The sequence below is a fragment of the Lissotriton helveticus genome, chromosome 4_1 (genome assembly GCF_964261635.1).
Source record: "Lissotriton helveticus chromosome 4_1, aLisHel1.1, whole genome shotgun sequence".
In the NCBI taxonomy this organism is placed as follows: domain Eukaryota; kingdom Metazoa; phylum Chordata; class Amphibia; order Caudata; family Salamandridae; genus Lissotriton; species Lissotriton helveticus.
Window position 1 is genome coordinate 892,227,243 of NC_136063.1, and position 72,089 is coordinate 892,299,331.

Sequence of the window (72,089 nt, forward strand, 5' to 3'; positions counted from 1 at the left end):
GAACTGGTCCTTTTTGCTGGGTTATCCCCAAACGTTGTGTCTTCCTCCTGTATTTTTTCTGAACGATTTTGTTGGTTTTATGACTGGGCACTGAACTACTGATCAGGGCTAGAGCGCTTGTGCTCTCTTTTGTAAACTCTGCAAAATTGGTCTACATCTGGTTGGAATATTTAATTTACCTGTAAGTCCCTTATGTGGTGGTATTCTCTATACCCAGGGACTGTAAATTGAATGCTACTAGTGGGCCTACAGTGCAGCTTGTACCACCCATTGAAGTAATCTTTCAAACCTGTCTCAGGCCTCTGCCAGTGTAGGGCCTGAATGCACAGTTTACTGCTGCAGTGACATGGCATTTAAAGTGTTTGTCATGTCTGAATCGCTCCTTTTACTACATATAGGTCACTCCTAAGGTAGGCCCTAGTTAGCCCAATGTGCAGGGGGCTGGGGGCTGTGTAGGTGAAAGGTAGGACATGTGCCTTTGTTGTGTGGCATGTTCGGGAAGTGAGAAACACCCTATTTGTTTTCTCCCTGATGTGAGGCTGTTCCTTTCATAGGGTTGCATTGGGAAGTCCCCGATATGTACTTCAGTGGTAATCTCTCATATGAAAGGTGTAGCTTGGCCATTTCTAGTATGTTTGGAATGGTAGTAATACACCCTGTCAGGAGGAACTGCCATTTTACTCTCTTGTCTGTTGTGCTGACCTGTGTCCTGTTGGGCTACAAGAAGGACTGCCTGCTTTCCTAGAAGAACTCTGTGTGCTGGCTTGCTGCACCTATTCCTGCTTGGTGCCCCCAGTGATCTCCCAGGGCTTAGTGGCAGGTTCTGTGTGATTTGGAAACGTGCCGCACGTGAGCGCTTCATTGCTTAATTGTAGGCTCACTTGCTCCTGCCTCGGCTAGCGCTGTTGGGTGCCCCTGTTTTTTGTTGTCAGTATGGAAAGCGCTGTTTACTCTCCCTGCACCTAGCGCACTATGAGCGCTTTATTTCCTGGATGTCCCCAGTGTTTTACGGGAGAGGGGAACTTTTCCAAGGCAGGTGCTGGATTTTTTAACCAGGACCTGAGGCTCTGCTGTGCTGGGCTTTCAACGAGTAAGAAAGAGCAGGGTTTCCCCCTGCCAGGCAACTCTCCTGAGTGCCTGCTCTTCCAGTGAGGGGGTTGCTAATGTGTCACTATAGAAGAGAGAAGTGTTGTCCCATGGCACTCTCCCACGGGTGAGGAATCCACTGGCTGAACATCGAGAGCCACTCAGCGCAGCCCCTCCCATGAGCGTGCTGGTGGAAGGGAAACTGGGAAAATTCTTACACTGGAGGAGCAACCCTACTGAGCCAGTGCTGCCCGAGGATCAGGTCCTGGAGCCCAGCTGGCCAAGCCGCACCTGACCGCCAGGCTGCCCTCTTTTGGAAGGAGCCGACACCTTGCACCCCCTGCTGCAGATAGCCCAAGGTTCAAAGTGATGAGGACAGATACTTCGCCCCGTGTTTGCCTGGTCCTGAGGAGCCTGATCAGAGTCCCACAGGCGGCCGCCTGCCTTCTTTTTCTTTGGTGGCTATCGGAGGAGGGCAGATGTACCCGTGGAGTGAGGCAGCACCACGAGTTAGCAGGCAGCCATAGCTATTGGTTTGCAGGCGGGGACCCAGTGAGGTATCACCGCTGACTGTGGCATTGTGGGATGGAACCTCCAAGAATGCCTCCTCATGCTACTTAAAGAAAGGGCTGTGTTTGCAATGTTTTCAGCAGCTGCTTTGCACAATTGCGGTCAGCCGACTTAGTGGAGAACGGGGTGTTGTTTATTGTAACACATGGGAATGGGGATATGCCGGGAGTAATTCTGCTAAGTTTTGCCTTCCCTAACCGCTTGGTGCCCATGCCCTGATGTGGTGAGGCATGGTGTGTTTCCTCACATTTCCAGGACTGGCATAGTATGCCCGTATGTCATGATTAATGGCTGCATTTTTAGGCCCTGATGTGTTCTAATGTATGTTGTTCTTACCTTGCATTTGTCAGGATAACAAGCATTATTCCACGATTCGCCTGATGTGCAGTGATGATGGTTTTATGAGGTATGTAGCCTATAAGTATTTACTTCATGCACTAATTGGGATGTCCTGACAACTGCCTAGTGGCAAAGTGAATTGATGATCTTCGTGATGTCATGACAATTGCCTAGTTGGCAAAGTGATTTCTGTGATTATGGTCTAAGGTGTTTTTATGTTCAATACAAAGGATGTTTTTCATATAAATTTTAGATACTTGTGTGGAGTCTCTTTTATGGTGTACCTAGTGTGTCACTGGTGTGTGTGTGGGTTGCACAAATGCTTTAAACATTGCCTCTGAGATAAGCTAGACTGCTCTGCCAAGCTACCGATGGCGTGAGCAAGGGTTATCTTGTGTGTGTAACCCCCTTACCCTAACTAGAGTGGTGGTTTCTGCCTGGCTGAGGAGCACACCCTAGCCAACTAGAAACCCTGTTTCTAACAGCGCTGTTTTGATTGATGGTGGGATGATGTTGAGTGTGGATATAAAATTATTGTGGACCATGAGGAAGGTGGTTGTGAATGAATGAATGCATCTGGAGTAGGGCAGGGTCTCCTATGTGTCATAGGTGCTTTCTGCGGAGTGTCTCGGGGTAGAATGGAAAGTTTGCCCCAGGGCATGATGCAGAGGGCACATGTCAGCTGTGTCTGGTAACATGAAGGATATGAATGCCAAAGACTCATGCCAGACACCAAGTCCGTACCTGCCTGATGACAACCCCGAGGCCACAGGCTCAGACACCAACGATGTTCACGGCACACAGGGTTAGCGGCACCACGTGTCGCAGGCTTGCGTTGGACAGGGTTAGTGGCACCACGTGTCGCAGGTTTGTGTTGAACAGGGTTATTGGCACCACGTGTCGCAGGCCTGCAATATGGAATTATGCCTCACTTATTGAAGGGAGTCTGGTGCTGTGGCTGCTGCCACGGACTTGGGGTCACTCCCATTTAGGACTCAGGTCACAGTTCCACATGTGAGACCTACTTGGACGAAGAGTACCCCAGTGGAGTATGTAAATGAGGAAAAAGTAATGTGGGCCAGCGTCGTGGGGGCCACTGATGGTCGGCAGAGGCTACAGAGGTTGCGGGACTGGGGCTTGAAGCTTGCCCCGGGACATGGTGGGCCCTCTGTGATATACAATGGTGTCGGCAGGTGAGCAGTGCGGCCTTGGGGTGCTGGGGTGCGGCCTTGGGGTGCTGGGGTGGGCAGTCCTGTCCTGGGTATCAGCGCCCTGGGGTGCAGCAGGCACACAGGGTCACAGGCCCGCTGTTCACTGCGTCGGCCTCATGGAGGACTGTGAGGTGCCGCCCTGTCAGTGACGTTGGCCTTTCAGGGCGAGAACCATGCTCTGTGCCACTGGGTTTTTGTCCACACCCCTGCGCAGCCCTGGTGTACTCAGGGGGGCCCACCCACCACGCTCACGCGCACAGGGGGGATGCAGCAAGCAACATTTCCACTATCTGAGACACGGCCTGGTGTGACAGTTTTGCGTCTACTGTTCATTACTCTCCAGTACCAGCAGTTGTGGTCTGCATGGACATATCTGTGGTTTGCACACCTATGTCTGTCCTGCACATCCACGCCTCCTTGTTGTTGTATACATTCCCACTCACCGGCCACTTGCATCCTTCGCACATGGCTGCATTCCGCATCTACACACGTTCAGCTGTTGTTAGGCTGTGGTGCCATGATATAGCTCTATTGTGTGCAGGGGTAGCCAGGGATCACCATGGAGTGATGTTGTCTGGTGGGTGGGCATATTGTTTGACATGTTGTATGTGGTTTGGTCAAGTGTGCATTCCCACAGTTGTGCGTTGTGGGATGGTGGCTTTGAGGTGTGTGGTGTGTTGATTTGGCACTTACCAACGAGCAGTCCACTTCCATATGTGCCATCCTTGAAGCGCTGGTTGATGATGGACTGTCGGAAGATGTAGAAATCGTGCACACTGCCGGGGTAGTTTACGACGACATTGGGGAAGAGTCCCCGGTGGTCCTCAATTGCCTGCACATTGATGGAATGCATGTGCTTTCTGTTGCGGTAGTGGTGTGCAGTGTCCGCAAGGGGCACAAGTGGGAAATGTGTGCAGTCTATGGCCCCCAACATGGCCGGGAATCCAGCTATGGCGCTTAAGCCTTGCTTGGTCTCCTGCGGTTCCTGCGCAGTGTGTGGGAAGTGAAGGTATTGGGGTATGAAGCTGAGGATGGCATCCAGGATAGATGTGATGAACTTGGATAGGGCTGGTTGTGAGACCCCTCTGGCTCTGGGAGTTGCTGGCTGGAAGGTACCAGGCCAACAGGTGCAGCACAGCTAGCAGCTTTGTCTGTGGAGGGATGTTGGTTCTCTGCTGTGTTGGTACCATCGATCTGTGGGCGATGTGGGTCATGATACGGATGATGGTTGTCTTTTTGAGCCTGTAGTGGACAATGACTTCCTCGGGCGTTAGGTCTATGAAACTTGTGCATTTTCTGTAGGTTCGCTATCTTACTCTGTGCTGCCTCTGTGGTGGTCCGTGGGGGTGGGTCCGGGTCCTGGGGGGGTGGCGGTCCTGGGGGTGGTTGTGGTGGGTGTTGTGGCCCTGTTGGGGCTCTGAGCTCCATGATGAGTAGCTCCATGGCGTAGTTTGTTCTTCTGGTGTGGCTGTGTACGGGGCTCCGTTGCCAACTGCAGGTATTCGTCCGGCTTTACACCTGCAGGAGGCAGGTGTTAAATACCTGCTGCTACTGCGGCTTATTGCATGGTTTTGACTCGCAATGCAGATCTGGCAGTTCGTTGTGAAACTGCTGTTGTGGTATTTTCTTGTGTTTTTGCAGAGAACGCCTACTCTGCATCTCATTAGGGTTAGTTGGTGCTGTCCACGGTGGAAATACATTTTGGGGCAGTTATCACGGGAGTACAGGCGATGTCTGCAGTTAGCACCAGCTTGTGAATGGGGTTTTAACTCTATCTCTACTTTTGATGCGTTAAGGGGGAGATAAATCTGAGTTAGGTCCTTGTGAATATCCCCCTCAGTGCGGCAGAAGAAATATTATTCAGATCATTCAAAGGGACTGTGAAACTGTCCCATTTTTTAACTATGACCTTACAAGTGTTACCATTTTTTCTAGCAGGGATTAACAATGTATTGTGTCTTTGTATGTGTGAGGGCTATACAAAACAACACCCATAATACAAACGTAATGTATTTGCCCATTCATTCTATCCATTGATAAGCTAACCTGAAAGAGTCAATTACCCGAGGTAATGATATTTGTGCAATTAATAATTGCTCATATCTTTGCAATTTGCTAAGTCCTCCTGAATAGAATTGTCCTTGCTTACAAGCCATCACCCCCACTGAGGGACCTGTTAATAGTTGAAATTGATTACTGCACAATAATTCTCACAAATGGGCTAAATAAAGTTAGGGGGAATGTAGAAGAAAGGAGCAAATAGGGAAAAGGTTGAGCTCTGAATGTCAGTTGTCCATATGGTCCAAGTCAGCCTGACATGTATCAAAGAGAAAAAATGGTAAGCATTCAATATTTTTACATTTTTGCATGTTTTAATTTTGTTAAACATGTGTCTCTAGGATGTGTTTTTTTAAGCAAAACCTTGTCTATGTCTACCATTGTTAACAGATAGGGCTTTGAGTTCAAAAGCCACTGATGGTAGAGTGGCAACACCTATGTATCTCCCTTGAGATGCTCCCTAGAAAAAGAAAAGTAGCAAAAAGCTGCTATTTGCTCTGCTTTAAAGTAAATAGTGTATCAGCACGTTGCACCGTTTGAGTAACTTTAGTGAACTTGCACCAGCACAAAGTGTAAATAATCTGCCCCTTTATATGCACCATGTAGATCTTTTTGCTAGGCCACACAGATGCCATCATTTCTTTTTTTTGTGTTTGAAAGCTTTATTAAATGCAATATAATGATAAACAACAAGAGACATCAGCAGAAGGTAAAAGATACAAGAACAAAATCTAAACCAATGTAAGCGCTAACGTCATAACAGAATGCTAAAGCATTTTATGGGATTTTAAGATTAGAAGGGAGGAGGGGTAAAGAGGGGGGGCAGGGGTGTAATGCTACAATAGAAATTATATTAAAGAAAAATAAATAGAAAAAAGGCGGCAACTTAAATTGTAAAAAGAAACATGTGATCAAATAACAGTATACATATGCAAAAAAGTAATATAAAATAGAAGAATCTCAAAAACATCAAATAGGCAAATAGGGAGAGAATGTAAGTCCTTCAAGGAAGTTTGAAATTCTCTGAGGTGGTATGAATGGATAATGGACGAGCTAGTTGATCTAAATATGTAGTGAGGGGTAACCAATAAAGGTCCACATTACGACGTGGTTTACAAGAAGAAGCAAAAGCCACATCAAGTCTGTGAAAATGACATAAGGAGTTCCACCAGTGTTGTACAGAAATCTTCGAAAGAGATTTCCAATTGGAGGAAATATGTTGGAATGCAAGTGCTAGCATGAGATCATAAAGACCATGTGAATGTGGAGGAAGATCTAAAGACTCTGGGAGACTGACCAGAAAGATATGAATGTTCGAGCAAGGAGTTGAAAGTGAAAAAATGCGAGAAAGACAAGACCATATTTTATTCCAAAAAGAAAAGACAGGGGGACAGAGAAAAAATAGATGGAAAAGATCAGCCTTTAAAGAGCCACAGGTCCAGCACGTAGAGGAAGAAAACCGAGATAAAGATAGAGGAGAAAGATAAAGCCTATGGTATAGAAAAAATAAGGATTAGGTGAGAGAAGCAGAGCGAGAAATCCTTAAAGATCTAGACCAGAGCTTGTCTTAAAGTTGAATAGACCAAATACAATCAAAGTCATGTTCCCAAGAAAGTTCCACTTTAGTTTTGGAACGTTCCGGGTTAGGAGAGGAAAAGAATTTATAAATTAAAGAAGCTTTAGGAAGAGTAGAAAGAATAAGAAGAAGAGGAGACTGAGGAGATAATGAAGTGAAAGAAGGAAGAGAATAATAACGCTCAAGAATTATCTCCATGAGAATAGTAAATTTATGTAAGAAAGATTTAAGGCAACGGAACAAAAGTTGAAATTGGGGAAAAGAGCAAGGTGAAATACCGTCAAAGAGATGATTGACCCACATGATACCTTTTAATCTCCAAGAAGACCAATAAATGGCTCGATTATTAAAAAGAATAACAGAATTCTGCCAAATTGGAGTATTTAGAAAGGATTCCCACGAAATATCATGTGGGAAGAGCAAAGGTTTTAAGAGAGAAGAGGCATGCCCAAATAGAGGAAGTGAAGAATAGGGATTTCTAGTAGAGAATCCCAAAATTTCTTTAAAATAAAAGGGTAGCAGCAAAACACGTTCAATATCTAGCCAAAGAGGAGAAAAGGGAGAAGTATCGGGAGAAAGCCATCTGGAAGCTTGTCGTAGAGAAAAAGATTTATGATAGAGACGAAAGTTTGGAAAATTAACACCACCGTTTGATTTAGATTTACGAAGAATAGACAAAGAAATTCTAGATTTTTTACCTTTCCAGAGAAATTTGGAGAGAGAACAATCAAAGAGCGGCGATGTGAACAGGTAACATGGAAAAAATGTAAATAAGAATAGGAGCAACCATCATTTTGATAGAATCAAGACGACCCCACCAGGAAAGGAAAAGGGGATTCCATGAGGAGAATAATTTCTCAATCCGGAATAAAACTGCAGACATATTTAATGTGATAGAGGAAGAAATGGACTTAGAGAACAAAATGCCAAGATATTTGATCTTTGTTGTGCTCCAAGAAAAGCTAGTTGAAGAGAACATATGTGGAAGACAAGAAATGGTCAAGGGAAGAATTTTGGTTTTGTCAGAATTGATCTCACAGCCCGAGACAGAGGAAAAATTATCAAATTCGGTTAGTAAGGGGGGAAGAGAAGAGTCTGGGTTGGAGATAAACAAAAGGATATCATCTGCATACGCAGAAAGCTTTAAGTGATCATCACCGTAAGGGAAGTCAGAGTTAGATTTGTTATTTCGTATAGAGGTAAGAAACGCTTCAAGGGCCAAAATAAAAAGAAGCAGAGAGAGTGGGCAACCTTGACGAACACCTCTCTGGAGGGTAAAGGAAGAGGAGAGTTGACCATTCACAAGGACTGAGCCTTTGGGGGCAGAATATAACAAAGAAATAAGAGAGATACATTTGGGACCGAAGCCATGCCAGCGTAACGAAGCAAACAAAAAGGACCAATCTACTCTATCAAAGGCCTTCTCAGCGTCAACAGAAATAGCCGCTAGGGGAATGGAAAGGGAAGAAGCTTTATTCAGAACATTAAGAAAGAGCCGGGAATTGTCAGAAGTAAGTCTACCCTTAACAAAACCGCACTGTTCTTTACCAATAAGATGAGGCATAAGGGGGTCTAAACGCAAAGCAAGCAATTTAGAAAAAATGTTATAGTCAACATTAACTAATGAAATTGGACGGTAATTTTTACAATGCTGGTGGTCACGACCATCCTTTGGGTTCAAGCAAATGGTAGCATCCTGAAAAGAACCCTCAGCCCTGCCAGTGGAAAAAAATGATTGGAAGAGAGACAGAAGTTTGGGTAACAAAAGGTCAGAAAAATGTAAATAAAACTCGACAGGAAAATCATCAGGACCCAGTGAAGATGAAGTTGTAGAAATTTCTTGTAATGAGAGATCAGATTCAAGAGCGGGAAAATTAAGATGGGAAGTCGTAGGTTTGGGAAGTTTCTCAAAATAGGAATGAATAAGGGAAGAGGAAGGGGGAGATTCAGGAGTATAGAGCTGTTGATAAAACAGTTGAAATTGATAAAGTATGTATTTATCTTCATGAAGAAGGACATTGTCAGAAGAGTGGATGGAGTCTATAAGAGTACGTTCCTTACGAGATTTAAGATAGTTAGCCAAAAGTTTACCAGATTTATTCCGACCACCATAATAACGAGTGCTACTGCGGAGAAGAATAGAAGAGGAGTTATCAGTCATGAGTTTATTAAATTCAATTTTAGCACGAAGAAGTGTTGGTGACATACATTTGTCTGAAGAGGTGTAAAATTGATGTTCCAATTGTTTTATATGTGCTAAAGAAAGTTTCTGTTTCTGAAGATACTGTTTCTTCTTCCTGGAAACAAAATCAATAATGAAACCTCTAGCAGTAGCTTTATATGAATCCCAGAGAATATAAGGAGATGTATGAGGATCAGAATTAATTTGAAAGAAATCATTAGTGAAGGAGCGAAATGAGGATGAGAAGTTAGGATCAGAAAGGAGAGCACAGCTGAAGCGCCAACAAGAAGATTTGGGATGAGGTGAGAGCAATTCAAGGTCTGTCACAATGGGAGCGTGGTCAGAAATAATCATAGGTTCAATTGATGAAGATAATACGTTCTGAGATAAGGATTGAGAGAGGAAGATATAGTCCAGGCGAGAAAAAGATGAATGAAGGGGAGAAAAGAAAGAGTAGTCCAAAGTGTCTGGATGTAAGAGTCCCCAGGAGTCAATGAGATGAGCTTGTGAGATGGTATCCAGAAATTGTTTATGTGATTTGTGAGGAGTAAATCGAACTGTGGATTTGCGGTCAAGAAATGGATCCATAATTTCATTACAGTCTCCACCTAAGAGGAATAAGTCATTTTTATGTTGAATGCATTTACTCGTAATTAAAGGCCAAAATGTACAATCAAGTTGGGTAGGGCCATAAACATTGAAAACAGTTAGAGAAATTGAGTTAACTAGTAAATGAATAAGTATCCATCTGCCATCATCATCCCTTTCTTCAGACAGGACCTTACATTTCAACTTTTTATGAAGAAGAATGGCAACTCCATTTTTCTTGTTAGTAGAGGAGGAAAAAAGAACCATACCAACCCAACCTCATTTCAATTTAAGGGTTCCAGGTTCATTAAGATGAGTCTCTTGAAGAAGGACGATGTCAGGGGTATAGGAAGCTAAGTGAGAGAGAACTCTCTGCCGTTTGATGGGATTAACAAAACCTTTTACATTCCAAGATATAACTCTAAATGTTAACTAGGGAGAAGTCAAAGAGAACAATAAATGCAATACAATATGTATACATCATAAAATCAAAACATACAAAACATTTATGACAAATGCAGCCGATGAGAAAAGGAAGAAGAAGAATAGTAAAAATGTGAAAAAGAGAAATGCAAGAAACATCTTCAAAAGAAAGATAAGGTTGAAGGAAAGCGGAGAAAAGGAGAAAGAGAAAGGGGAAAAAGATAAAGTAAGAGGAGAGACAGTACAAATCCCGAAGGATGACTGAAGTGAACATACCTGAAGGGAAATACAGATGGGGAAATGGGGTAATGGCGACACTCAACAGGATGAACCGCCCGAAGAACAGGGATCCAACTGCACCAGGACGCAAAGGGAACCAAAGGATAGGAGCCAAATGGGTTAAGGGATCAGGGAAGACAAGTTTGCACCTAAGAACAAATAAAAGAAGAAAACAATGTTCAGGGGAGCTCAACACAATGAAAGTAACAAAGAAACATATACCGTGAAATATGTAAAATTTACCTAATAAATATGAAGAGAAACAGCAAACGTTGTAATAAGAAACAAGAAAACAGATTAATGAGAAAAACAAATGAGGATGCTGAGTCAATTAGCCAGTGGGAGGAGCAGAGGTATCCATGCCGTTGCTAGATTGAATGTGAATGAAGTTCTTAAGTTCGCCAGGATCCAGAAAAGTCCAAGTATGATTCTGATGAGTAACCTTGAAGGTACAAGGGTGGTACAAGCCATATCTAGCACCAATAGATCTCAAAGGAGCGCGAAGACTCAGGAATTCCTTCCTTCTAGTTGCAGTAGCATTGGAGACATCTTGAGATATAAATACTCTCTGACCAAGCCAAGAAACTTGACGCTTGGCTTTTGCTGCAGATAGGATGGAGAGTAGGTCTGTAAATTTCAAGAAGAGAATGATGACTCCACGAGAATTTGATGAAGTAGATGAACGAGGACCAAGTCTGTGAGCTCTCTGAATACTAAGAGAAGTAGTGGGAGGCATATCCAATAATTTTGGAAGATAGGAAGTGAAGAAAGCCACAGGATCATCACTCTCCAAGGATTCCAGCAGACCGTAGATACGAAGGATATTCCTCCTGTTCCTGTTTTCCAAATCCTCCGTATGCTGCTGGAGGTACAAGACAGACTTTTCCAAAGCAGAGATGCGCTGAGAATTAGATTGAATCCCCACAACTTGTTGTTCCACAGCGGTAATTCTATTATCCATAGATCACCATTTTTCCTTCAAAAGCTGCATATCACTGCTTGTCTCCTCTACAAATGGACGTAGCGCGCAGATTTCCTCCAATATTAACTCCATAGAGATAGTAGAGGATGACTTATCAGGAGAAGGAGGGTCATGTTTCAAGCGCTTAGTCGAGGTAGTAGGAGGAGAGGACTTGGTAGACATAGATGAATTTGAGGAAGAGCGATGACGCATTGCACCAGCCATTGAAATTCCTGTGGAAGGAGGATCTGAGATTGAGGAGGGTGACACTGGTACACCGGTGGAAGGCGCAAAATCAAACTTTGGTTTGCGCAATTTACCCATAAACATGTAGCAAACAAAGGGGGTAAAGGCAACCTGCAAACTGAGTAGCAATGTTGAATGGACTAATGCAGCACAGAAAGAGGACCATGCGAGAGGAAGTCACAGTAGATTTCTGATACACAGCGCTAAAAATGAAGAAGACAACTGAGTAGCTTGAAATGTGATTGACACAAGTAATTAATAGGCGACAGATTGTGACATCAGCAGCATGTAGAAGGCAGATGAAAAGCCAAGGAATTAAATGTTCTCTGTAATTTGACAAAAAACTCTTGGAGAGGGTGGCTCATTAATCCAGTGTGCAGCTCAAAGAAGGAGGAAATCCGTTGAAAAATATGTAAAGCGATAAACAGCTGCTAGATGATAAACAAATGATAACCAAATGTAATGAAGAGTAAAAGAACAAGCAGCAAAGTTCCCATCAAAGTCATAGGCATGAGGAGTTGATAGTAGTGACTGGAAAAACAATGAATATGAAGACGCTTAAAATGGCGGCATCTCTGAGGAAAACTTAAAACTGCATTTAAATTGTAGGCAAAGCATCCTGACAGGCAGTACAAAATAAGTCAGTGAAGAAAAGGATGCAGAACAGCAGGAGCAGAGCTGCCAGCAAACTGAAGATACATCCTGAAGCACGTGAATACAGTCATGAGTATTTGCGCTGTGCAAGATGTCAAAATGGCGGGAATAAGCGCTGGAGGAAACGCTGGAGAAGACGCTGACGTATAGATAAGGAGCACTATGCACTGAAAGCTCCAAAACGGACTCACCCCGTACACCAGGTATTTCGATGCATACCGCTGTCCACAGGAACACACAGCATCGAAGAAAAGCGGTGAGAAACGACGGGGGAAGTTGCGCTGTGTAGAATCACAAGATGGCGGCAATGAGTGCTGGGAGAAACGCTGGAGAATTAATAATGAGCGCGACGCTCGAAAACTTCCAAAACAGTCCCAATCCGTGTATCAGGCATTTCAAAACATAACGCTGTCCACAGTATCCCACAGCTATGGGAAACAGCGGTGATAATGCCGGAAGAAGTTGACGGTGCGGTGGAGCTATTCCACTAGGCGCCCTTCCTGTACGGTGCCGAAACAATGCCCCAGTTGACGGTGCGGCGGAGCTATTCCACTAGGCGGCCATCCTGTACGGCACCAAAACCATGCCCCAGATGCCATCATTTCTACCATTTCACATTTCGATTTTACCCACAAGCAGCTTTGATATGTTATCTGTTACAGGGGCGGCTGCTTCGGAAAGGGGGGTAGGGCGAAGGGCGAATTGGCAAAAAACATTTTTAAACTTACCTTCACCCCCGTCCGCCTCCCCTTTGTCTTCACTCTGGAGCACCTGAAGCATCCAGGCTCCCAACCTCTCCCAGCCAATCACGACGCTGCATGCAGTGTCATAATTGGTCTGACCGGCCTGTTTGGCCGCTCAGGCAGTGCCTGGGAGCCTGGGTATGTTCTCCACCGGGCTGTGCAATACAGCAGGTGGAGAATGTGAGGCCTTGGGCCGGCCATAACTGTTTGGCCAGCCCAAGAGGGCCGGCCAAACAATCATGCTCACTTTGGGTATGCAAAACCCACTCCTCACTGTGCTCAGCCATGTCTGACCTGGCTCCAATCCCTCGCAGAGAAATAAAATGATAATAACGAATTATTATCATTTTTTTTTTGCATTGGTTTTTGAGCAGTGAGGCGACGCTTAGCGGATGGGCCGACACTGACAGCTGTTAGCCTGTTATGTGTATTACGCTCATCCTGTACATGTACTTCCAGCATGATCAGGCTAGAAATATTTGGTTTGACTTAAGAATACCTTAAATAGAATCACCTTTCTGTCTCTGCACAGATAACCCTGCAATCACGATCTGTTTGAGACGCACATAATTGTTGCTGTCTTGTGTTGGTATATGACACATTTTAAAAGTTCAGCTCTTGCTGAAGACATTATTTCTCCTCTGTGATCCCCCAGGAGTCCATTATGATTTACACAGGTAATATTACCATAAGCCGTGGGAGACAAGCAGTTCACTTATGGAAGGAGACTACTGGTCAAATTAGAAACAGCAAAATGTAGGTTTCATATATTTTTATCCCATTATATTGAGATTCATCGCCATGTATTATTGTACAAATGGTAATGTTAGGTCAAAATTCCATCATTGTATGTGTGCTCAGGGCGAAACTCCACCATGATTGGCATAATATATCATTTTTTGTTCTTTTCTGTCGCCTGCATATCCTGTCAAGGTGTAAAAAGCTTATTAGGGAAAGAGCTCAAGCTATCTTTAAAAGATGCATTTTTGTAGTTAAGCAAGGCAGGTAAGGCCTGCCTTGAGGGCTGCTGCCAATCTGTCATGTATCTCAGACCACTCTTGATGTCATCATTATTTACATCTTTATAAGACAGCCGCAAGCACGCTCGTCCACAAGAGTAGCTTCAGGTTACAAAACTGTCATATGCAAAAAATATGCAGATCAGCAAGGAGCATCACTTCAGAACGTACGTCACATTTGTATCAGAGCCCGAATGCCCAAGGTGCAATTTTATCTTCAGGTGCACTGCTATCTTCGGGATTCTGCGGTCGCTGGCAAGACATACTTGGGGGCACCCTGTCGCAGAACAACTTTAAATATAAGACCCACAAATTAAGTCCTCATGGTGGCAAACGATATAGAAATATACATTAAGCTTTTACTAATGGGAGCATCAATGCAGCTGAAAACTCAAGCTGCCCACACTGAGATGGGGATTGAGGGCCTTATTGAGGAATTAACGCTGAGCGGCACCGCAAGCCATTTGGCTGCGCTGCACTGAGTTAATTCCAAAAGATATGCGTCAATTCTACAAAGATATGACGGATCCCTTTGCTCTCTCCTGCTCTGATGCACAATTAGCTTTCATGCGCCGACACAGGCACCCTTGCACCATGGTGCAAAGTTCCCTGCTAAAGGGGGGTGATTGTTTTTGTGCAGGAAGGGATACCTTCCTGCACAAAAACAATCATAAGAGATGATTTACTCTTCCTATATGTGCTGCAGAATGTAGCATGCATAGAAAGAGGGAATAAACAAGGTTCCTTGTCGCGCCTCCCTACATCTCCCCAGGGAAGGAGTAGAATTCTGATGCAGTTCCAGGTTTACAATTTCTTGCAAATCTGGCAATGCAGCAGAAGCCATGGGTGTTACGTGGGAACACCCACATCAACAACCATGGCATGCCCCTTTTACGCAAAGTGCTGTGTGTAAAGGGGCCATATTTACAAGGTCCGGGTGACTTTACGTGTCCTTGTAAAATATAGGGCAGCATGTTGTGTGTCTGGTGCCTCACGCACAAGGGGCTTGTAAATTAGCCCCTGAGGGAGGCAAAGAGTGAGTAAGCAGACTCAAAGAGATGCAGGGTAGGTGAGCAGAGGTAAAAAGGGGATACGAGAGAAGAGGTGAGTTAAGGCGAGAGGGGGGGCAGAAGATTACTTTTAATTTAATAGCTACAATTGTCTGAGAGCCTGCGGGTTAAGGATGGGTTGGCCGAGAATACCCAGTTGTCATTTTCTATGGAGACAAAAGAGAACATTGATATCTGCTGCAGCAAAACACCACACTCATGCAATATCCAATGTGATGCTAATTATTACTTGAGCAATTGAACATCACCTAAGTAGTTTATATGGCCCAGCTCTTTGCGTGTTTTTGTTTTGGAGGGGTTAGCAACATTTCTCCTCCATCCCTTGATGCTCCTAATGGGAGACAGATGGAGAAGCCTGATAGCTGTCATACTCTTCACTCCCTTTTTTTTGTTTTGCTTTAAAGTTGCTTTGCAATTAAAGTGGACTGCCAGTCCACGTGATGCAATGTTAGAGGGTGAAACAAAAATGTACTTTTTAGGTGCGTGACCCAAAAAATGCTAAATATACCAGACATCTTCCAATGTAACATTTTCGAAGTTTTAGATTTTGTAATATAATTTTGCCTTTAAATAGCCATAATTAAAGAGGGAAAAGAAACTGGCATTGGGATATTCTTGTCTTTGGTGGCAAGTTTGTTTGTTTTGCCCTAGCAGGGCATCTATAGGGCATGTACACATTAAGACTAATTAATGTATTCATCTACACACACACACACACACACACAGACACACACGGATATCATGTTGTACATATATTATGTATGAGTAACAGATAGGTGGTGTGATAAAAATCAGTGCTCACTTGCATCTGCTTTTGCATCCCTCATCACTTGTTTTAGTATCTCATTTCTCAGGTCAGTTCTTTATGAACAAGAGAACTAAGGGACAACTTGGCAATCATTTTAAGAAGTGTTGTCCTTAGAACCTCAAGAACCAGAAGTACATAAATATAAAAGCAAGCTCACTGAATGCCTCAGGTAGTGATGGCAAGCAGTCAGGAATTTTTCTTGAAGGGTCGATTACGGTGGAAAAATGATCCGCAGAGGTTGTACCTTTGTTAAATCTATATGAACCTCTTTCACAATTCTAGGTTCCATGATCTGATCACAAACCGTCCTTCTTTGTACCATCTGCCTCTACTAAGTATGTAAGGAAACCCTACACACATCCTACACACATTTACACTAGATTCCATTGCAATGTAAAGCAAGAGCAAAGTATGGTCTACAAATGAAATCCAGAAAGTGCTGGATGCATTACAGCATTTCAGCCTTTCTGAGTGGCTGCTGAAAATTTGACCCACTTCCTCTTCTCAGTGGTTGTAGTCAGGACGTGTGGGGAGATTGTGACTGGTGGAACGTTGTTCTCGTTGAGCTGGAAGACCATCTGGCAAGACTCACTATAGAAGTACAGACATCAATATGATATTGCCCAAAATGGGGTACTAAGTATGCACAGACCCTTGAGTGTAATCAAACCTTCACATTTGGAGATTCAACTTTAAGCGAATCATGAAGACCAGAAGTTTAAATGCTTACTTACCTGTAAAACCCCATAATCCATACATTACTACCCCCCACCCTGCCCCTCTCCCTGCCCACGTCACCGCCCTGCAGTAACTGCTACTGCCGACCGCTACTGGTCTTTAGTTTTGAGCCACAAGGATGCAAAACGCTGCAACAACCTGAACCCCACTCCTAGACCCTGCCTGAAGTGAGTCATACCCTCCATGTGGTGCCCACCCAGTCCTGGACCCTTGGAAGTGGTTCTGAAAGTGCTCAAACAGCTAAACACTAAACACTCCCACATGAAAAATGTTCAGCTAAAAAGTGCTCCGCAAACCAATAGGAGACCATAACCTAACTGCTCACCGATCTGCCCAAGGTACATCACCCATCAGCCTGACTGCAAAGGTCTCACTATGCTCTTCTCTGTAGCACCAAATCCTGTTCATCGGTTCCTCCCAGAAGGTTATTTGGCCTTGTGAAGCCCTCATTGGCTACAGCCTGCAGCTTCATCCTGCTGGAGATTTTCGACTTCTAAAAAAAATGACAAAGTCCAAATGTAGGAATTTTCACTGCAACTTCATGCAGCAGCTTCCTAATAATAATGCTTCCTCCTTGGACACTGCTGGAGGCCTTAACATTTTCCTCCAAGTCTGAGGCTAGGCAGAGACTAAGACAAATGCACCTTGTGTATCCAAACCGTGTTCCATAGCGGGCAGCCATATCTTTCAACTTTGCCCTGGTCTCACACGACTAGGTGTCCGTGGGTGGCATTTTGATTGTTATGGGGCTAGTTTTTACTAAAAAACGTTTAAAAAAATCATAACTCCAGTTCTAGTGATTGGATTTTTGTTTTCAAATAATTTATTCATTTTTCTCACTTTTTCTAAATTGTAGTGGGATTTTTATTGTGTTGTGCTTGTCTGCTGCATAAATACTGTAGACATTACCTATAAGTTAAGCCTTACTGCTTCTGGGGCAAGCTACCAGAGGGTCGAGTACAGGTTACTTTAGCAACTTTTTGAGGTTCACCCTGGCAGGTATTACAGTTGATACTTGAGGAGGGTTCACACCCCCCTCAGCCAATAACCCAATTTCTAATATGTTACCAAGGACTTTAACAGATCATTAGAATTATGATATCTCAGCATTTGAGGAACAATGTTGTCATTGAAGAAGCAGAGAAGGGAACAATGTTGCCCTTCTAAACACAGAAGCTTACATCAAAGACGCACCTAAATAACTGAATGGCGCCTCCTAAAAAGTCATATTAACTTTGGAACCCACCAAAAAGCACTACCTACTACGTCCAATAATATTTAGGAATGATGAAACTGGGGTCTGCTCAACAAAGATGAAACATTATACACCAAGAATACTGACCCAACAACAGCCATATTTTTACTGCTGCCAAAAATCTATGACCTTTGGAGACCCTCCAGTGGAAGAAGAATGGAACCTGACATCAGTTCCATCACCACTCACAGCTCTGAGTATGCTGATATATAGTTATAACTATTCATATTGGACCATCTCATTTTGTTAAGCAAAGATACTAAGACATACTTATGACATTCCCTCAAATTAAGAGACAATTGGATGTCTAACTGGTAAACTTTGATGTAGTTAATCCATACACTTGGATGGGGGCGTGGCTTAACATGCAGCAAAGATGCCTGCTTTTCCGTGAGCTCCACAGTTGCTCCGGTGCAGACGCTCTAATAAGAATGTTTGTCAGGTGATTTTTGCTCACCCTGGGACGGTGGAACATGGTAGAAGGTCTCGGGGGCTGTGAATGGTGTTCTTGGAGCCAAGAGCATCCCCTGACAGACAATATTTCATTCATGATATTTCAGCAGCTTGAAATGGCGGCTGTCATATGAACTGTATCACGGTGAGTGGGACTTGAGGCAAGGTCATCAGTGCCTCTAAGACTAATAAATTCAGTGACTGCGAGATTTTTTATAATTTTTGAAAATACGATCCAGGTCTCGGATACGTAAAGTCACCCGGACCTTGTAAATATGGCCCCTTTACACACAGCACTTTGCGTAAAAGGGGCATGCCATGGTTGTTGATGTGGGTGTTCCCACGTAACACCCATGGCTTCTGCTGCATTGCCAGATTTGCAAGAAATTGTAAACCTGGAACTGCATCAGAATGCTACTCCTTCCCTGGGGAAATGTAGGGAGGCGCGACAAGGAACCTTGTTTTTTTCCTCTTTCTATGCATGCTACATTCTGCAGCACATATATTACTGATCGGATGCATTTTATATCCTGCACAGGTCAGTCTTTGACACTTTCTACAGTATAATATATAAAATATGTGATATTCAAGGTTATTTTAAGGGCATATTTCTTTAGGAGTTTCCTACATGATATCAAGAGTTGGGATATTTTTTTGAATTTCACTGATACTATTTCAACCGTTCAGTCTTTGATGATGTTTCTTTTAACATTGTCTAGTACTACATCTTCTTTTGCTAGCTTTCCTAATATAGGCAAGTTTCTACCCTTAATTTGTTTTTATATGTAATTTAATATTCATATTTATATATATTTATTAATTATCTATTGACCACCTATGGAAAATTCTGATAATATACAGGGGGCCTTAAGATGATATGTATCTACTGTGCTCTACTTCTAATGTTGGGGTCGGTATTGACCAATTTCTATTGATATTTGATATATTTACTTCTTTATTCCACCACATTGAAATGTTAGATCATTATGTCGGTACTACTTAAGGACTTATGATACTCGTACATGCATTGTTTTTTGCCATACAGCTAGTTTGCAATGACCCTGAAATATAGCACTAGACCTTATGTTTATAGATCTATGCGGGTAAAGCTAAACTGAAATATATATGTATATGTCACAATTATTATGAATGAGCTTTCTATGTAAGGTCATCTGTTTATATATGTGGTCTTTACCTCATATTTAACTATTTAACAAATTGGTTTTTGATATACCCATGATATATAGCTGATGTGTTTACGTAATTCGCAGGTCATCTACTCAGAATGTATCTTTTCATTCCGCTGTTTACCTTGTTCCTCTGATTCTCCTTGATGGAGTAGCCTGTTCTGATGATAGTAGCTGTTGTCGCTGCTTATCAATGTTCCCCATGCAATATGTCCCTTATAGACATCCCCTGGTGGGACAGGGCTTGAAAGCTACTCCGGATATATTTGGAGTGCGTTTGAACCCTCTTTATGTTCTCCTATTCTTTCTTCTCCCCTTTTCATACTTTCATAATGGGACATCTGCTTCAATGCCTCAATTTGTTATATATTTATTAGCTACTATTGTGTTATTTTCTCAGATCTTACTGCTGTTTGTAAATCATACATATGAATGCCATGTATAAATGTAATTTCCCTTAATTTTTAGGGTTTGAATCACCCAGTTAAGAGAGCCAAGATTCTAGATTATTGTAAGAGTTTGTCTGGCGATGTGGCTCTACTCCAATAGCTAAAATAAGCTTTAAAGAAGCCCTTCTTATAAGGAGAGATTGGGTGTCAGATATGAAATGCTCTGAAGCCTCTGGTAAGAAAAACATAGTTGTTACTCTTATTTTAAAAAAAATGTGGCTTATCTATAATTGCAGCTGAGCATGATGCCTACGGGAGATGGTTAATTACAAGACTGACTAATGGTTACGATGATCTATATATTATGAATTTATATGCTCCAAATATTGCTGATCCAGACTTATGGCATGCTATAACAAAAAATTTGCTGATAAGCCACAACATTCTAAAACAACTGTTGGAGGAGACTTTATTCTTCCTCTCGATCCTATTTTGGATAGACACTCTGCCTTTAAATGTCGACATCCTAGGGCACATTAGCAATTGCTTAATATGTGTTCATCACATCATCTCCTGGACATTTGGAGATTACACAAGCAAACGGGGAGCGATTTAAATTTTTACTCTTCCCCTCTTTCTAGCTTCTCCCATGTCAATTATCTTCTCATTGATGCTTCCCTTTTAAAACATATAACGAATGTCATGATTCATCCAATAGTTGTCTCTGATCATGTGGCAGTCTGGTTATCTTTCCTTAGCCTTAATGATATGAAAGGACCTTGTAATTTGGGCCAAACACAGAAATTGTAGAGGTTGACGCTGAAGTCAAGCAGTGTTTCTTCAAAGATAATGAGTCATCAGTAGATTCTGATACTATTATGGGATGAATTTATATGTACTATAAGAGGTCATATTATTAAGAAAATGTTCTAACGGATTGGCGATATTAGAATATCTCTTCAGTCTCTGGGGGTTGATATTAAACAAAAAGAGGAATTATATGGACATACCAGTGAAAAATCTTTCTTGCCGGACATTAAAATATTTAGAATATTCTTTTTAATTCCATAGTCACCAAAAGAGCTTAACTTGGATTGCATGCTCAGAAGTTTCGTCAATTATTGCTATGGAATAAAGCTGGCAAATTGCTAGCCACTACTCTCAAATTTAAGAATACTAATACTGCACAAATCTCCCATATTCCTTGATAGAATTGGTTTGAAAAAATGTCATACCCAAGAAATTCTTGAGGTCTTTAGAGATTGCTATGAAAAATTATATACCTCTCAAAAGCAGTGCTCTAAGCTTAATTACCAATAATTCCTTAATTCTCTCTCGTTTATGATTATTTCAGACGAGGACAAAGTCAAGTTGGGTAAACCTTTTGAAATTGCCAAGATTATTCAAGCTATTAAGGCTATTCATTCTGGGAAAGCTCCTGACATAGATGGGTATTCCACTGCCTTCTAAAAAACATTTACTTCTTCAATTATTAAACATCTTAAAAAGGGGGGCGTGGCTTGACCGCCGGTGAAGATGGCGGCGTAGACCCGGAGCTCCTCACCGATGCTCGGCATCCTCTTGGTTCCTGCAGCACAGAAGGCCATTCCTGCACGCTGTAAGGCGACTTCGTGGATCGGAATGTGAGGCGCGCTATCTGCCGCCTCCGTTTCCCGGCTCCACACTCATTTCGGCTCCTTTTCTCACGGAAGAGCGGAGGCTCAGAATCGCGGCCGCCATTTTGTGCGCCGGCCGCTTTTTCACACAGCGGCCGGCGGGAAATCTTCTGAAGGCAATATAATCATGCCGCTTTTCATAAGTGCTACCACCTTCCCTCCAGCACAGAGAATGCAGCGTTTTTCAAGGTGAGCCTGCATACTACACTCTGATGTGCCTCAGAGCGCCTGTCTACTCGTACTTGCAGTGTCCTGCCTTTCTCCACCCGCCATTTTGTGCCTCTTCACATCTCTCACAAGACTTTTTCCATTTTTTCATTGGCACTCAACGGCAGGGTTATTTATGACCCTCACCTATTATATCTCTTTATCAGCTGGAATTCCTGATATTTCCTGCAATTGTTCTTGTTGCCATTTCCTTTTCATGCGATTATTCTTCAGTTTGTGGACAATTCCTTCTCTACGCAAGGCATACCTCAGTATCACACCATGTCTTCGCTATTCCCACAGTATCTCAATGCTCAGTCACTGGCATGACTTTCCTTTTGTTACTGGAGAAGCAATTGCATAGCTCTTCTTTGATATGACTTACTCTGCTATGTCCTTCTGGCTATAACAACATCACTTAAAGATTGCCACGTAACACTGCGCCCTTTGTCTTCTCTCGTCCTTCAGGGTGTTTTGCTGAATTTTTCTTCTCTGACATTAACCTGATTGCAATTTATGCCATTTTTCTGCTGTACCTGGCAACCTGCGTTCTCTCACTGGACTCTTTGACTCCTGCCATTTGTTTTGTTGAGCGTTCATGGGGAGATTTCGCAATTTGAAGCTCATATCTACTTCTAAAATTCCGGTTGGTTCGGACTCTGACTCTCCTATTCCAGACATGGAGGACAGCCATTCATCAAAATCAGAGTCACCACACGGAGCCATTCCAAAAGTTTCCAGCAGGGGTAAAACGCCATCCACTTTGGTCTCATCTAAACGTCTCAAAAAGGATCCACCTTCTCCTGGAAGTTCTTCCTCTTCTCCTTCCTCTATGGATCTCATATTAGAGGAACTACGTGCTTTCAAGCCTTTTATGGAAGCCACCACCAAGAATATGCAGGCGATGCAGGAGAAGTGGTCGTCTCTGGATGCACGTGTTCTCACTTTGGAACAGACAACAGATTCATTCCAATCCTCTTGTTCTCGCATCCCATCCTTGGAAGCAGAGATCTTACTACTTAAGCGACAGACGGAAGATTTGGAGAACAGAAATCGCAGGAACAACTTACGCCTTTACGGCCTTCCGGAACTTTCAGAAGGGTCTAATCCTACCACTTTCTTCCAGTCCTTCCTCGCTAAGATCTTGGACGCACCAGCTCTATCGTCCATCAACATTCAACGAGCTCACCGTCTTGGTCCTAGAGTTGCTACCAAACCTAGAGGAGGTATCATGCTTTTCCTTCAATACACTGACCTTCTCCAAGTTCTTTCAGCCGCCAAACTCAAGAAACAGATCATTTGGGAAGGTCATCGTCTCTACATCTCCCAGGATGTCTCTAGGGCCACCGCGGAACGCAGGAAGAAGTTCTTAGACATGAGACCGCAGCTCAGAGCCCTCAATGCCAGATACGGTCTTTTGCATCCTTGTCTCTTCAAAGTTACTTATAAAGACAAAACAAACACTTACGAAGATCCTGCGGTCTTACAAGCTTTTCTTCGACGACATGGTCCTGAAGTCATGGATATATCTAATCCTGGTTGACTGGCTTACTAACTCTCTTTATTGATGCATGCATTTGATTGTAGTCCTGGTTTTTCATTGTTTGCATTGTTGTTCTTATGAAGCATTCATTGCTCTTCTTATATGTTGGACCATATGTGTTCACCTTTTTCCATCCCATTGTGCGCTCAAATATTTATCCTCATGTTTCTCCTTTCTCAACAGGTATTCCCCTTCATCACATCATCTCGTTTCCACCCTACTTCCCCCTTGTGCTGCCTTTTTGGATGTCATAATATTTGAGGTTTTAGTGTTCGCTCTGGATGTCTCGTCGTCACCTCCTGCCACCACCATTCCCCTTTTTTGTTTGGTATTTTCATTTTCGTAAGTATGTCTCTCAGTCGTTCGTTTCGGACATGTACTGTCTCTTTATTCTCTATTGTTGCTGTCCTCTTTTCTACTTTTCATTTCTTGAACTCCTCTCGACTTTACTCCTTTTCCTCTTTTTCTTCTTTCCTTCTCTTCCTCTTCTTTTTAGCAACCGTCACTGTTCTCATCCTTGACTCCCTTTTCTTCTCACTTTTCTCTTCTTTTCTTCTCATTCCTTCTCAATTGTATTTTTATGCATTATTAAGCATGTTGCTTATAGCTGTTTTTCTAAAATCTTTCATTCCGTGTAACCACATGGAACGTTAAAGGTTTAAATAACCCCATCAAAAGGCAGAGGGTTCTCTCGCATTTAGCAAGACTTAAAACTGATGTTGCCCTCCTTCAAGAAACCCATTTAACTGAATCAGAGGCTTTGAAGCTTAAGCTTTGTTGGGTGGGTCATGTTTTTTGTTCCCCTACGACTTCTAGAAAGAATGGAGTTGCACTCTTGTTACATAAAAAGTTAAATGTTTCCTCGATTACTCATGAATGTGATGTTGATGGCCGTTGGCTCATTGTTAATTTACTCATCGATGATATCCCACTCACCCTTTTCAATGTGTACGCCCCTACGGCAATTGATAGGTCTTTCTGGCCTGCTATCTCTACCAAATTGTCTTCTCTTACTGGTGAGTACATACTCCTTGCTGGAGATTGTAATCAGATTGTAGATCCCTTCCTTGATCGACACTCAAAAGTCAAATTTACCCCCTCTAGAATGCATACGCAATTTCTTAATTCCCTTAAAAATAATGCCCTTGTAGATATTTGGAGACTATGTAATCCTGACCTTCGTGAATATAGTTTCTTCTCCCCTCCTCATCAATCCCAATCCCGTATCGATCATATTTTTCTCAGTCAACCCTTATCCCAACACGTTATTCGCTCAGAGATTGGCTCCATTTTACTCTCAGATCATGCCCCAGTTATCGTAGACCTAGACTTACTCCCATTCTCCCCACATTCTGGCAGATGGCGTTTAAACAATGCTTTACTTTCAGACCCCACTTTTGGTGCTGAATTTACTACTTTTGCCAAGGAATTTTTTCTTTTAAATCAAACTCCAGATTCTCCCTTTGTCATGGTTTGGGACTCATTTAAAGCAGCCTCTAGGGGTTTTATTATTAACTTTGTGTCGCAGCGGAAAAAACTACATGCGGCCAAATCGGAGAAAATTTTAGCAGATATCAAAGCTTTAGAACACACTTACTTTACCACTAAATCTGATTCCTCTCTTAAAGCTCTTATTGATGCAAAAATCTCTTTTAATAAATTTATAACAGATGCCTCTTCTAATATCCTCCTCAAATGTAATTCTAGATATTATGGTGGGAAGAATAAAATGGGGAAGCTCTTGGCTAACTACTTGAAGATTCGTAAAGAACGCACGAAAATCCAATCTATTAAAACCTCTTCTGGTGAATCCACATTTAAAGATAAAGAAATTCTTACAGAATTTGCTAAATTCTATGATACGCTTTATACCCCAGAGTGAACTCCTACTGCGGATGATCTTCTTGCTTATTTTCAATCTCTCCCTTCTCCTCCAACTTCTCATGTTGATTTTACCACTCTGGAACGTGATATTTCTCTTTCCGAAATATCCCATGCTGTTTCTAAGCTCTATCATGGTAAATCTCCAGGCCCTGACGGCTTTACAATCGAATTTTACAGTCACTTTGCTTCTGTTCTTCTTCCCAAACTTTTAATTTTATTTCAATCCTTTTCCGACGCAGGCTCCTCTAGCGGTTCCTTTCAACAAGCCTTAATTTGCTTAATCCCAAAGGAGGATAAAGATCACTCTTTATGTAAAAACTATAGACCGATATCTTTAGTTAACACTGATTATAAAATTCTAGCGAAAATATTGGCCTTACGTATGGATCCTCTTCTACCGGATATCATTGGACCAGAACAATCTGGTTTTATCAAAGGGCGTCTCTCCTCAGATAATTCTCGAGTTTTTCTTAACATACTTGGTAAATCTTCTTCACTCACTCTTCCTTTTGCAGCTATTTCCTTAGATGCGGAGAAGGCTTTCGATCGCATTGGGTGGGATTTCATGTTTCAGGCTTTGCGTTGGATTGGTATTCCCTCTAAATTCATTTCTGTTATCTCTTTACTTTATTCTAATCCCCAAGCCTCTATTTTTGTTAATGGGATGTCTTCGGATTACTTCTCTCTACACAGAGGAGTTAGACAAGGATGCCCACTATCTCCCTTACTTTTTATTTTGGCTTTAGAACCCTTCCTTACTAAAATTCGTTTAGATGACACTATTTCTGGTTTTCCTTTTGGTTCCCAACAAGTCAAGCTCTCGGTTTATGCCGATGATATTCTTTTCTATTGCTATGACCCAGCTATTTCCATTCCCTCTTTTCTTCAACAGGTTTCTTCTTTTTCGGCAGTCTCCGGATATCGCTTGAACGCCGATAAATGTGAGATCCTACCTTTAAATCCTCTTTGTCAGAAACATCTTTTTTCTTGTACAGGGTTTGCATGGCAACCATCCAAAATTAAATACCTCGGGGTATGGTTTGCCCCTTTGATTTCGGACACTCTCAAGCTAAATTTTGACTATGTATATAAGAAAATGGAAACAGCTATCACTCGCTGGCATCCGCTCTTTCTGTCCTGGTGGGGTCGACTCAACTCCATAAAGATGATGTTATCTCCCCTACTTCTTTACACTATTTCCATGCTTCCTCTACACATTCCCCTCTCTTTCTTTAAGAAAATTGATTCTCTATTACTGAAATTCCTTGGGAATGGCAAACGGTCCCGAATAGCCCTTGCTTCTTTACGTAAAGATAAAGCTCAATCTGGAGTGCGCTTTCCCGATTTCAAACAATATCATCGCGCCTTTTCCCTGAAACAATCGACTCGCTGGTTATCATCTAATTTGCCACATCATCCCCCTGTTTGGTTAAGCATGGAATCTTCTTTTCTTTCCCCTTTCACCTTCCGGGAATTCTTGTCTTTTACATCTTCCTTAACTCGCCTTCGATCACCTATTCTTTCATACTCTCGTAACCTACTTTCCCCCTACATCTCTTCCTCTTACTCATCTCTTCTCTCTCTTCACGAACAACCGATTTGGAATAACACTCTTCTCAAAATCCGCAACCGTACCATATATTGGAAAACTTGGCACTCTCGAGGTCTTTCCTGGATATCTCAATTATTATTTCAAGGTAAACCTCTCTCATTTCAGCATCTTCAGTCTCTTTTCTCTTTACCCGTTTCTGCCTGAACGCAATATAACACCCTCTATCCAGTCTTGCTTTCATATCTTCAAGCTCTTCCATCCTCTAACGAAATCCCGGTACATCGCAAACCCACTTCCCTTTTGCTGGAAGCGTCTCCTTCTGCTTCCGCTTTATATAATTCTTTTTGTCTTATCAATGATAGATTAAAATCTCGTACTGAGCTTGCTTGGGAGCTGGACTTTTCTCTGACATGGCCGGTCCTTTTTTGGGACAAAATTTGGACTAAAATACATAAGACCTCCAGGGCTGCCAATACTTCCCAGACCTTATTTTTCATTTACCATAGAATTTTATTTACCCCACTCGCTCTATCCCGTTTCTCAACAGACACTCCCTCTTCCTGTTGGTCCTGTCCATTCCCCTCTGCGGACCTCAAACATATGTTATTTGACTGCCCCCCTATTTCCCAGTTTTGGCAATTGGTCTGGAAGCAAATTCAAAAGATTTTTCAGTTCCAGGTCCCCTTTTCACCCTCACTAATTTTCCTTGGCTCCCTCTCGTCGGAACTTCCTCACCCCTCCAGCCATTACCCTTTACTTGACCTTTTCCTTGCTATAGCTTTTCATGTTATTACCTCTAATTGGAAGCAAGCTAGGAATGTTACCTACCAATCCTGGTGGAATGCAATTTGTTTTAATCATCGTTTAGACACCAATTATGTATCTCCCATCTCCTTGGCTATTAAGCGTGACCTACTTTGGCTTCCTTTGGTCACATATCTTTCTACTTCTGCTCCTGTTCCTCCCTCTCCTGCCCTAGACACGGTTGAAGTTCGCAAACCTCCATGATTTCCTTGCTGTCTGCTTTTTCATACATGTATTTAATTGCTATTATTATCGTACTCAAATAATTATACTTTGCCTAATGTATTACTATTTATAAGATATGTTCATACTTTTTTATGCTTGTAATGCTTACTCTCATGATGTTTTTATTTTACTGTTCATTTCTACCATTTGCTTATTGTAATTCTTCCCTTTCCCCTCCCCCCCCTTTTCTATTCCTCAATAAATCAAACTTAAAAAAAAAACATCTTAAAAAGATTTTTGATCATTATGTCTTATCTGGAAAAGATGTGGGCACGGCTGCTGAGGCTACTATTGTAGTTATTCCACAGGAAGGTAAAGATCATTCCGACCCCAAAAAACTCCCTATGCTCCCCTTATTGAATATGGAAGCAAAGATTTTGGCCGTGATTTTAGCAAATTGACTAGAGTGTCACATTCCTAATCTTATTCACGGCTCCCAAACCGGGTTTTCTTGCTTGGAACAATATTTGCACGTTCTGTCACATTTTCGAAAAGGCAAAACTCTCCTCATAATCATCTGCAGTGATTGTCCTCGATACCAAAAAGGCATTTGATAAGGTTTTTTGGCCTTTTTTGCATTCGTTTTAGAGATTCTCAACCTTGACAACTCCTTATTAATATAGTCATGGCTCTTTATGTGCACTCTCAGGATAATATTACAATTAATAACAAAATGTCTTCCTTTTTTAATCTCCATCAAGGAACAAGACAAGGGTGCCCACTTTCTCCCCTTCTCTTTCTTTTATCCATTGATCCGCTGATCCGCATGCCGAATCTGAACCCAGAGATTAAAGGGTTCCAATTTGGAACACATATACTTCAAACGGCAGAGTACGCTGACGATATATTTATTTTTCAGAGGACATTGAATGAGGGATCCCTTATATCTTTAAGATTATTTGTGATTTCTTAGTTGTTTCTGATTATACTCTTAACAAAGAGAAGACACAAGTTTTCCCTTTGAATCTTCTGTTTCCTCCCTCTCACTTGGATCATTCAGGTTTTAAATGGTAATCCACTTGCATTAAATGTCTGAGGAGTTAGTTCTTTAAAGATCGTTTGGATACTGTTACTTATAATGAATGCCACATGCTAAATAAAGTTAAAGATCTCTTGTCTTGTTCTCCTAAATATATTTCTTGGTGGGTAGGTTACAAACTCTTAAAATGAAGATAACACAATTTTTTTACTTTTTATCTCCTATACTCCCTATAACACTTTCGTAATCTTTCTTTCATGAGATTGATGTACTCACATCAAGATTTGTATGGAGCAGTAAAAGGGCTAGAATTTCTTATAAAAACCTCAGGAATCCCTCTGCATTGGGAGATTGTAATCTTCAGGACTGGAAACTATACCAAATGTCTTTTTTCGCGGCCCATGAAGCAGTTTGGTTTTTACCAAAGTCTCATTTTAGGCCTCCATGTGTGCATTTAGAATGAGATTTATGATCTCCCTTTAGCACTATTTCTTTGCTCACAGGTTCTAAACATACAATAGCACATTCTCAAATAATTTTGTCAGATACAGCTAGTAATTTGAAATAACTTGATTGGAAGCTTTCGAAACCCATCCATAAATCAAGATGGACATCTTTATGGCTTAAGGCTAAGCTTTTTACTGATATCGAATTTAACACCTGGGCTGCTAAGGGTATCAGATTAGTGAGAGACCTTTATGATAGTACTCATGATCCTCCACCCTTTTCCTTCCTAGCTAAAAAACATAATCTCAGATTGATATACCTTTTAAAGCTAAAAGTCAAACGTTCTAAGATAACCCTCTCACTTTTGGTTATGTGGTTACACTCAGGTCATATTGCTTTTAAAATTCACCTTAAACATTCTGCTCCATTACCTTTACAACCCACTGTAATTTGTGTTAAATGGTCCCGGCATTTTGATGATGATATTTTGAAAAATATTACACAGGATACCTGGCAACTGCTTGGGAAATTCTCCCTGCACAACAAAATTGCGGCTTCACTAATTCAATCTAATTTTTTCACTATGAATCTCTTACATTGGACTCCTGCCGTCTGCATAAATTAAAATTACGAGATAATGATTTATGTTGGAATTGCAATTCAGAACCAGGAACCCACAAATATATGTTCTTTGAATGTAAGTTATTAGATTCCTTTCAGAGCCCAATACAAAAACACTTGTCTCTAATATTTAATACACCTCTAACTCTTTCCTTGCCTATGCTTATGCTAGGTACTTACTCTGCAGTTACCCCGTACCTCTTGATATTACAGATTTGGAGCTATTAGGTTTGGTTTTATCCATCGCAGTTAAAATTATACTCACAGAATGGAAATCTTTTAATTTTACTATACCTGAGGGGCATGGGTGTCATATCTTTGTGGAGCTCACACTCCTATTGAAAAGAAAAAAGACTCACCTCCAAATGCTTGCAATGTATGGTGTTCTTTGGATAAGTATATGGATTTATCTGCTCTGGGTTTGGTAGCTCAACATCCTTTTAGGTCCCATTCTTGATTTTGTTATGTGTGGCAGATGTCCCAGTGCATCCTCTTCCCTTCTAATAGTCTCTCCTGTTACCTCTCCTTTTCCTTCTCTTTCTTTCTTCATTCTTCCCCTCGCTGAGGTATTTTATTTATCATGCAATACATACTCTGTTATACATGACTTGACTGAGCCATATGACGATTTTTTCCATGTGTTCCAGCCTACATGGGATTATAATTAATACTCAATGAATTTGTTTATCTGTTATTGGGCTTGATATATTCACGAGCTTTTTCTTTTTATATTATAACTTTTTACCTTTTTCATCACAATCCAGATAGTGCTTGTCTACATCAATATCTGATTTTTATGTATCGCTATTGATTTGAAACTGTATTTCCTTTATCTAAATATAAAAAAAAAAATTAACATAAAAATCTACACACTTGGAAACAACATGTGGATGAATGTCAAGTTGTTCCTTACTTACTAAAGATTAATTCTGAAAATAATATAATAAACAATTATATGTTTCTGTAGAAGATTAAAATAGTATGGATCCTGATTATTAACAATATCATGATCAAAATAGTGTCCTGGTACAGAATTGTGTTACCAAATACCGAGGGTAACTGTATTGTTTCTTTAGGTCTGTAAATAATATAGGAGCTTAAAATGCAGTGAAAAACCTTTTAGTATATGTTTCTTTTTTGGATATAATTTTTACACCTAGCACTCAATCGTGGTTACACGACGAGCTGCCTGATCAAAGAAGGTGCTGCCAGGCATGTGTCTCCTTTTCACTCGCGATAATAATAACAGCAAGTAAAAACAGCAGATTCTACTTTAAAAAAAACAAGCGCACTCACCGAGTTGAATGGTGGAATTGGGGCTTTATAGCAACAATTTCACTTTTCAACTCAGTGAGTACGCTTGCTCTGCGAAAGTGGAATTCGCTATGTTAACTGACATTTTAATATCATTTTTATGTATTATGTTATTTGTTTTTTGTACAATTGACATACATTTGGATAGAATATTGCTATTTATTTTTTTAATTTAATTTAAATTGTTTTCAGGTGGGTTGTTTTTTTTTATACAAAGAAGTAAGAATTGCCTGCTGAGATCAACTTATTCACCCTTTTCTTCAGAAGTCCATCTATAGACTGCAATACTAGTAGATTCCGTGGCCTTGTGGACTTTATTTTCAAGTGCGGTACTTTTCAGCTGAACTAATTAGATTACTGCTGAAACCAGCGATTCCACAAGGAAAGCCCAGTATTATAGCTTCATGTCCTTATTGACTTGGGGCTAGATGTTGGAGCATTCTTGAGGTCGCAATGGGAAATCAGCCCGTTTGCGACCGTAAAATAGGTCTGCCCAAAGCATAAATCATATTTTGTGAGTCTCTAACCTATTATGGAATTGCAAAATAGGGTTTCTGACTCGCAATTAGTAAGGGGCGTGCCAAGGGAGTCCCACTGCAATGCAAGATTGTTTTGTGCCTGCAAAACACTCGCAGTTTGCCACTCATTTCAAATGGGTGGTAAGCCACTTTCAAACGGGGAGGGGCCCCCATTTCTTTTGTGACTGGCACTGGAAATATTTTTTAAGAGCAGGCAGTGGTCCCATGGATCCTTTGTTGGATCCGGTGATAAGGAGCTGCTAGGGGCTGCAATTCAAGGCCAAGCGCTATTCTTCAATGAATTGCTTCTGATCTAGTTAGTCATTGTAGAGGTGCTTTCCCCAGTTAAATGAGGAGCCGGTTGGAGTGCGGGTTAAGAAGTAGGTTAAAGGCATCAAATTTCTGCATGGCACAGAATGTGACTGTTGCAGGGTTTCCTAGCCCCCCCTTTTCTGTCCATCACTCAATATCAGCCCTCACTTCTACAATGAACTGGTTGTTTACTTTCTGAATCCTGGAGTGTATGATGCCGTTGACTATTGACATATATAGTGTGTGACTGCAGAGGCCTCCCCCCATTGTGGCAATAGAAGATTCTTGATGTAGGTTTGTCTTCATGCCAGGTATACATTCACACGAAAATGGACGGGAGATTGTCATCACAAATCACTATCTACTATATGTAGTACAAATTGCACTAATCATAGACGGTACACCTGGTTGAAATAACCGATGTTCTTTTTTTTTATATATAGGAATTCTAGAGCATGTATGCATGTATAACTGAAGTGTGTGAATTTGGACTCAGCATTATCAGGTACAAATGTTATGTATGCATGGATGAATTTTACCACAATGAAATCTATGTTGTTCAAATATCGCACTGGCTTAAGATGTTGTTATTTATGTTCTCTTTTTATACAGAGATCAAGACTCAATGCAGCTTTTCAGGTGAGTAATATCTCACCATGCTTGCATGTTAGTGTTGCAAGTAGTCCTTATCTTCTCAATAAATCCCGGGGGTCTTTATGTGTCCAAAAGAAAGCTATGGACCTGGGATACCATTAGACTTGGGGCTGAAACATATCAAGGAACCATTAGGGAAATAGGACTATTAAATCCATACCCCCTACATACAGTTTTTTAACCATATCCAAACAAGCTGCGATTAAATGGATACATTGTCTGTTTGAAGTATTTGCATTGTAGACCCCGCTTTAAAAAGTGCTGCCTGAAATACAGTCAAGCTCATTCTGGGTTGTAGCGACCAGGATGAGACCCGATGATGAAGCATGAGACTACTAGTGTGGGTGAGGGTCTAACCAAGAAAAAGCAATATATTTATTTGCCAGCAGGGTGATATTTAGATGAAGAATTAGTGTTTGTAAGACATTAGGAGCCAGGCTTGGGATACGTTTGTGTTAGTTCAACAGAGCAACGTGTCCCCCCCCCATTTCTTCAAGGTCTCTCTTCCCTTTTCCATTCCAGGGTCTGATGTTATCCTGTTCCAGGTTGTGTTGATAAGTCAGTGCGAGTTGTCAGCTGCCTTGATTGCAGCACATTATCAGTGATAGAGCAAACTGTTTGGCAAATCGCAGGAATAGTGCGTCCTAACAGGCTTGGTGCATTGATCACCATTTTATTTCTATGGTCTGTGAAAGAAAGCATGAACTCAGTGGAAGATAAAACATTTACTGCTGCTCTTGCTCCACATTGGGAATGCATACATGAACGAAAGCTGCTTCCCCACGCTCATTTAACCCCACACAACTAGGAGAAGGCAGACACCTTAAGCTTGAGCACCAATGAATGGTGTGGGTGACCACATCCTCACACAGCTTTTCATTTGACTGAGTAGATATAAGTGCAATCTATTACAATGTTTATTTACTTTTTACTGTTCATTGGCATGGCGCATGCGGCTGCCTGGTAACCTCAAAAAGCTGAAGAAAGACTCTGAATATTTGGTGCTATCTAAAAAGTGATTTCCCACCACCTAAATTAGTGGTGGCACCAATTATGTTTCATCATCTTTCATTTTCACGTCAACATGGCTCATTTCATCATCCGGATGTAGCACTACCTGAGAACTTCTGCACAGTTGAGTTTGCTTCTGCAAACCGATTGTCTGTAACTTTATTCTCCCCAAATTTAGTACTTTGTACTGTGTGGTGCCTCTGCCTGTTCACTCTGCTCTCCACCTGTCCTGGACTGTCTTTTCTTGACTCAACTTTCAAGTTCAAAGAATGTTTTTGCAACCGCATAGCCTCTTTTCTAGCACCTGAGTGCTTAATGGTCTCCTATGTGTATCTATTGTACATTTTCGCAAGCTTCTTTTGAGAGCTGCAGACAGCCTGATTAATGCATTGAATACAAGTTCACTTGGAAGGATATTTTTCTGCTGACTCTGTATCAATTAGTAATTAATCTACTTTGAGCATTTCCCCCATGTTAACATGCCATCTCTCTCGTATTTTGTTGGAGCCACGCGTCAGGCTCCTGTAATCTGCTTGTTTACTATCTGAGGATAAACTGCTAAGGCGTTTATTTGGAGTGGTGCCTCCTTTCCGAATCCTTGCACAGGAATTGGAATTACAAGTTTTGTGGAAGTTACCACATTTGTCACAATTTTCCCCAGGTACATTTCAGCAAGTGAACACGTTACATTTTCTGGAGAAAATTCTCAGCAAATACCAGTGCATGCGAATTTTGGTGCTTGAAGCACCAAATTTACATGCGGTGTGTCATTTGAAATGAGCTCAAAACGTAGTACTCAATAATTTTCCCACCTCTCTACTTCGAATACCCATAGAATCGGATTTTAAAAGATGCGATGTTAGAAATGGGAGTCTCTAGTGGCAATGGTTTGCACCTTTGACCAAGTAGGAGACCTTCTTCCTAATCGGGGTAAGGAAGTTACTTTCCTAAAATAACCCCCCCCTCACCACTTTGGTAGCTTGGCACGAGTACTGAGGCTTATCTCAAAGGAAGTGTGTAAAGCATTTGCACATACCCCACAGTAATACAGTGAAAACACTACAAAAGGACACCACACCAGTTTAGAAAAATATCCAATAATTTTATATATCCAAAATAAGACCAAAACAACATAGGATCAAAACATACAGTACTTAAAAAATATGCACTTTGCAAGAATAACTTTAAATAAATGCAATTCCTTGAAGTAGGTAGCTCCGTCCAGTGCCACTGCAATACTGAAAACTACAGAATCCAACAGTTCCGGCTGACCGCGTCGGAACTGGTCAGCAGAAGGGTCAGCAGACTCATAAACAGTACCTTTTTCATTGCGGTCAATACAACCAGATATGGCTACTGTCGCGGTTGCGATGCAAAGCATAGTGGAGCGCCGTGCGGTGTCCTCAGGTTGCGGTGCAGACAGCAGCCCAGTGATGGTCATCCAGCAGCGTTAATGAGATAAGGGCTTTGGTGCGCAGCCGAGCTCGATGGAGTGCTGACAGATCATGGTGCAGGCGACCGAGCCGGTTGAAGAGCAGCGTTGGCATCAGTGAGACCAGGGCGGCAAGGTGAAGCGAGGCGGTTTGGAGTGCGATGCCGACAGGTCATGGTGCAAGCAACGGCTTGGCGGCGATGGCGTCAGTCGTCGTTTTGGCGAGACCAGGGTTGTAGTTCCAGATGCGGCGATGCCCTCTGCAGTACTTTCAGGACACTGTGCCAGCAATGGAGCCGGTGACGCTTTTCCTCCTCTGCTGCAACTGAACCCATGGTTCCAAAATGGTGCCCAGTGGTCAGTGAAGTCTTTCCTGTCCCTGAGACTTCATGAACAGGAGGCAAGCTTAATTACAAGCCCTTGGAGATACTCAGCAACAAGTTAGAGAAAGTTTAGGCCAGTCCTTTCACTGCCCAAAGCAGAAGCAGCAACTGCAGGCCAACCCAACTAAGCGACAACACAACAAAGGGGCAGTATTCCTCCTGGCAGCTCTTCCAGCTCTTCTTCTTGCCAGGTTCCTTTATTCCAGCGAGTTGTAAAGTTCTAGGGTCTGGGCCCCAATATTTATACTCAAAATTCCTTTGTTCTCTTGTGACAGAGAGTGTCTGTGCTCAGCAAAAAAACAGTTCTGTCCTCTCTGGCCCAGCTTCCCGGCAGGAGGTGGAGACACATTGTCCAAGGCAGACAAGGCCCATTCAGGTGCATGGAAATCTCCTCCCACTACTCTAAATGCAGCCCAGGTCTATTGAGCCCAGCCCGACTCGTCCAAAAAAGGTAGGACACACCTCAACCCCCCAGTGGCTACCTGAAGAGAATGCACATCCCCAGCCCCTTTCACTCCTAATCCAGACAGTCAATCCCCAAACCCAGCAGAGGCACAAAGGAATGTCTAAGCAAGAAAATACCTAAGTTATAAAAGTGGTATTCTCAAACCCAGAACACAGAACATAAAACGTATCTTAACTAAAAGGTGTATTTTTCATTCTGAGTTCAGGCATACTAAACTTCTTTTTCCCATCTTGTCCCAATGGGAAGTTATGCTTATAAGATGTTATAAGTAAACTCCCATTCAATCCGATGGGACAGATAACCTTTCCATAGTAAAAAATGAAATACACCACAATTCACTACTAGGACAGGTCACAATCACCAGTACATGTCCTACCTTTAACTTACATCATCCTGCCCACAGGGGTACCCTGGGCTTACCCTGGCAGTGACTGACATGTACGAAAAGGGAAGATTAGGGCCTGGCAAGTGGGTGCACTTGCCAGGTTGACATGGCAGTTACAATCTGCGTGCAGACACTGCAGTGGCAGGTCTGAGATACCTTTTCAGGACTACTCATGTGGGTGGCACAATCAGTGCTGCAGGCCCACTAGTAGCATTTGATTTACAGGCCCTGGCACACTCAGTGCACCTTACCAGGGGCTTACCAGTATATCAAATATGTCAATCATGGTAACACCAATCCATAATAAAAATTTACAACAGGGCACTTACACTTTGACACTGAACAGCAGTGAGAAAGTGTGCAGACACTCAACCAGAAAAAACAAGTCAAAACCGGGAGGTCAGAAGGCAAAAGGACAGGGTAGACACACCAAAAGATGCCAGGTCTAACATGCAATAATTATCGCTTTCCAGTCAGGCCACTTGAAATTAGGGCATAAATGTTTCTGCAAGCTGGTGCACCACAGAATAGCAGTAGCATTTTGCAACCAATTGTCCATTTGCAATTCCTTGGTGTTTCCAGAAATTTGACAAATCACTTTTCTAAAATAGTACATCAGTTTCCTCTTAAATATTTTAACAATTAGACAGCAAAAAATATGGTATCTATTTACATTAAAAATAGGTATTTCAGGAGGGTGTATGCCTGTTGGGCATCAGAAAGGTTGTGTGTCACCCCTGTGAACCCTGCGGTTATCTACTTTGCAAATTACCATCAAGTGACAAGGTAACTTGGCATTGTGAGTTAGGTCACTACTGGAGAGGGGACTGGGACTCTGCCTTTATTAAACAGAGGTACACATGATTACGAGCCACCCCCCTAGCTCGTTATCTCTCAATGATGACGGGTGACCCATACACAATTCTCTGAGATCATTTCTCCACTCCTGCATTTTTTAGTAATGGCAGCAAGGCCAAAGGTTTACACGTTCATGGGAATATTTTACAAGACTTGATAGATTTGAAACCATTCTGAAGGTATGCCATCTCAACAGTGTGATTGATAATAATCCTGACAGGCAGAGGCTATTGGTTAGACTATATGACCATCTTGGTGCAGCTAAGCTTCTCTGACAATACCTCAAAGGTCCCCCATAGCAGGCAAGCAGCATTGTGTTAAGATATGTATTTAGGTCTGAGTGGCTCTGAGTGTCAGAGTTCAGATGTCTTGCTGAAAATGGGGTTTCTGGTTGGTTAAGGCGTGTACCTAAGTCAAGCAGAACCCAACCACTCTAGTCAGGACAAGTATGTTACACCACACCGAAGGTAACCTGTGCTCACCCTGTGGTATCTTGGCGCTGAGCAGTCAGGCTTATCATCTGAGGCACTGTGTAGTGTTTGCTCAATACACTCACATAGAAACACAATGAGTCCACCACAGAAGAGACTGCAAACAGGATTATATTAAAATGTATAGCCTATTATACATTAACCCCTTGCGTGCTGCCGTCGGCAGAGCTGCTGTCGGCCAATGGCCGACGGAGCCCCGCCCACCTAATAGAACGCCCGCACCACGGCGGAAAACCTGCTGCGGTTAAGGCGCTAAATCAAACCAAAGCAACATGAATCATAAATGTGGTGTATATTATGCAAATCCTGTAATAGAACTCGTTATCCTGTCAAGGAAAGAATCAAAAAGACATACATTAGAACATCAGGGAATGAAATGCAGCAGTTAGGTTAAAGAAAGCACATGAATCACTAAATATCTCAATTTATGCGTAAGGTGCAGCACCCCTACACTCTTAATAAACTTTATTTGGTATTTACTTAGGCTCTAAATGTAGAGCATAGCAGCACCTGCGTTTCTACTAGGAGTATTACAGAAATTTAGCAAGGTCATCACCAGGATGGTTGATGATACGGTCATTTTTTCATTGTCATCAGGGAAACCGAGATGTGCTTGCTAATCTCCTCCAAACAGTGACAAGCACCGTACAGCAACACTGGGACCGGTTAGGTCCGTATAGGGTGAACACAACACAGTGCCGACAATTGGCAATGTGGAGTGCAGCACAATAATGTGAAGACCTGCTCAGTCTGATTCATCTCAATAGTGCACAAGGTTTTACTATCCGCTCCATGGAGAGCAGCATGATCTGCAGCACTGCTCAGGTCCAGGGGACATAGCGGGCACACTTAATAGTCAGAAGCATGGCAGCGGGGTGGGGGCAAGCCACTGTACAGTCAGGGGATGCCGAATATGTGATGTAACAACATGATCAAAATGATCGCGGTATGTTACATCGCAGTCTTTACAATGCAAGTTGTTACAATGACTTGCTCTGGAGAGCGCTTGACTTAGGAATAGTAAGATTTACTATTCCAACACCAGTCTACGTACCGTAGGGAAGGTGTTGGAATAGAAAATCTTACTATTCATTAGATTATAGCGCCAACCAGTGCAAGTCAATGTAACGCTTGCGTTGGAACGGCTGTGTTGCAACTGCATTGGGGTGTAATCAGCGCAATGTAAAGGATGTTTCCCATAGTGACTCACACAGTGCTGCTCCTGTCACTGGCTTATGAGTAGGGGTGAACAGCCTATGATCTCTTGCTCCAGGCTGAGTAGGGAGGTTGCATTAAAAACATGCTGATGTGAAGTATGCAATGGTATGCTGAGAGCAGCTACAGCAATGCTGTATGTACCGGACTTCAGAGTTTCTTGTGCATTGGCTCAAGAAGTCAAAAACATTCAAGTGATGCCTCAAATTGGCACAGGATCTTTACAGTGACGCTCGGTGTGCCTCTACTTGATGGAGAGCAGCACAGTGGGGTTCCTTGTGGTGCAGTAGTGAAGTCGTAGAAAGGCGAATGATATTTGGCACAAATTCCTCTCCATGCTGAAAGTCGTGTCTCCCTACTGTAGACATGTGATTAGCAGGCAGTCAGCGAGAGCAAGGCTGCAACGGCTCGGGCAGAACGCGGAAAGGCTCACCAGCTGCTGAGTGGTCAAAATGATGAACATAAAGAATTTGCAGTGGAGAACAAAACCTCTCTTGGGTGTCAGAGTTTTCCTTACACGGGGGGAATCCAGTCATGTCCACAGGGTCACTCTGGGGTCCCAGGACGAAGGTTCAGCTTCTGTCCTCAGCAGGGCAGAGGTCAACAGGCAGCAGGACAATACACAAAACAGAGAAGCATTTCCTCAGAAAAGTCAGTCTCAGCAGAGTGGCAATCCTTTCAGCGCAGCAGTCTTTACTCCAGCAGAGTTCCTAACACATCCAGTAGTGTACTTTCAGCAGTGCCACAGTCCTTCAGACGGGAGGTCAGCTGCACAAGTGATTTACCAAATAGGGTGTCATTGCCCCTCTACTTATATTCCAAAATGTCTTTGATGTCGGGGGTGACTTCACAAGCCCTTAGAAGTGCACAACACTTCCTTTCAACCCAGCCCTGGCTCCACACATTAGTGAGGGATAAATCAGCCCTTTGTGTGAGGGCAGGACACAGCCTATACAATTGTAAAGTGTGAATGCCTTCTCCATCTCCCAGCCCTGGAAGACCAACAGTATGCAGATAAATGCTGCTGCAACCTTGTCATCCAAAACACATTCTGTGTAATGGCTGCCTGGAAAGTATGCACAAATTGTAGCTGTCACCTGGCTCAGATACTGATTGGAATCAGGCGGCAATGCATAAAGAGTCATAAGCACAGAGAAGTGCTCCTAAACCGGTCCCAAGATTCTTGTTTCCGGTTCAGGGAGGATCTGTCTTGGCAGTTCGGGCCGAACTGTTCCCATGAGGCATAGGGTCAAGACTGATTTGCATATAGCTCAGTCTAAACTGGGGTAGCACGGTGAGCAAAAGAATGATAGATTCAACAAAGATCTCCTTACAGGGGGTTAATGTCAATTTACTCTGCATTGCGCCCATCATCTGTGTGTCTTTTGTTTTCTTGCCCTAAATGCACCTGGTATGCTCAGAAGTGGGTCCCTGGCTCTCTGTGCCACGGATTCAAGTTAGTCTGGCTGATATGGGGTGATGCCCCGAAACCAGTCCCAGGATGCTTGTTTTTGGTCCAGGGAGGACTTGGCTTGCCAGTTCGGGCTGGACTGTTCCCATTAGGCACAGGGTCAAGACTGGTTTGCATATGACTGGTTCTAAACTAGGGTGGCATGGTGAGCAAAAGAACAATGGATTTAACCCAGATCGCTTGACTACGGGGGAATGTTTGGTTTGCTCTGCGTTCTGTCCATCATCTGCGTGTCTTTTGCTTTTTCACCTTAATTTTACTGTCCTACTGGATTCAAGCTAGCCTGATTTATGAGAGGTGATGCACCAAAACCGGTCCCAGGATGCTTGTTTCCGGTCAAGGGAGGACCTGGTTTGGCAGTTCGGGCTGGACTGTTCCCACGAGGCACAGGGTCAAGACTGATTTGCATATGGCTGGGTCTAAACTGGGTGGCATGGTGAGCAAAAGAAGGATGGATTTAACCCAGATCTCTTGACTGGGGGTGAATGTTTGATTTGCTCTGCATTCTGTCAATCATCTGTGTTTCTTTCACTTTCTAAAAGTGGCATTTTTAAAATAGTTAAGTAAAATTCAACTACACTATTTCGCAGGATTTGTCACAACCATTCTAAACATGCTGAACAAGACAACACTACTCCTTTCAGACCAGGAATTAACTCTTAGAAGTATATAAGGGAATTCCCAATGCTAGCCTATGAGAGAAGTAGGCCTCACAGCAGTGAGAAACAAATCAGGCTTTATCACTACCAAGACATGCTACAGAATAAAGTCACATGTCCTACTTTTTACTTACACAGCACTTGCCCATAGGTCTACCTAGGGCCAACCTTAGGGGTGACCTATGGGTAATAAAAGGGGAGTTTAAAGCTTGGCAAATTGTTTTAAATGGCAAATGAAATTAGCAGTAAACTGTGCATGCAGGCCCTGCAGTGGCAGGACTGAGACAGGTTTCAAAGGCTACTTGTATGGGTGGCACAATCAGTGCTGCAGGTCCATTTGTAGCATGTAGATTGTGAGCCCTAGATATATGATATAGCACTTTACAAGGGACTTAAAGTAAACTAAATATGCCAATCCTTTGTATACCAATGACACCATGTTTTAGGGAAGAAGCACATGCACTGTAGCACTGGTTAGCAACGGTAAAATGCTTGGAGTCCTAAGACAAACAAAAAAAATAAGCAAGAAAGCAGGTAAAAGGTTGAGGGAAGACCACACTAAGGATGACGGCTCTAATGACTGCCGAAGCTTCACACCAAACTTTGGGGTGGAACATACCCAAAGCTCTCTGGGCCCCAGATCACTGCCTGGTGCTCACCCCTCGCTCCATCATTGCACGCCTACTCAATTACAGGGATAGGGACATAGCACTTAAGTCGGCCTGTGAACAAGGCTCGCAACAATTCCAAGGTTCTACCATATCCCACTTCCCTAATTTACTATGGCTGTTGAAGAGGTGTGGCGCATATTCTTGGATGTGAAGAACTCCCTCCACAAACAGGGCCTTAAATACTTCATGTTATATCTAGCCCACCTGCTTCTGGAGATGAATTGGAAAGCCTGTGTTTTCAATACTCCAGCAGAAGCCACTGACGTTTGCAAATAACCCAGTATGGATGAATCTACATCCTAATAGAACACTCCAGAATTCTCCCCCTCGTCTGCTGAGACCTCACAACAACCACTCCCAGACTGTCCACCTTCTGCATCTGTCATGGTCCGATTCTTGTCACCCATGTTTTTGTTGTCCTTTTTCGGATACCTTGATCCTGCTGGCAATCTCATCTTAACTGTAACCTGTGTTGAAGCTTAACTTCCAGGTATCACATATTGCACGGGCCTGATGGTGTATACCATTTTGCAGATTGTTGGCATTTATGTTTTTATTTTGATTGTTATTGGGATTTGCTGGATGTCCTGCTGTCTGGTTGGGGTTGGAGAGCAATTTTCTAAGTTTGTACACTTATGTTATATCTGTTTATTAATGCCCTTCTAGTATGTATAGATCTTATGCCTAAAACTACGTGAACATTCATAAACTTGCTTCTCTGATGACACTGCAGGATAAGTAGGAAAGGGAGGTGGACTTACCCTCTTGAACATTTGTGGCCTCAAAAACCGCCATAAGGGCAAGCAGGTCCGCTTCTATTCAACACAACACAATTCTTTCACATTTGCATCTCCCTGGGGGCTCTCCACTATTTCTCATGCTACAGCTCTATTTCCATGGTGTGCGCACACTAATACACAGAAGTATCCCCTTTACATTTACGGTCAGCTTTATAGACACTAATGGCAGATATGTCATAATAGCCTATATACTGGCTGACTGACGTGGTCTCCTGATAAATGTCTATGCTACGTCTGTGAATGTTCCCGACTTTTATCATAAACTTTCTGCATTGCTAGGTTCAGTAGAGATAGACCTCATCATCATGTAAGGGGACTTAAACCTGGTACAAGACCATTTGGCAGACTCCAATAGCACGCAGGTGTATAGTTAACCACTGGCTCTACATGTCCTATGTGACAATACAGACACCTATTACCTACATGATGTTTGGCATTTGCAACACATCTCCACTTCAGAATATATCTTCTAGTCTGTGCCCCATGGAGTATGGACGAGACTCGATTACTGGTTTATCTTCGCAAACGCAGTCCAATGGATGGCTGAAGTGGTACATCTACCATGCACTTTGTAGGATCACTCTTCGGTGTGGATGGTGTTAAGAGTGTCCTATGAGGGAATCCGGGAATGCAGCCTGCAATTCCAAAGCAACACTCTGCATGATTAGGTCTTCCGTTTGGAACTTCATGACTCCATCATTGAATAGTTTACACTTAATACTGGCTTAGTCACCACTCAGGCTACCCTCAAGCATACATGGGTGGTGTATGTATCTGTAAACATGTGGGAGTAGAACAGGAAATACTTGCCTTTCTTACCAGTATAGAGATAGAACTTTAAGACATTGACCAAGAAGACTCCCTACCACAATGTAGGCTTGTTACATTGTCGCCTGGTCTTACTGTCCAAGTTCCGTGACCTGGCAGACAGAGAAACAGCTCGCTTGGGAAAGTATGCCACAATCGAGTGATATGGAGAGGGGAATGCCCTGGCAGCACCTTCAATCGATCAATCATTCAATCAATCAATATGGGGTTTATATAGTGTGTGACTGCTGAGCCGTCTGGGCGCAGGAGTTCAGTCAAAGAGCCAGGTCTTGAGATCCTTCCTGAATTGAGTCAGCGACAGGGATTGCCTGAGGTGGAGAGGCAGGGTGTTCCAGGTCCTGGCGACAAGGTGGGGCAAGGATCTTCCTCTGGTTTTGTCCTTTTGGATCCATAAGACGGTTATCAGGGCCAGTTGGGCAGAGCAAAGGTGTCTGGTTGGTATGTGGAATGAGAGACGGTCGTTCAGATATTCAGATCCTTCATCTTGGAGAGCTTTGTAGGCATGTGTGAGGAGCCTGAAAGTGATTCTTTTGTTGACTGGAAGCCAGTGGAGTTCTCGAAGGTATTCGGTGATGTGGCTGCCGTGGGGGATGTTGACTACCAGTCTGGCTTTGGTGTTTTGAACGTTCAGTAGTTTCCTGATGAGTTTCTGGGTGACGTCAGGTTAGAGTGCATGGGGATCCATCTGAATGTCTTTTGAAGGAGGCGGAGCATGAGGAAGTAAGATGTGGATATGGTGTTGATCTGGCTGTTCATTGTGAGCGATGAGTCCCTTATGATGCCAAGGTTACATGTGTGGTCCGAGGGGTTGGGGGTTTCCCAGTTCAACGGGCCAGCAGGAGTCATCCCAGGCTGAGGGATGGGTCCCAGGATAAGTACTCTGGTCTTGTCCGAGTTGAACTTAAAGCAGCTATCTTTCATCCAGGTTGCAACAGTCTTCATTCCCCAGTGGAAGTTGATTCTGGCACTGTGAGTTCATTGGTGAGGGAGAGGATCAGCTGGGTATCATTGGCGTAGGAGATGATGTTCCTGATGATGGCAGCAAGAAAGGCCATGTAGTCATTGAAGAGAGTGGGACTCAGGGAGCAGCCATCGGGCACTTCACAGCTGATCTCTGTAGGTTCTGAGAGGAATGGAGGAAGTCTGACTTGCTTTGTCAAACTGGTAAGGAAGGAGTGCATCCAGTCCTAGGCCTTTTTGCAGATGCCGGCATCATGTAGTCTCATAATTAGCGTGTTGTGGGAGATGGTGTATAAGGCGGCAAAGAGATCCAGTAGGATGAGGGCTGCAGTTTCGTCTTGATCAAGGAAGGAAAGGATGTCATCGGTGACGGTAAGGAGTGCAGTCTCAGTGATGCGTTTGCTCCAGAATCTGGATTTGGAGATGTCTAGAATGTACTTCCCTTGAATGAACTCAGAGAGGTGGGTGTTGATGACCTTCTCAATGACCTTGGTTGGGAAGGGTAGCAGGCAAGCAGGAAGGTGAATCTGAAGTTCTTGAGATTTATAGGGTCGGCGGATGCCTTTTTCAGCAGGGTGTTGATCTTGCCATGTTTCCTGTCATCAAAGAAGGTGGCTGTCTCAATGAAGCAGTTGATGGTGCAGCATAGTTCAGGCGCAAAGGAGGTAGCGCTCTATTAAACAAGTGATATGGGCAGGGTCTGAGGGTGCTCTAGAGTGGATGCTCTTCATGGTCTTGAGCATGTCGTCTGTGGTGAATGGAGTTCGGTTATGTAGGATCTGTTGGGGTGTGGCGTGGTTTCTTGTGGTGGTGTCAGGCATGGTGGGAGGGTCTTGGGTTTCGAAGCTGACGTAGATCTGACTAATCTTGTGTTGGAATATAGTACTGAGTTTGTTGAAGAGGTCTTGAGAGGGGGAATCTGTGATCTCACTGTTGGGTCTGGTGAACTCCTTGGCGATGGAGAAGTTTTTTTGCTGTTGGGTGTGTTGATGTTGATTCTGTCTTGGCAAGCCATTTTCTTTATGATTTGCAGAGGTGGTGGCGTTTGTTGACGGCAGATTTTAAGGTTGCAGAAGGTTTTGTTGTTCTTCCATCTCTTCTCGAGTTGCCTGCAAGTGTGTTCGAACTTGTGGTGGGAGGGAGTGAACCAGGTGACTTTCTTGGAGTGTTGTTTGCCGAGGGGCTTCCTGAGGGGTGCCAGAGTGTTGGTCGAGTTGGAGATCCATCGGTGGAGGTTGTGTGCTGAGGTGTTGGCATCTGCTGATGTCTTTGGTGTGTTAGTGCTGAGGAAGGTTGTAGGATATACTTCAATGACCTTTTTCCAGCTATGATTGAGGCAGTGAGGGGGGTGCTGTACAGTAGGCATAGTGAAGTGCACATAGTGAAGTAGACATAGTGGTGATCAGTCCAGAGGATTTTGTTGGTGTGTCTGTAGATGTTTCCGCTGGCTGAGAAGACAGGGTTGAGCATGTGTCCTGCTGCTTACGTTGTAGCGGTGACTTGCTGCGTGAGACCGATGTTGGCGAGGTTCTCCAGAAGAGATACAGTGTTCTGGTCACTGGGGTTATCCAGGTGAAAATTGAGGTCACTGAGCAGGATGTAATCTGTAGATGCGAGAGCCTGGGGTGCGATAAGGTTGACAATGGCATCGGTAAAGGGTGGGGTGGGTCCTAATGATTGTAGACGAGGGTGCTATGGAGGGTGGTGTTGAGGTTGGTCTGGATCTGGAATTGAAGGTCTTCCATAGTTGTTGTTGGGTTGTCTGAGTGGGTGGTGAGGTGGAGGGTGTTCTTGTGGATGATGGCGATGCCTTCTTCTGGTGTGTCGGTGCGGTCCTTGCAGGTGATTTTGTAGCCGTCTAGGATGGCAGTGGCGAAGTCCAAGCCAGAGCTGGCATTAGTCCAGGTTTTAATGAGGAAGATGATGTCAGGGGAGGCGGCGTTGAAGAGATCCCAGATTTCTGTGGCGTGTTTATGGAGGGAGAGCATGTTGAGGAGAATGCAGCTGAGCTGGTCATGTGCACTGTTTCCAAGTGGGCTGCGGGAGGAGCTGGCATCTGGAGGTCGGTGACTTTGTAGCTGCTGTTTTGGCAGGAGCCTCTGGTGTCCTTTGATGATTCAGGGTGGCAGGCGACGTGGCGTCCTGGTTTGAGGTCAAGGAGAGTGCTGGCTTCTTATTGGTGGAAGGTCCAGCAACCAGGGTCCGTGGCACTGGGTGTGGTCCAGGTGCACACAACGCAGGCAGGCTTGCCTTTGTGGAGCCAGCGATGCACCCGCTGCCTGTCTCTCCAGCGACCACCAATTAGTAGTGTGATGTCCCAAATTGCTGCTGGCTACTGTGCCTATCTTTGTTATTTCTTTTTCTGCGCATTGAATTCAGACTATTATTGGCACTTCACTTATTGGTGTCTTTGAACTTTTTCTTGTATGAGTGGTATACATTTGAACCACAAATATCGAATTTTGAGCCCTGAAGAAGTCTCTGCAGAGATGAAATGCGTTGGCTAAAAGAACCTGTTTGTGAACATTGGATTTTAAAATGTCTGAATATATCAATAAAGAACATTCATTTTTGACTACAAGTGAATTTTGGACCTGCTTCTTCTATTATTCTTCATGGACTTGTTATGCTACAAAGAACTATGATGTTATTTTCCAAATGATGGGTGCTAATTCCATTGTGTAGTTTTGATTGTATTTGGGTTATAACCCAATAGGAAGTAAAGAGGGGTGTACTTCCTGGTTTTTCAAGCACCATCGCAAAACTTTTGGGCCACTAGATGTACTAAGTTCAGGTTTCTTGCTTCAACCCTCTGTGTTTTGTGGAGTGTGGTGGGGTTGGACAGCTGGGAGGTGGGAAACACAGTGAGGGGGAAGGGTGACTGGAGATGGGTGGGGCAGTGAGGATCGCAGTGGCAACGGTAGGGAAGCACGAGGAAAAGTGCAAAAAAGGACAAGGAAAAAGACAAAAAGCAGAAACAGGGCAGCAGCAGAAGAGAAGCAGAAGGGAAGAAAAAATCAGAAAAAAGAGAGACAGAAGGGCAGTCCAGCAGCAGAGCAGTGACACTCTACCAGTAGACTACCAGGGATGAGGTTCAGGTGGAGGGCTGTGGTGGGAAGGGTTTCAAACTCCTGACCAGAGGGTTAGCAGCAGCAACAGGGGCAGCAGCAACAGGGGCAGCAGCAACAGGGGGAGCTGTGCCATGAAGGGAACAGTCCACTAGTAAGGTCAGTGGACTGGACATTGGCACAACTTCAAAGCTCAATAGAATTAGTGGGTACATTCCGACATTGCAGACATCTACTGGTGAGCAGATCTCCAACAATGAGGGTATCAGGACTGAACTCCTGCTCCATTAAGGCTAAGGCGAGAGCGAGGACCGGAAACCCTCACTTCCGGTAGCGCTCATAGAGACGCTATCTTGGATGGCGGTCTAGTTGTTTTGCGCTCCCTGTCGCCTACTTAAGTGTGATATGGCGCGTGAGCCCGTCTGCGCCCGTCCGCGCCAGTACGTCGCCTCTCTGAGAAGGGCAAGGAGGTCGTACTTACTCTAGAGAAGCTCTACTAGCTATGAACCCTCTAGTCAACCGGTGCCATACTTCCTCACTACACCCTTTGAGTGGCCCTACCAGCTGCTCGTGCGGTATGTTTGCACTCCCTACTCCTTTGTCTCTTCCATCCCCTCCCACCACATCGCCCCAACGACGGCTCCAAATTTTGCAGCTGAATGTGAGATCATTAGCTAAACATCATGCTGACATTTTTGACCTCATCATTGATAAAACTCCGGATATATTTTTTCTGACAGAGACGTGGCTCAATGGGGACATGGTAGCTGAGCCTAATTTAGCTCTACCTTCAGATTACTCTATCTGTATGATAAACAGAGAGACTAGGGGAGGTGGCATCGCAGTGATTTTTTAAATCCTGCTACTCCTGTCTCTTTACTAAGGTTATAGTAGAGGGATGCAAATGTGCACGTTTTAGCATCTCTGTGTGCACTCACTTGACCCTTTCTGGGATCCTGCGGCCACATGCATCATTGTTCCCGTTTGCGATTTCTTAATTGCGAAAATTAAGGAATTGCAATTAAGAAATCGCAAACGGCAATGCATCAAGAAATAGCAATTTTTTTTGCGATTTCTTAAAATTCCTTAATTGCGATTCACAATTTGCGAATCGCAATTAAGGAATCCCTTCCCATTGATTCCTAAGGGCCTAGAGGCCCATAGGAATGAATGGGAAGTCATTCGCAATTTGCGAATCGCAAATTGAGAATGCAATTTCAAGGGTGCAGGGGGGGGTCCAAAGGACCCCCCTGCACCCCTGAAATATAACTTTAAGTGCATTTTTCACACACACATGCCCTTCGGGCATGTGTGTGTGTAAAATGAAAATTTCAAAAATGCACTTTTGTGCATTTTTGAAAGTTTTCGCAAATTACCATGAAGGTCGACTTCATGGTAATTTACCTCTCCCTATTTGCGAATTCGCAAATTTAAAATGATCATGCATTGCATTTAAGAAATCGCAAAATGCGATTTCTTAAATGCAATCGCAATTTTAGAAATCGCAACATGATTGCGATTTCTAAATTTGCGAAAAACATGATGCATTCCAATTTTGTCAATTGCATTCGCAAACGGACGAAAATTGCGATTCGCACCGTTTGCGAATGCAATTGACAATGATGCATGTGCCCGCTGGTGTATAGGCCACCGGGGCAAGCTATCAGCTTTAAAAATGCACTCCTGGAGGTAGTAGGAACGCTTGCCTTGAGGACTGCTAATTTTAGCATTTTTGGCAATCTAAATCTTCACTTTGATCTTGTACAATACAAGACCATCCATAGCTTGCTGGCAGATTTAGCTCCTTTTCAGCTTTATCAACTGGTCGCAAGTCCCACACATAGAGGGGGCCATCTGTTAGATCCCATTTTTTCTAACATTGAGTCTGCAACTGTGGCTAGCCCTACCCCTGTGGCTTGGTCTGACCATTCGCTGGTTGAAATGACCTTCCCCATATCAGAGCCGTTATGTAAGGCCGCACAGCGACCTGTTTATAAACGACCTTGGCGTAAACTAACACTAGAAGACTTTCATGCACTGCTTAGGGTGGACCCTTTGGGTCCTTTTAACAACGCCGAGTCAGGCTTTGAGATGTTCTGTGCCTGGATTATACGGACGCTAGACTCTCTTATTCCGGCAAGCTGGTTTAAGGGTCGCTCTCAGGATTCCAGTCCTTGGTACAATGACGCCCTGACTATAATGAGGAAGTCGTGTAAAAGAATAGAGCGTGACTGGAAGAAAGACTATGACCCTGGACAAAAAGCACATTATCTGACCGAACTTAAATCATATCATAGAGCCATCTGTAAGACGCGGGCGGCCTACTATGCCAACAAGATTAGGCTTAGCCCTAATCCTGCTAAATTCTTTTTTAAAATCTTAAAAGATCTCAGTGCCAGGAAAACTTTGGTGCTTATAACCACCTCCGAACTCCATTGTGAAGAACTGGCCTCCTTCTTTGTGGAGAAAGTACGTGCGATCTACAGGTCTTTTCCTTCCATGACCACTTCCTGTACTTACCCACCTTCCAGACCAGGGCTGATCTCTAGTCTTATAGTTATCCCTGAGATTTCTTATGAGGAACTTAGTAGGCTGAGTGTGAAAATTAAGTCTGGTTCTGCTGCCGACCCTCTAAAGCCTGTAAAGTTTAGGGAATCCTCCTTGCTTTTTTCTGACGCCTCTTCGTCAGATAATTAACTCCTCCTTTTCGTCCGCCATGGTGCCAGTGCAGTGGAAACAGGTCCCCCATTCTTAAAAAAACAACCTTAGATACAACTAAACCTGAGAATTGTAGGTCTATTTCTCTTCTTCCCTGGGTGGCGAAGGCTGCAGAGGCACATGTCAACATCACACTCACCAACTTTTTGCCTTCCAATAACATTCCGGATGCAACGCAACAAGGCTTACGCTCCGGCCATAGTACAGAGACAGCGCTCCTGGCCATGACTGAACACCTGCGGACCATTCTCGATTCTTGTCAAATGGCGGCACGCAGCTAGTGGTTGCACTGGCGGAAGGTTCTATGCTGAATGCCTCTAGGTTCAAAAGTGGCCTGACGGCCGGAGCGGATTGGATGACTTCTAATTATTTGCAATTAAATGCAAATAAAACTGAAGTTCTGCTAGTCGGCAAGAATGCTAGCCTGTGGGGTGAGCACTGGTGGCCGAATGCTTTGGGTAAGGCCCCGGAACCTAAGAAGGAAGTCAAGAACTTGGGGGTGTGGATGGACTCCTCTCTTAGTTCTTGTGTTCACACTAAACAAGTGGTAGGTACATGTTTCAGTTTTTTACGAGGTCTTAAACCCATCCTCAAATTCTTTGACCCGTCAACTCACCAGCTGATAGTCCAGTCTACTATTCTTTCTCACCTGGAGTATGCTAGTTCCTTGTTATTGGGGGCTAACCAAGCTGAGATCATCCGGATGCAGCGCATTCAAAACGCGGCAGCCAGAACCTTAGTAGGGCTTCCACGGTTCCATCCTATCGCCGATACCATCCGGAGACTTCATTGGCTCCCTATGGCGGAGCAGATCCAATTCAAGACTCTATATATTTCTTTTAAGATCCTGATACTTGCCACACCTAATCTGCTCTGCAATTTGCTGACCCCGTATGTTCCACCCCGTGCACTGCGTTCTCTGGGGCAGCACTTGGTCACTGTTTCCCGGGTGAAGCGTTGTCAAGCGGGAGGACGTTCCTTCCGCTACCTGGCAGCCAAACTGTGGAACTCAGTGCCGGTTCATATAAGGGGACTGGAGGATCTGTTGGATTTCAGGAAAGCTATTAAAACTCACCTCTTTCCTCTAAAATAGTTTATTCTGCCGTTGGTATGTTGAGCTTCCCGCCATAGCAATCAGTTCTATCTTTCTGTTGTTGGAATCGCCGGGAGTAAGCATGGGCGTAAAATCCGTTACGCTCGCGGATTTTTCGTATTTTCGGAGAATCCGCAATCCGCGAACTCTCGCGGATGCGGCGAGAATACGCAAAATCCGCGCGAAGCAGATTTTTTGTTTGTGTTCGCACTGCTCGCGCTGCTCGCGGTCCGCGGCGCGGGCAGGAACAATCTCGCACTAGCGAAAGTACAAAAATTACTTAGTAAAGGAAGTGGCCCAGTCTCCAACTTCCTGTTCCTGTCCAGCAAGCTCCTCCCATAGGGGTGGGGTGAAGGAAGTGCCCCAGTCTCCAACTTCCTGTTCCTGTCCAGCAAGCTCCTCCATTTCCTGGCCACTTTGATTTCGATCTTGACTGGGAAGGATTACTTTTTGTGGTTGCTGCTGGATATTTGGATTTGAGGCCTTTTGGATTACTTTTGGATTCGAATTTTGATTTCACAAAGAAGTAAGTTGATGTTGTTTGTTTGTGGTGATTTTTGTGTGTGTTGTTTTTTTTCGACTTTTTTGGGGGGAAAATCTGCAAGTTCGCGAGCTGAGGATGTGTTTTTGCTTGTGTTCGCACTGCTCGTGTCCCGCGCAGCAACAATCTCGCACTCGCGAAATTGTAAAAATTACAATTCTGCTGCACATGAATTGAAAACCCCCAGGCTTATTTATGGGTGCATGGATGATACAACTGTTTTGTTGAAATTATTTTTGTTAACATGATTCTGGCCAGGGCATGGATGACATTGGATTGTGCTGATTTTTGTGTGTTTTAGGACTTTTTGGGGTGGTGTTGGGGGCTTGCTATGGGGGTGGGGGCCATTTTATTGTCTGGTCCCGTGTGGGTGGGGGTCTAGGGGCCATTTGTAAGTTGTGTGCTTTGTGCCATAGGCCTGCACCCACTGTGCTCTGATGTCATCCATTATGCCCAGGGGGGCCCAGAATCGGTCTGTTCGCGGATTTTGTGGGTTTTTGCCACGTTCGCGCCGTGAAGCAACAATCTCGCACTCGCGAAATTGTAAAAAATGCAATTTTGCACCGGAAAACCACCAGCAGGCAGCATAAGCCTTCTGAAAATGGATGGATGGCATTGGATTGTGGTGATTTGATTTGTGTTGTGTGTTTTCACTTTTTGGAGTAGGGGTTGGGTGCTGGCTATGTTGGTGGTGGCCATTTTGAGGCATGGTCCTGGCCATGTGGATGGGGGGGTCAAGCGGCCATTTTGAAGGCAGGCAGTGAGCTTTGAGACATAGGTGTGCCTTGCTTTCACCCATTGTGCCCAGGCGGAGTCAGGGGTACATGAAAGCACAACCCTCTGTGTGTGTGCTCTCTTGGATCAATGTTAAATTCCTGTTTCCCAAAAATTTAGCAAATCCTAATTTTGAAAATTCCATATTGTGTGGTGTGCACGTGTGTATTCATAAATGCCTACTTGCTAACTGTTTATTCAAGCGCTACATATGCAACATTTATATTTACTGATGTTCCTCTGTCTTCGTTTGCGTTTAGGTGCACAAAACTACGCATCATCATCGTTGAGCATCAGTGCCAGGAAGAAGTGCTGCTGCGGCCTGTTGTTCCGACATCTGAAGAAGATGGCTCCAAAAAGAGGTGCCCGTAGGTCCTCTTCCAAGAAAGATGTCTCTACTAAGGAGAAGAAGAAGCAAGTGGCACCACTTACCAAGGCGACTGGTTGCTCAACCAAGACATTTTTTGGGCAACAACAACCAAAAAAACAAAGGCCCACCATGAGTGCTGCACAGGTAGCCTGTTTAGTTGTTGAATCACCAACGACCAGTGATGTTGGATCATCGCAAGAAAGTAGCAGCACGCCATCAACACAGGTTTTAACTCATCTCACAAGTACTATTCAACAACCAAAGCCGCAACAACAACTGCATGGGCTACTAGTACAAGCAGAAGTACATGCGCAAGGAGCTGTCCGAGAAGGAGCTGTCCGAGAAGGAGCTGTCCGAGAAGGAGCTGTCCGAGAAGGAGCTGTCCGAGAAGGAGAAGGCCGAGAAGGAGCTGTCCGAGAAGGAGCTGTCCGAGAAGGAGCTGTCCGAGAAGGAGAAGGCCGAGAAGGAGAAGGCCGAGAAGGAGAAGGCCGAGAAGGAGAAGGCCGAGAAGGAGCTGTCCGAGAAGGAGAAGGCCGAGAAGGAGAAGGCCGAGAAGGAGAAGGCCGAGAAAGAGAAGGCCGAGAAGGAGAAGGCCGAGAAGGAGCTGTCCGAGAAGGAGAAGGCCGAGAAGGAGCTGTCCGAGAAGGAGAAGGCCGAGAAGGAGAAGGCCGAGAAGGAGAGGTCCATGGAGACTTGCAAGTAGAGGTCAGTGAAGATGGCCATGGAGCGGTGCAAGTGCCCACAATGGTTGTTCTTCCAGAAGTAGGGGCACAGGAGGAAATTGACTTTGGAGCCGGGGTATCATGTCAGGAAGACGAAGCCACTCCTCCTGATGATTCATTTTCTCCCAGCTCCCCAGCAAGGAAAAGATCAAGGAGGGTGTGTAGAAGTTCCTCTTCAAGCCCCGCTCCATCAGATGATGATCTGGATCTGGATTGGCAACCATTTCCGACGTCTGAGAGGGAGGCACACCATGAGCTGCGAATGGTATCAAATCTTAAAAGGAAGGGCCCCGGAAAGCTCATACTTATGGATCCGAACGTCGGACTTGATGAAGTGGTGCATTCTGATGTTGTTGAAGAGGATGACAGCAATGACCTAGTCATCACACATGTCAGTCCAGCCACACCGGCCATGCAGCAGACAGACATTTACACCCTATCCCGACGTCATGCTGAGCGTGACCCTGGCGACGTGCCACTGGTAGCACCACCAACGCAGTCAAGTAGTACCACAAGTTCAACAAAACCTACAGCTCCCATATTTTCTCCCCGGAGGGGGACTCCATCCAGCTCGACTCCCTCAAGTAAGGTTGCTGCAATAATTGCACAACCCAGTAGATGTCTGCAAGGCTCATCCACCACTGCTTCATCTGGCATTGGCAGCAGTATCACCTCGTGCGGCAAAACCAGAAGTTTCCAGTCCCCAGTTTGGAACTTTTTTAGTGTCCATGAAAAATATGATAACATAGCCGTTTGTTGCATTTGTAAGACTAGCGTTAGCCGTGGTAAGACTGGTACCAACTATGGAACCGGAGGCCAGATAGGTCATCTTGAAAGAAAGCACGCTGTCGAATGGTTTCCGCACCTAGCAAACGTCAAGGGAAAGCGATCCCAAAGGGCAAGTGGCCAAAATATACCCATAGTAGGTGTTTCATCTGAAGATGATGGGGAGGTAGAAGAAGCGTCAGACATGTGTCCGGTTGCACCCAGTACCCCTTGCAGCACCACACCCTCCGTAACACATAGCAGGCACACTGAGAGTCTGGGAGACACACCAATGCGGAAAATGTCAACACTGATCAGAAGTGGGTCGAAGAAGGCATCAGCATCATCCCGTAAATTTGTCCAGCGCACCATTTCAGCCATGTTCTCCTCAGATGCGCAATTTCAACGCAACCACCCAACTGTACGCCTCTATAACACTAAGCTGGCAAAAATGCTAGCGGTGGACCTTCTCCCTTTTTCGTTTGTCGAAGGTGTGGGTTTCCTTGAACTCGTGGCAACATTGGCCCCTAAATGGAAGGTTCCTAGCCGGTACTATTTTGCCAGGGTTGCTGTTCCAGCACTACACAAAGAGGTGCTTGAGTTGGTGGGGGCAGCTTTGCAGAAGAGTGCTGTTCACACTATACACCTGACAACAGACATGTGGACCAGTTGCGCAGCCACTGATTACATGTGCATCACTGCACACTGGGTCTCTTTTTCAGGGGTTATTAAACAGATAAATGCAGGTGGTGACTTGGTCGAGATTTTTAAGGGTGCTCGTAAACATGCAACATTAGCCATGTTTGGCATGGAGAAAAGTCATACTGCAGTCAACATTTTGGCTGACTTTAACAAAAAGGTCTTGCAATGGCTGTGCCCAAGACATTGCAAGGTTGGTTATGTTTCTACAGATAATGGCAGCAATGTAGTTAGGGCCATGGCGGACGGTTTCTATTTCAGAGTGCCGTGTTTGGCGCACTGTATCAACCTTGTTGTGCAAAATTTTTTGAAAAAAGAACTTGCAGTCGACAAAACACTGACCATCTGCAGAAGAATATGCACACATTTCAACCATTCTTTTAAGGCCCGGAAGGAGCTGAGGCGCAAGCAAAATGAACGTAGAATGCCAGTGAAAGCACTTATCCAGGAGGTGGCAACACGTTGGAACTCAACCTTCTACATGCTTGAGCGTCTGCATGAGCTGTTTCCAGTAGTCAATGAGTATTTCTACAACCTGGGTGGTGATACGACAGGAATGATACTAGCGGTGGAGCACTGGCAGCTAGTTAAAAGCCTGACAGACATGCTTCGGCCTTTTGAGGTCTTCACGCGTGACGTGAGCAGGGAGGACTGTTCTTTGAGCAAAGCTATCCCACTGTTGCTGAAGCTCGAGCACCAAGTCAAGGTGGTGTCTTCACAATTAAAGGACGTTGGAAAGAACGAAGCACATGAGTTGGCGCAGAGATTATTACAACGCCTAGTTAGCAATGAACGGCTTGTAAATATCAAGAAACAACAGCACTACATTTGTGCTACTATTCTGGATCCACGTTACAAAAAGCCATTGTTTGGCAAAGTAATAATTCCTTTTGAAACATCGGATGTTACAGAGTACAAAGGTTGGCTAGCTCAGTCAGCCATTCGTTTTGAAATAGAACGGAAGGAAACTGTAGGAGAAGACAGTACTACTAGTGAATCAGCAGGCGATCAGGCGTCCCAAAAAAGCACTTCACCATCTGTGCCTGTGGCAGAAGTGAGTGATTTTTCCTCTGAGCCGTTAACCACACCAGCAACCGTATCATCTCCACCAGGCGCATGCGATATGTCTGAAGCAAGTTGGCTAACTCAGCTAGGGTTTCCTGGTCCTAGAAAGGACACAGAAGTGCAAAGTACAGGAATCCGGGAGGACATTCTTTCAATGGTGCAGGCCTATCTGGATGACTCAACAGAGGTCAATATTACTGAGGACCCATTGGCGTATTGGCATGGGAAAAGAAAAATATGGCGAGAGCTCACCAACCTGGCTATCAATTACTTGTCTTGCCCACTCGCAAGCGTGTCTTCAGAACGTGTTTTTAGTTCTGCTGGTGGCATTGTGACTTCCAAAAGGTCCCGCCTCTTGCCCGCAAATGTGGAGCGGCTCACCTTGATAAAGATGAACCAGCACTTCATACCACCAGATTACAGAGTACGAGAATGCACGCAGGAAGAAGAGGACACCGCCCTACCCGAGGAAAGTTCTCCTCAGTTACCAGAAGTAACCCCGACTGATGAGTTAGCAGAGTATGAGGACGAGTTCTGCTTCCCTGACAGCGAGTTCTGAAAATGACTCAATCATTCATTAATTGTAAATAGTCCTCCTTATTCACTTTTATTCCTGTGTGTCTGCCTTTCTTTAGCAAGTGCTTCATCACATTCCCAACAAAACTGTAATCAACCAATAAAACAACAAGCCCATCAACAGAACTATCTTGATTTTGATGCCGCAGCATTCCTCAGGTTCACAACAGTTAGTTGACAAGAACTCAGTCCTGGTCGTCTATCCTGAGTCCTCCTCCTCCAGACTCACCCTATCCATTACCCATAATGCTGATGCCTGGATTCTGCACAATGAAGAAATGAAGGAGCCAGCCCTCAAACACAAATTACAGGTAAGATAAGCTTTTGGATGGGAGGTAGTATAATGGAGTATTCGGAGAGGCGAGAGAGTGACAGTGGTACTAGCAGCAAAGTCCTAGGGCTCTTGAATTAACAAAGTCTGTGACAGGCATTTACTTAGGAAAACATTTGGCCTATTGCACGTGAACGTGTAGGCGTTATATTGCTCGCTTGCCTGTCTCAGAGGTGCTGTCTCTGGGGCTTCTAGGTTTTAGGATTGTGTCAGCACCGCTACCACATTTCTAATGTTGATTGCTTTTGTTTTGCAGAAAATCCACGCCGGGAAACTCCAGTTGTGGCCCTGCTGCAGAACGCGTTAGGACTCTGTGAATTCCAGGTGGAGCCAGCCCTCAAACACAAATTACAGGTAAGATAAGCTTTTGGATGGGAGGTAGTATAATGGAGTATTCGGAGAGGCGAGAGAGTGACAGTGGTACTAGCAGCAAAGTCCTAGGGCTCTTGAATTAACAAACTCTGTGACAGGCATTTACTTAGGAAAACATTTGGCCTATTGCACGTGAACGTGTAGGCGTTATATTGCTCGCTTGCCTGTCTCAGGGGTGCTGTCTCTGGGGCTTCTAGGTTTTAGGGTTGTGTCAGCACCGCTACCACATTTCTAATGTTGATTGTTTTTGTTTTGCAGAAAATCCACGCCGGGAAACTCCAGTTGTGGCCCTGCTGCAGAACGCGTTAGGACTCTGTGAATTCCAGGTGGAGCCAGCCCTCAAACACAAATTACAGGTAAGATAAGCTTTTGGATGGGAGGTAGTATAATGGAGTATTCGGAGAGGCGAGAGAGTGACAGTGGTACTAGCAGCAAAGTCCTAGGGCTCTTGAATTAACAAACTCTGTGACAGGCATTTACTTAGGAAAACATTTGGCCTATTGCACGTGAACGTGTAGGCGTTATATTGCTCGCTTGCCTGTCTCAGGGGTGCTGTCTCTGGGGCTTCTAGGTTTTAGGGTTGTGTCAGCACCGCTACCACATTTCTAATGTTGATTGTTTTTGTTTTGCAGAAAATCCACGCCGGGAAACTCCAGTTGTGGCCCTGCTGCAGAACGCGTTAGGACTCTGTGAATTCCAGGTGGAGCCAGCCCTCAAACACAAATTACAGGTAAGATAAGCTTTTGGATGGGAGGTAGTATAATGGAGTATTCGGAGAGGCGAGAGAGTGACAGTGGTACTAGCAGCAAAGTCCTAGGGCTCTTGAATTAACAAACTCTGTGACAGGCATTTACTTAGGAAAACATTTGGCCTATTGCACGTGAACCAACACGATGACAGTGTTCAGTTAAATGAAATTACTGCAAAACCACCACCCACCCAGCTCAAAAGTAGTAAAAAAACAGGTATGCTCAGATAAAGTTTGAAAAAGTATATTTATATCCCTAACAAAATAATCTCCCGCAAGACCCTCCCTAACCCCAACAAATAGTCCTCAAAAGTCCCCAAAAAACCCAACTCCCAATTCCCACCCCCCAAAAGTCTCAAAAAAAGGGGCAAGGGACACTCTAGGGATGCAAGCTGGTAAGTTTGGCCTCCAGGGCATCATGCTTTAGGGCCAGGGCATCATATTTTTCTTGGAGGATGGCTTGCTCTAGGCGGAGGCCCTCCACCACATTTTGAAATTTGTGCCATTTCTGGACCTCCGCCTCTAGGTCTGACACTCTGCGGAGTGCACGGCGCAAGCGACCTTTAACAGTGCTGCGAGGTGCAGCTTTTGCTGCTCGGCGGTGGCGTCTTCCGGCACGGCTCCGGTTCGCTGGAGCACTGTGCTTACCGGCAGAACGTGGGGTAACAGAGGAGGATGTAGACGATGTTAAGTTGGATGCACTGGAGTGCGTGTCATCCCCCTCGAGTTCCACCAGTCGCCGATATTCCGCAACAGTTGCTTCCAGCCTCCGTTGCCGGGCCAGTACAGCCAGCATACTCCTCGTTGGTTTGGAGGTTTTAGTATTGCCAACTATATGAAGAAAGAAAGACATAATCTGTAAGCAATGCTCTTTAGGAATATGATTAACACAAAATGATTCAGCAGGAAGTTGTGTCACAGTACAACTAGCAACTAGCCAGGGCAGTACAAAACTATTCAGGCCAGTATCATGGGCGTCCGCAGGGAGGGGCGCTTGAATCACCATTTCCCTTCCCACAACTCTCTTGTATCCTTGGTTTGGTGCTCTTTCATATGAAAGAGATGTGGCAGAAGTGAGTGATTTTTCCTCTGAGCCGTTAACCACACCAGCAACCGTATCATCTGCACCAGGCCCAGGCGATATGTCTGTTTCCCTCCCTCTCTCTCTCTCTCTCTCTCTCTCTCTCTCTGTCTCCCTCTTTCTGTCTCCCTTTGTCTCCCTCTACCTCGCTGTCTCTCTCTCTCTGTCTCCCTCCCTCACCCTCCCTCTGGCTCCCTCCCTCTCTCTCTCTCTCTCCTTCTGTCTTCCTCTCTCTCTGTCTCTGCCTCTATCTGTCTTTCGGTCCCAGCCTGCTGTAATTACCATATTGTAATTTGTCACTGGGCCACCACTGGATACACATCATATCCTATCTAAGAGTCAGATAGTACCATGATCCAGCTTACCTGTACTCGCCACCGCCACTGTCTCCTTCCTCACAGTCTGTACTTCTTCTTGGTCCGACTCCTCTAGCGCCGCCTCCTCCCCAGATTGACCCTCGGACTCCGAGTCAATGATGACCACATCCGAGCTGGCCCCGCCACCAGATGTTCCACCTACAAAGTAGATTTAAGAATGTTAGATTACACCACTCCACTAGTATTTGGTCTATGAATGAAAAAATGTGAAAACAACTGAAAAAGTAATTGACTGTCTACTCTAGCCTAAAGTAAATGTCCCTCCTTCCAGGGAAAGCTGTTGTCTTGCTTAATTTTTTTGTCACAATTGTTGAATGCTTGCTTAATTTTAACACACATTATTTTTCTCTGAACAGACAGAAACTGGACTTCTAAGGACAAGAGGAACATCAACTTGAAACCAGGTGAAAGCTCGGCTCGACCACAAGAAATTTCTACCAATCCAGTACTCATCAACTCTGCACCAAGCACTTTTCCATTTCCAACTAACTTTATTTTAATATATGTGTTTACTTAAACTTTTAATAAAGCTTTTAAACTTGAATTGACTCTGTAGTTTTTCCTCCAGAGAGTCCAGACTAGAGTGACTGAGCGAAAAGTTTTGCAATTTTTGGAAGGAGGAATCTGTGCTGCTGACACTACCAGGTTTATTTATACAGTGTGCCAAACACGCCACTCTGAAATATTATTACTCTGGTCTTTGGTGTCCATAGTTCGGTTTGTGGAGAAGTGTCCCTGCAACAGTAGTATTATGGATTTTGCTCCTATCTAAACACTATTTCGAAACAATTAAATTAGGAATGCTTGGACAACAATAGGTCCTCTATATTTAAATGAAAACTTACTGGGGCCAGCAAAGGAGCACTCGCCGCCCTGGCCTGCATCCTCCTCCTTTGGAGCCACTGCTGCATCCTCCTTTTCCGCCCGCTTGCCCCTGGGCGGACCTGACGTACAACATGAAAGAAATAACAGAAAACATTGATGATTGCTGCTTGCCGATGTCCTTGTCAACCAAATCAAACATTTAGAAAGAACAAGAACCTACTATTTCAGCCAAAAAGAGGGCTACAATGGAAGGACTGCACCTGAGCCTCTACTCTAGGGGCAGATTTACAAGCCCCTTGCAGCTCTTCTGCTCCATTCTTGCGTCAATTTTGTGACGCAGCGCCACAAGAGAGGCGCCATGGTCTGGCGTATATTAACAACGTGACGCATATGGGAGATGCATCCCATTCTAAAACCCTGCGCCATTAGGGAGCATTCCATCGCAAGGGATGGCGTTCCTGCGCAGGAACGCATGCTAAAAGTGGCTATGGGGAATATATAAAATTTCAATCAGTCATTTAGGACAATGATGCGTCACTGAAACCCTGCGCCTGCATGAAGCAGACTTACGGCTTGACGCAGCATTGCTGGAGCTGCGCCATCGTTGCAACGCAACTCCATCAAAGAGCCGCCTTTACGGCACCGATGCGTAACGCTTCGGTGACGTTTTGGGACCATGGTGTGCCGCATTGTAAATACGGCGCACCATGGGTGGTGCTGCCGTGCCACACACTTTGCAGGGATGCGCAGGTAATTGCTAATCTGACACTTACGGGCATACTTACGAGTTCTGAGCTGGACACCTCCAGATGTGCACCAGAACAAATACGTAACGCAAAACTAACCTTGCGTCACGGCAGATGCGCCGCTATTACAATGCGGCAAACCCTGGCGCAAGGGTAGGCAGATGCGTAACGCATCTCGTGACGAAATAGGGGCGCATCTCTAGAGTCGCTTCGTGGGCGCAATGCAACTATAGCAGTGCTCAGGGCTGCCCAATACTCTACATACCGCATCAGTCCTTACGCCTGCTTCAAGCAAGCAGGCATAAAGAATTGACATAGCAGCGTCGCGGAAGTGCCTGCGCTAAATCTTGTAGATTTTACGCAGGCACTTTTGCGAGGCACACATCTGCCTGACCGGCACCACCCACCCCCCACTCCCCCCCTGCGTGGGAACGCACCCATTGAGGCGCAGGCCCAGGCATTCACGTGGCGCATCTCCTTAGATGCATCACGTTGTACATGACTCGCAGGGATGCGCCACGTTTACGTCGCTGTGCGTCAGGTAAGGCAGTGTAAACGTGGAACAAGGGGCTTGTAAATCTGCCCCTTTGTGTCTAGCATTACGCAGTTCTGTAAAATACACTCATACTCAGCCCAATTAAATGAACACAAAATAGATAACAAATAAGCAGTGGCACCGGCACAGAGAAGGAGAACAGTGCACCTGAAATGCACAGAAGATTTTGAAATATTAATGAAAAAATTGCTACTACTACTCACCAAGACTGGGGACCTCCACTCCCAGCACGTCTAGCAGGTCACGCTCTCGGTCAAGGATGTCGGTCCAGCGGTGGGTGACCTGATTGTAGGTGCGCTGGACCCCCGTGATCTTAAAAAGGGCCCGGCACACCTGCCCCCACCGCTTCCGTCGCTCCTGGCTGTTGGTGTAACCAGCAGCAATCCTGCCGCCTGCCGCGATGGTCCTGGGGAGACGGCGCTGCACGTAAAAAACAAGTGCGCCCACCTCCTCAGGGCTGAAAATCTCCCGGGGCACCACCATTTCCGCCCTCAATCGACCACACGGGAGCCGGGCACGGGCTGCGGTGCCCGTCTTGGGCAGCTTGACTGCTGTCTTCACCATGTTCTGGGCAGGTAAGGAGATAAAATGAAAAAGAATAAGAGTAGAGAAGAAGGAAAGTAAAAGTTTAAAAAAGTAGTTCAAAAGTAAACAAAAATAGCCTAAAACACAAAAATATAGATCTAGAAAAATACAGGGATAGAAAATAAGTTAAATAGATCAAAAAAATAGTAAAACAAGCAAAGGATGGCAGAGATATAGAGAGGATAGAAACACCATACCCAGACACATAGGAATGAATGAAAAACAAGATGGCGGCCCGATCACGTGCGCGTAAGTAAGTTCGCACGCGATTTCTCTCGCGAACTCGTGCGAACTTGTATTCGCAAGGCGCGAGTCGGGCGAGATTACACTTAGCGGGCGGAAACGGAAATACGTCACGCAAACAAAATGGCGGCGCCCATACTCAACCTTGAGGTAACTCGCACGAGTTCGCGGCCTCCACGGGCCAGTTCGCACTACGACGCGCCCCGCGAATAGGGCGAAATTACCGAAAAACGAGTTTTGCAAAAGCAAAACGAACGAGCAGGTGCAAAAGTTCGAGCTCATCATTTGTAACCATTTACCTGTAGTGCTTCCTGAAGGGGCCCTCCAGAATCCGGTTGCCTACTTGCAACTATTGTGTGACCCTGCTCTGACAGTCACAGAATAGTTACAAGTATGCCATTGCATCCTGTTAAAAAAAATTATTTACTTTGCATTTGCAACAAAAAGGAAAGGGAGCAGACAAGCAGGTGCCAGCCTTCATTAATGTCAGTTGGGGCAGGGCAGGTGTTGTTGTTTGCAAAACTTAAGGCACTTAGCAGGTGTTTGTTCACTCAGTGGTCAATCAGAGGGTGTTGTGATGACACTGAGGGTGGCATGGGTGTGCCAGCCAGAGGGTGGCATGGGTGAACCAGAGTGCCAGTGTTGACAGAGGATGGCAGTGCTTTGCTTTGCCCCAATAATGTACACTGGTGAACTAGAGGGTGATGTGATGACACAGAGGGTGACATGGGTGACCAAAGAGAGTGCCAGTGGTGACAGAGGGTGGCAGTGATGAAGAAAGCTTAGCAAACAGGCTGGGCACGTAGAAACAACAAGTTCGCTAAACTGGCGACCCGACAAGTAAGTTCGCAATTTGCGAAATAGTACAAAACCCTCGCGAACTTGCAGAAACCCGTGCGAACATACACACCCCCAAAAAATCCGCTAATCCGCGAGAATTCGCGGATTTCGCGTATTTTCGCAATCCGCGAATACGCAAATCCGCAAATTCGCGGATTGCGAATCCGCAAAATCCGCCCATGCTTAGCCGGGAGGCCCCTTTACTGGGGCAGCTGAGCGCTATATAAGCTTCTATAACATCACATAACATAGCATATTAAGCCGTTCTACTTCTTCGCACATCAGGAGATTCCACAGCAATTTCAGCTTCCTCGCTGAGATCGCAATTGTATGGATTTCCCTTGGTCAGCAGCAGTTCTTAAGTGAACTCATCTCCTGCAAGGAAATCATACAGGCCATTGACTCTCTGATGGATCCAGGGCCCATGGTCTTGATGGGCTCACGAGTGCATTCAATAAAGCGTGCAAACACCCAATAGCTTAGCACTTACTCAAAATGTATGCCAAAGTGCTGGAAGTGGGAATTCTCCTGCCTATATTATGTGAGGCCGTGATCATGCTTTTGTTGAACACTGGAGAAGAACCCCTCCTTCTGTAACCCTACAACACACTCACACTACTTAACCATAATAATAAAATATTAGCTAAGGTCCTTGCAAACAGATTATCCCTCCTTATGAAAGAAAACATTCCGCGTCGTTGAGTAGGAGGGGCTCCGGAGCGATACATCCTAGAAGCGGTGGTAGAGGCCGGAGGGAAACGGCGGCGAGAGCTCGGGGCTAACCAGGCCAAGGACGACAAGAGTGGTGATTGGGCTTACATATGCGAGGCAGGCCTGCAAAAAGGGAGATCTAAAGAGGGACGGCGGCAGCTGAGGTGCTCGGCGAACTGGGAGCGTCATCTGCCTTAAAGCGGACACCATATAGGAACAGAGCTGGGTAGGGCACAAGTCCTAAAAAAAATAAGTGGGGGGACGCTGACGTCACAACAGGAAGTGACTCACGGAAGGTGGTTGCACCATCAGGCTCATTGCCTCCCCTCGCTCACCTCTTAAGATGCGATTGCATCAGAGATGCCAGCGCGTGAGCAGTGTTCTGAATGAGCTCCAATCTCGCCCAAGAGAGGCCAAAGAGTGAATGAGTGGCTCCATTTGCGCCAGTAATCGAGCTCCTGGTAAAATAAGTGGGGGGACGCCGTCCACCTGCGTGGTACCCCGACTCGAGCCCTGGGCCTGGGAGGATTGCGGTGTGACGCAGAACGAGAAGGTGATCTTGGTATCAGACACTGCGACCCGGGACCATGGGCAAGCCGAGGGCGAGGAAAGAGGACTCGCAACAGCAATCCGACACAGAGCACCATTCACAAACTGAACAGGATTCACCAGAAGTGAATTGGGATTCCGGGATTCAATCGCAGTGGGATAAAATATTGGGGGCCATCACGGACACCCGCATGGCCTTGCAACAGGATATAGCTCAAGTGGCGACGGGCCTAGGGCTTTTGAAGGCGGACCATTCTAAACTGAGACAGGGTGGAATCCGTGGAAAAGGTGATTCAGGAGGTGGCGCCCGCACAAAAAGCCCTTAAGGCAACTGTGTATAACGTGTTGGAGCGCATTGGAGTGTTGGAAAAGCGAGCGGAGGACGCAGAAAGTAGGAACAGACGGAACAACGTACGAGTGGTGGGACTGCCGGAAAAAGCAGAGGGGACAGATATGGTGGGATATTTGGAGAACTGGCTGAGAACGGTGGTGGCGCCGGAGGGTCTGTCGAACTACTGTACGTTGGAGAGAGCACGTAGAGTCCCAGCGAAACCGCCGCAACAGGGTTGACCGCCGCGACCGGTGATTGCACGACTGTTGCACTTCAAAGAGCGGGACTTGTTGCTCCAGAAAGCCCGGACAAATGGCCCTTTTTATGTGGGCAACAGCAAAGTGACCCTGTTCCCTGACTATACCTATGAGATTCAACGCCGGAGAGCGTCCTTCCAATCGGTCAAGAAAGAACTGAGGACGGAAGGCCTGCAGTAGTCACTGATGTTCCCGGCTAAACTGCAGGTGGCGTTGGAAGGCAGAACTCACTTCTTTGAAACCCCCGAGGAAGCATGGGACTGGCTAGAGTCTTTCAGGGCGGGTAAAGACGGCCTTGGACGCCAGATGACAACTCCGCAAGTCGCAGAGGATACGATATACTGATGCAGTAGCGAGTGTGAAGGTTGGAGGATTGGTATCGCGTCAATATGGTGTGGCGCAAGGGACGAGGCAGGGCTGTTCTTTGTCTACGTTGTTGTTCACCTTGGCGATGGAACCCCTGGCCACGAGAGCAAGATTAGGAACGTATTATGACGGTTTCGTTTTTAGAGGCGACCAGTAGTGCATATCATTGTATGCGGACGACTTGCTGCTGTTTCTGGGAGATGGTGAAGCGGCACTGGACGGAGCAGCGTCTTTGTTGTCACAGTTTGGAGGAGTGTCTGGATTGAAAGTGAATTGGGCCAAGACTTGTCTGTTTCCGGGGAGGCCCGGAGGGTGCCCACCGAGGCAGGGCGGAATGGTACGATGGGAACCCGCCTGTCTGGAATATTTAGGAGTGCATGTATACCATGGTGCAACGGACTTACTAGAGGGCAATATTGTTCGATGTGTGAGGGCTCTGAAGGGTAATGTGGCCTTCTGGTCGGCGCTGCCGCTCTCAGTGATAGGCCGAATAGCTTTGTTCAAAATGGTGGCGCTGCCGCGACTGCTGTATTATTTTAGGACGCTGCCGATCTGGATACCGACCTCGGTTTTTCATTCCCTGCGTTTTATTATAATAGGGTTCTTATGGGGCACAGGTCGAAGGAGGGTGGCTTTGAACACCTTAATGCGCCCGAAAGCAGATGGAGGACTAGCGGTCCCAGAATTTGAGCTGTACTACTTGGCGGCGCAATTGCAGGTATTAACGCAGGAGGTCGCGAGGGAGTTTCAGGGCCCAGAAGCGCAGAGAGGGAAGGGGATACCGCACCATGTACTATCTTACATAATACTACAACAAAAGTTGGATCTTGCTGAATTGACGCAGGAAGAGAAAACTTTACTATTGTGCTGGAACCGCACCCAGCGCAAGGCGGGAGTACTACACCCTTATGCGCCAGAGATTCCGCTGGGGATGCTCACAGCGTTGCCACACGGGAGGAACTGGACGCCATTGATGGAATGGGAGGATGCTGGGATCCAGATGGTAGGGGACTTATATGAGGAAGGAGTGCTGATGCTGTATGGGGCTTGGCAGGAGAGGTATGATCTCCCCAGGGGAGGCTTTTTGTTACATGCAGCGGTAACGCATGCCCTCAGACAGCACTGGCGAGAGGGAACGGCAGAGCCCCCGTTGATGAAGGCGTGTCAATATGTGGTAATGGCGGCGGGGACTTTCAAGGCGGTCACGTGCTTGTATACAAGGCTGTTGCAGAGAGGGGTAGCGCCCCTGGAGGGTTTGAAAGCGATATGGGAGGAGGGGATTGGAAAGCCAATACCGGAAACGACATGGGACAGCATGGTGCGTAGAGCATGGAAGGGCACGAAACACGCGCAATTCCAGTTGGTTCACTTCTTTATACTACATAGGGCGTACCTGACCCCTGGGAAGATTAATAAATATTTTCGGATGGACGAGGCTCTGTGTCCCAGATGTGGAAGAGAAGGAGTGGAAATAGAGCATATGTTATGGGAGTGCCCGCAGTTACAGGAATATGGAGGGAAGTGGGCAATATACTGAACGAGGTCACCGAACGGGCATTGACTTATGACATGGCGGTTTGCATTTTACATTGGTTTACCCACACGCCCAAGACAAAGTTGACCAGTAAGTTTGTGGACTTAGGGTTGCCACTGGCCAAGAGGGAGATAACGAGACACTGGAAGGCGAGAGAGGGCCCTAGCAGCGGGCGGTGGAAATTGGAACTGCAGAAATGGGCCAGCAGTGATAGTAAGATTAGATTTGCACAGGCGCAACGCACCAAAAAGAAAAAGGACTTTGAAATGGCGAGGGCGTGGGAACTGATGGTACAGGGCCTAGCAGATGCCCTAAGGGAAGACGAATAGGAAGGATTGATAATACTGGCACCTCCAGGGGGTACACATGATAGGATGGCCTAGGCAGACATATGATACCTATTAACAACTTGACGTGGGTGGAAAATATCAAGATGGCACACCAGGGGGGGAGGAGGGAGGGTTTTCAGTAGACTGGGCAGGGATGATAGGCTGACCTGGATTGAGCACATGTATAAGACCTCGGATTGAGGGGAGGGATGGGAGCAGCATGTAATGATGTGTTGTACCTGAATGCTCAGAAAATAATAAAAAAATGTTTTGCAAAAAAAAAAAAAATGAAAGAAAACATTTCATCCATTCAGACTGCCTTCGTCCCACATGGATCAACTTCCTTTAACCTGCAGACAACAATTGCGGTTTTGAAAAGGATCTCCCCTGATGTCTCTGGGTCAGAAGCCCTTTCAGACCCCGAAAAGGCATTTGATTCTTTAGAATGCTCCTTTTTAAAAAGCGACCTTGAATAGACTCGGTCTTGCCCGTGGTTACCAGGCCTTATAACGCCGGCAGGACTGCTTTGTGCATGCTAATGGAACAAGTCTATTTTTGCTGTACAGAATATTATAAGCACTTGCAAGGCAATTGTGTAACTAGTACATGATGAGTGGTTTAAAAAAGACAGCAAAAAGGTAACAAACACATATTTCCACATGCCAGCAGGGAGAAGTACATTTAAAATGGTTTCAAATATACCTGTGCTTGCAGGAAAGCAGTAATCACATGCTTCAAAGGACAGAAAATGTCACGGCCCTGACATTAAGAAGTGTACTAAGAGGGCAACAGTTATTATTATATACGCAGATGAAAGAGGAGGCGATGCAGTCCTCATGAATATTCCAGCTTTATACTCTTGACAACTGCTATTCTAGTCTCTGTCTACCAAATGTACAGTCTTACTGGGGACCATGCAGTACAGGATTCTCCCACCCCAGGCTGGTAACCTGTTGGATTCTGTCCTGCGGCCAGGGTCAAAATGTCCGCCTCACGACGTGACGCACCATACCTGAGGTAAATCCTTATTCCAAAACTGTGGTAAGATGACATGAATGCTTCTTGGCACCCAGTAGAAGGCACGTAAAGCTTCTTAATAAAAATGATTGTTAATTAGCAGCACTGACTTGCCCCTAATGTATTCCTGAAATTCCAAGAATCTGTCATATCCAGTCATGAAAATAATGTGTGAATTGAACCAATGTTTCCTGGAAGTGCAATGACACGGCTCACTGACAGCAAGCAGGCAAGATACATTCATGTATGTGTGGTGATTTATACAGTGCATATTTATCGTCAAAGCAATGAAGCACTCTAGAGGCATTGGAAAGGATTACAGAGGATGGGATGAGGGAGGGAGTGAAAGCAGGCAAAACAACAGGACTACTAGCAGGGGTCTCACATTAGGACATACACATAGATGAGCTTTTTCTTGCGGAGAAGAGTCTAAAGCTCCTTCACGAAAAGCAGGAGTGAGGGAGCTTGGGAGATCAGGGAGCAGGGTGGACTGGGTGATGCATATCGAGTGCGGAATATTATTATACCATAATATAATCAAAATATTGACATGTACGTATGCATAGAATTTCTATATTTCACTCCTCATCTGTGTGCCTTGAAAATGTACATTTATGCATCTTCAAGGTACATAAATGTGGAATTAAGTACAGTAAATCCATATGTCCAGCTATGCTCTTACATTTCCATATTTTGGTCCACGCTACTTTGATATTAAGATTTTTAAGGAGGTATCCCAGTAGTCCTTAGTCTATATTTCAGACTACAACCTGCATTGCGTATGTTTATTTGGGGTTGTGTTAAGAATATCGAAGACAAAAATATTGTGAAGGTAAGTTTCTATAGGTAAGTAAAGTTTTACTTCAATTAACTCTGCATACATGTACTTTGACAATATGTATACTTTATCTACACTTACCTATGCACACTTACCGTCTCTTACAGCCTGATTCATGAAGCTAAATTGCACTCGCAAAGGGCAAGATTCTCAGAATCTTGCCTTTTGCGAGTGCAATTTTGGCATTTGGGATTCACAATCCCAAATGCAAAAATCGCTAATGAAGAATTAGCTAATATGCGAGGATTAGCATTTAAGGAATCTCTATTAGAGATTCCTTAAATGCTATTCATGACACTTTCAGAAATTGCGATTTTGCAAATTTGGGCCGCTATTTACCGAGAGGTCAGACCTCTCGGTAAATAGCAAAAACTCAGAAAATGCTTTTAAAAGCATTTTTCTAAGTTGCATGTTGCACACACCTGTTGTGCAACACCTGTTCAAATGTGCATTTTAGGGGTGCTACAGGGTGTCCTTTGGACACCCCTGGCACCCTTAAAATCGCTATCTTATTTGCGAGTAGTAAATTGCTACTCGCAAATAAGGGATACTCCCCATTCATTCCTATGGGCCTTTTGGCCCATAGGAATGAATGGGGAGTTATTCCTTTTTTTGCGAGTAGGAAATTTCTACTCGCAAATAGAGAACATGTAGGAATCGCTATTTATTTAGCAATTCCTACATGAATTCCGTTTTGCGTGTCCTCAATAGCGAGTCGCTATGATGCGCTATTAGGGCCACGCAAAACCGCCCGTACATGAATCAGGCTGTATATTTTTTTGTGAAACTTTTTGACACAATATTCTGTCCACATGATATTTTTGCTTCCGATATTCTGTCGGTGACCCAAAGGTAGGCGAGGCTTTGTGATCTGATAATGCCACAAGCACATTAGAAAAACAGAGGAGATGCCACGGCTCCCCAGGTGACACTGGGATTTTGGACCTCATTCCACTTACATGTTACAGTAGCCTCATTTTATATTACTAGGACACACACATTTTCATTTGTTTCGCGCTTTAGGGAGTTCAGTATCCAAGCTGTGTCCGGTTGTTACATTTGGGAAGTAGCCTTATTTTACTAACAGTTGAAATTTGTCGGACGATAACATTAAGGCATTCCCGTGTCAAAGTGATTTTCTAAAATGAATTTAATTCCTACTCAGGCCTCAGTTTACATTGTTTACTTGCATTGTAAAAACATTTGATTAAAAAAGGTGGCATTTAATTTGTATGGCAGAATGGAACAAAGGGAAAGTGACACTATACATCAGCCGAAATCCACATAGTTAAGATGACAACCAAAATGCAAATGAATCAATGTATGCTGGCAGACCATAGAAACGAGCAAATGGACTTCATCTCCCGCCAATTAATATTCGCCTGGGTCAAACATTTCTGTTGATCCTTGAAAAATATGGTTTCGAGTTATTTCCACTGCTGCTTTGTCTCTCAGACATGCGTGTTCTGCAGTCAAAGTCCTCCACACACAGAGGTGCCATTTTGCTTTTCTGGATTCATTACTGTGGATCAATGGCTTGTTTCAGGTGATGAACCCGACTTCATGTTCATGAAAACATCATATGTGTTCCGGGATCTTTCACGTCCTACAATTATAGTAGGTGCCCTCTAGTGACCTGTTAGAAATTGAGTCTTGTCTTGAGGGCAGGAACCTCTCACTCTTTGAGAGAAAAACCTTGAGAGTGGGACAAGTGGTGTGCAAGGCGGTTGACAGTGCTGGAGACAGGACTACAGCTAAACTAACCTGCCTGCTGTGGTGAAGCAAGGATGTCACAGAGCCCAATGAAAGCAAAACTGGCCTTCCGCCCCCTATATGAGTAGAACAAGGCAGTCATATTTGGGCTCAGTACCCCCTATGCTCTTCAGCACCTTTGCCACTGTATAACTAATAGCTACACCCCAACATGCCTGGATGGAGCGATACAAGCCCAGTGAGATAAATGCTCCCTCTATCATCGCATGCGGACATTCTCGCTCCATTTTATCGCTATCATTTTCTCCCATCTTTCTAGCTCTCTCTCAGAGTTATTTTCTCTCTCTATCGCTCTCTCTCTCTGCCTACATCTTTCTTTAATTGCTTTGTTTTGTTTGGTATTACATTGTTACTTCTTTTTTTTTCTGGGTATATTTAGGTTGGGAAGCTTTGCCCAAAAACACAGGTTATAGTTAGGTGCGTACAAGTGACCTTGGGGCATATTATCAAGACAGGCGATAAAATTATCGCCGTTTAAGCGGCAGAAAACTGCTGCTAAAACGGCGATAATGGGCTTGATAATATGCTTCATGGAATTCCAATTGAAGCCCATGTTAGATGTGAAGGACATCTAACATGGGCTTCAATTGGAATTCCAGAGACCATATTATCAAGCCCATTTTCGCCGTTTTAGCGCCAGTTTTCTGCCGCCAAAACAGCAATAATTTTATCGCCTGTCTTGATAATATGCCCCCTTGTTTACAGTGACTGTTCTACTTTTCGCTACAACTAAAACCTCCTTGAAACAGGCATTAAAAAGAGGATATTCTGAAATTTCTCCAAAACCCAAACCATTGCATGTGTGCAGCAGTACACAGCACACATCTAGTGAGTGTGCTCCTTCAGAGATAGCCTTTGTATGGGACTTTTTAATTTGAAGGATATGCAAGTCCTATGCTAGACAGTGCAAACTAACTTCTGTAGCTTAGCATCAGATTGTGTGATCCAGCACAGGGAATTACAGCAGCAGACCATATTTAATACATATGGTTATGCACTGTTTTCTCCCTCTTGAGAATGCAGCAAAGCAATCCCTGCATTTGCTATGGAGTTGTAGAATGTGAAGAAAGATACACATTATTATATGA